Source organism: Numenius arquata, chromosome 3, assembly GCF_964106895.1.
Source record: "Numenius arquata chromosome 3, bNumArq3.hap1.1, whole genome shotgun sequence".
Lineage (NCBI taxonomy): Eukaryota > Metazoa > Chordata > Aves > Charadriiformes > Scolopacidae > Numenius > Numenius arquata.
Window position 1 is genome coordinate 47,619,593 of NC_133578.1, and position 70,230 is coordinate 47,689,822.

A 70,230-nucleotide genomic window follows, 5' to 3' on the forward strand; every position below is an offset into this window, starting at 1 on the left:
GCAGCTTATCATTACGAATTCCATTTCAACGTAGCGAGCTGAACAAGGTGCACAGATGAAGTGGGACACAATTTACTTTTACACAGCTAATACATTGCTAATTACACCTGAATAAATATTGAAACAGGAGTTTCTAATAACATTAACCATTACTCTCTTTTAAACGTGTTTTGCTGGAGGACTGTTCAGAACTGTGATCACAATTTCAAGTATAATGAAGCAGAAATAAAGGGAGTTTTTCTTATTTTTAGCTTTCATTAGTGAGGTGAAAATAATAAGTATTTTTTAGCTGTTTGCCTATAAGAGGCCAACGCAAACATCCAGTAACATGGCGTTTTCTGCCATTAATAATAAATAAAGTCACCCTGATGAAACCATATACCCAAATTAACTTTTTTTTTTTTTTTTTTTTTTTTTTTTAAATTCTAGAAAAGCTATAGGAAATTGAAAATCTCTACAGAGGCTTTCTATATGGCTATATAGGAAAACTCTATAGCTGTCATCCTGCCTGTTCATCGTAAGAGCTGGAAAAGAATGACCTTTCTAAAACTAGAAAAATTCCCTGTAGATACTAATATAAGCTGGCCCCAAACTAGGACCTCTTGTCCCTTTTGCAGCTACCTGCTGCTATAGTCCTTCTCTGGCCAGCCCCTCTCCTACCTTCCCTAAGACCACACACCCCATGCACTCCCCAGGTCGACACGTCTCCTCAGCTGGGACACTCTTTCTGCAGCTGTTTGTCCTCAGCCAAGGTCCCCAGAAACAGCATTTGGAGCTTTTCTCTTTTCCAAAGGGGAATCTGCAACTGAGGATGGCTGGAGGAAGGAGGGTGTAGCTGTCTTGCAACACCATAGAGAAGTCCCAGTAGAAGAGAGTTATATCATGCTGACTCACACGAGTAAACGGCTCACTTTAAGTCACCCTGACGTGTACACAGAGGGCATTGCAGACACTCTGGGACATAGCCCGTGCATATGTGCTAATGCTGGGCTTGTTCTGGATGGTGTGCTCCAGCAGAGCATCTCCAGGCGTATTACAGGCAGGGCAGGAAAGTCTTCTCCTGAGAACACGGTTGAGGCAATCCTTAATCAGCCACGCTGACGCAAGCAGCCAACCTTCAGTCAGTAATGCGTTTGCTCCTTGTCTCTGGGCCACTGCTTTCCTGGGCAAGGTCACACACACACAGAGACCTTTGATAGGATGCAACACACGGACCTGTGAAACACTGAAATAAGGGGATAGTTCCCCCTCTGCTCTGCACTGGTGAGGCCACAACTGGAACACTGCATCCAGTTCTGGGCTCCCCAATTCAAGAGGGACAGGGAACTACTGCAGAAAGTCCAGCGAAGGGCAACTAAGATGATTAAGGGATTGGAGCATCTCCCTTATGAGGAAAGGCCGAGAGAGTTGGGACTCTTTAGCCTGGAGAAGAGAAGGCTGAGGGGAGACCTTATCTATGTTTACAAGTACCTAAAGGGTGGGTTGAAGGAGGATGGAGCTGGACTCTTTTCAGTGGTTCCCAGTGACAGGACGAGGGGCAACGGGCACAAGCTGGAACATAGAATCATAGAATGGCTAGAGTTGGAAAGGACCTTAAAGATCATCTAGTTCCAACCCCCCTGCCATGGGCAGGGACACCTCTCACTAGAGCAGGTTGCTCAAAGCCCCATCCAGCCTGGCCTTGAACACTTCCAGGGATGGGGCAGCCACAGCTTCTCTGGGAAACCTGTTCCAGTGCCTCACCACCCCCACAGTAAAGAATTTCTTCCTTATATCTAATCTAAATCTCTTCTCTTCCAATTTAAAACCATTGCCCCTTGTCCTGTCACCACTCTTCCTGACAAAGAGTCCCTCTTCAGCTCTTCTGTAGGCTCCCTTCAGGTATTGATAGGCTGTTATAAGGTCTCCCCGGAGCCTTCTCTTCTCCAGGCTGAACAACCCCAGCTCTCTCAGTCTGTCTTCATAGGAGAGGTGCTCCATCCCTCTGATCATCCTCGTGGCCCTCCGCTGGACCCGTTCCAACAGGTCCATGTCCTTTCTGTGTTGAGGACTCCAAAGCTGGACACAGTACTCCAGGAGGGGTCTCATGAGCGCAGAGTAGAGGGGCAGAATCACCTCGCGAGACCTGCTGGCCACACTTCTCCTGATGCAGCCCAGGACACGGTTGGCTCTCTGGGCTGCCAGTGCACACTGCCTGCTCATGTTGAGCTTCTCATCCATAAGCACTCCCAAGTCCTTCTCCTCGGGGCTGCTCTCCAGCCATTCTCCACCCAACTTGTATTTGTGCCTGGGGTTGCCACATCCCAGGTGCAGGACTGTGCACTTGGCTTGGTTGAACTTCATGCAATTTGCACGAGCCCACCTCTCCAGCCTGTCCAGGTCCCTCTGGATGGCATCCCTTCCCTCCAGCGTGTCAACTGCGCCACCGAGCTTGGTGTCATCAGCAAACTTGCTGAGGGTGCATTCTATCCCACCGTCCATGTCACTGACAAAGATGTTAAATAGTACTGGTCCCAGTACCGACCCCTGCGGAACACCACTCGTTACTGGCCGCCACCTGGACATTGAGCCATTGATTGTAACCCTTTGGATGCGGCCATCCAGCCAGTTCCTTATCCACCGAGTGGGCCATCCATCGAATCCATGAGTTTCCAATTTTGAGACCAGGATGTCGTGCGGGACAGTGTCAAATGCTTTGCATAAGTCCAGGTAAATGACGTCAGTCGCTCTGCCCTTGTCTACCAAGTCTGTGGCAGTATTGTAAAAGGCCACCAAATTTGTCAGGCACGATTTGCCCTTGGTGAAGCCATGTTGGCTGTTTCCAATCACTTCTTTATTCTCCATGTGCCTTAGCAAGGATTTCAGGAGGATCTGCTCCATGATCTTGCCAGGCACAGAGGTGAGACTGACCGGCCTGTAGTTTCCCGGGTCTTTGTTTCCTTTTTTGAATATTGGAGTTATGTTCCCTTTTTTCCAGTCAGTGGGAACTTCACCAGACTGCCACGATTTCTCAAATATGATGGAGAGGGGCTTAGCAACTTCGTCCGCCAGTTCTCTCAGGACCCGTGGATGGATTTCATCAGGTCCCATGGACTTATGCACCTTCAGGTTCTTTAAGAGGTCTCGAACCTCGTCTTCTTGTACTGTGGGTGGTTCTTCATACCCAGAGCCCCTGTTCTTGCCCTCCGTGACTTGGGCAGTGTGGTTAGGGCCCTTGCCAGTGAAGACTGAGGCAAAGAAGTCATTCAGTAGCTCAGCCTTATCCATATCCTGGGTGACCAGGTCTCCCGTTTCCTTCCGGAGGGGACCCACAGCTTCCCTCGTCTTATTTTTATCCCTGATATATCTATAGAAGTTCTTCTTGTTATTTTTCACATCCCTGGCTAGATTTAGTTCTGCCTGGGCTTTCGCTTGCCTGAGCAGGTTTCTGGTGACTCGGACAGCTTCTCTGTATTCTTCCCAGTCTACCTTTCCCTGCTTCCACCCTCTATAGGCCTCCTTTTTGGTCCTGAGTTTGTCCAGCAGTTAACTTCCATGGGAAGTTCCATTCAAATAGGAGGAAGAACTTCTTTCTGGTGAGGGTGCCAGAGCCCTGGAACAGGCTGCCCAGGGAGTCCCCTTCTCTGGAGATCTTCAAGCCCCGCCTGGATGCAGTCCTGAGTGATGTGCTCTGGGCAACCCTGCTTTGGCAGGGGAGTTGGACTGGATGATCTCTAGAGGTCCCTTCCAACTCTGACAATTCCCTGATTCCAGGATATGAGTTACCTGCCCACACTCGAACAGGTTCTGAAAAATATAGTCTCAATGTGCTATCCAGTACAGGGAACAACGCAGGCACAGCTGGTGAAGTTCCTTTACATCAGCACAAGACACTTGGAGGTAAAATTCTCTCTTCACTTGGAGGCTTGTGTTCTCCTTGGAAAATAAAACATTTGCATCTCAACAATCATAAAGGGCGGCTCATTCGCGTCTGTTTGTGGTCCCAGTATGCTGTATCTGCACACGGATGGATGCACGCTTGCCCGGAAGATTATCTGGTAGGCTTTAAAAAAGGCTCCTAAAAGCCATATCCTAATTTATGACAGCAAAAATATAGCGGAAATAACTACAGCTTTAAATGCAGTATAATCTCATCATTTGTATGGCTTTTATCCTCTTTTAAAAGAGTTCAGACTGATGTTCTTGCGATAGATACCACAATCTCCAATATACTTAGATTGAAAAGGAGGGAATGCCAATGCTGCTGGCACAAGTCCTGTTTCAAATTTCTTGTCAAGTCACAGAAACACAGAGCCCAAGTCCGCAAAAATTTGTGGTATAATTCTTTTGAATAATTCTCAAATATGCTTTTGGTTCTATCCAAAAATAAGTACAGAGAGCAGCAGGAGGATGGAAGGGAGGCGTGGAAAAGGGAATCTTGTCTATAACAAAAGGAACCCCGGGCCTTCTGGTGTTTTCCTGGCTCCGGCTGCCATCTAGTGTTTTGTCAGGCTCGGTGAGGCACACGGCGAATTTTGAGTCTGCGGGAATCTTCTCCAAGACTGAACTCTGCCGGTGTACTCGGGCAGGACAAACAGCACAGAACCACCTCTCCAAGGGACAACAGAGGAGGAAGATTTAACACAGAAAATGGAGGAAGAGCTCTTATGAAAGTGGTTCTCAAGTACTGAAGTAGCATAGAATCACAGAATGGTTAGAGTTGGAAGGGACCTTAAAGATCATCCAGTTCCAACCCACCTGCCATGGGCAGGGACACCTTCACTAGAGCAGGTTGCTCAAAGCCCCATCCAGCCTTGTCTTGAACACCTCCAGGGATGGGGCAGCCACAGCTTCTCTGGGAAACCTGTTCCAGTGCCTCACCACCCTCACAGGAAAGAATTTCCTCCTAATATCTAATCTCAATCTCCCCTCTTCCAATTTAAAACCATTACCCCTTGTCCTGTCACTACACTTCCTGACAAAGAGTCCCTCTCCGGCTCTCCTGGAGGCTCCCTTCAGATATTGGAAGGCTGCTATGAGGTCTCCCCGGAGCCTTCTCTTCTCCAGGCTGAACAACCTCAACCCTCTCAGCCGTCCTCACAGCAGAGGGGCTCCAGCCCCTCTGATCACCTTCGTGGCCCTCTGCTGGACCTGCTCCAACAGGTCCATGTCCTTCCTGTGTTGAGGACTCCAGAGCTGGACACAGTACTCCAGGTGGGGTCTCACGAGCGCAGAGTAGAGGGGTAGAATCACCTCCCTCGCCCTGCTGGCCACACTTCTCTTGATGCAGCCCAGGATGGGGTTGGCTTTCTGGGCTGCCAGCACACATTGCTGGCTCATGTTGAGCTTCTCATCCACAAGCGCTCCCAAGTCCTTCTCCCCAGGGCTGCTCTCCTGCCATTCTCTGCCCAACCTGTATTTGTGCCTGGGATTGCCACGTCCCAGGTGCAGGACTGTGCACTTGGCCTGGTTGAACTTCATGCTGTTTGCATGGCCCCACCTCTCAAGCCTGTCTAGGTCCCTCTGGATGGCATCCCCTCCCTCCAGCGTGTCAACTGCACCACACAGCTTGGTGTTGTTGGCAAACTTGCTGAGGGTGCACTCTATCCCACTGTCCATGTCTCCAACAAAGATGTTGAACAGCACTGGTCCCAGTACTGACCCCTGCGGAACACCACTCATCACTGGCTGCTACTTGGACATTGAGCCATTGACCACAACCCTTTGAGTGCAGACATCCAGCCAGTTCCTTATCCACCGAGTGGGCCATCCATTGAATCCATGAGTTTCCAATTTAGAGATCAGGATGTCGTGCGGGATAGTGTCAAACACTTTGCATAAGTCCAGGTAGATGACATCTGTTGCTCTGCCCTTGTCCACCAAGCCTGTGGCAATATCGTAAAAGGCCACCAAATTTGTCAGGCATGACTTGCCTTTGGTGAAACCATGTCGGCTGTCACCAATCACCTCCTTATTTTCCATGTGCCTTAGCAGAGATTCCAGGAGGATCTGCTCCATGATCTTGCTGGGCACAGAGGTGGGACTGACTGGCCTGTAGTTCCCCGGGTCTTCTTTTTTTCCTTTTTTGAATATTGGGGTTATGTTCCCCTTTTTCCAGTCAGTGGGAACTTCACCAGATTGCCATGATTTCTCAAATATGATGGAAAGCGGCTTAGCAACTTCGTCCGCCAGCTCCCTCAGGACCCATGGATGGATTTCGCCAGGTCCCATGGACTTACGCACCCTCAGATTCCTTAGGTGGTCTTGAACCTGATCTTCTCCTACTGTGGGCAGTTCTTCATTCTCAGAGCCCCTTTTTTTGCCTTCCGTGACTTGGGCAGTGTGGCTAGAGCCCTTGCCGGCGAAGACTGAGGCAATAACGTCATTCAGTAAGCATCACCTGCTCTGAATTAAGTGCTTCACATGGCTGTAAGCATGGTCTCTACTGAGCTAAGGACAGACATAACAAAACATAAACCTTGATCTTCCACTGCATAACAAGGGGGTGGGCTTCTGTTCTTCACTACTGCTGGGGTACAGCAGTTGCTGTTGTATTTTGGGCTTCTTTTCCTTACACTTTAAATGGATGTACAGAAGGCCTGATTCCTAACTAAAGCAAAATTGGTGTAGGGAGAATCATGTCAGTGTAAAAATCATCACTGCAACGGTGCAAACCACGAGTAATTATGACACACAACGTATAACCTAATGTATAAATGTATATATACTAATGTATAAAATGTATAAAGCTGAAGTGTTCAAGGCCAGGCTGGATGGGGCTTTGAGCAACCTGCTCTAGTGGAGGTGTCCCTGCCCATGGCAGGGGGGTTGGAACTCGATGATCTTTAAGGTCCCTTCCAACTCTAACCATTCTGTGATTCTAAAATGCAGCAGTCATCAACACAGGCTATAAACTTCTGGATCAGGATGTACATAAACCATTATTTTTAGCATCTTACTGGCTTGCATTGTGCTAGGAAATTATTTCTGCTTTACTGCTGGAGATCTAATCCATCTTCCTCAAACAGGCAAGAGTTTGTAGCTCTTCAACACAGCAACACGATGTGCTCCCAGCCCAGCACACTCCTCCAGTTTGTTTGTTCTGGATGTAGCAAATGGCTTTGAAGCGCGGCAGGTTTTGCTTGCCCTGTTGTTGCAGCAGGCAGAGAGCGGGCACAGGGGACACTTCAGAAGCTCTTGTTGATCTTTGAGAAGCTGCGGATATTTGTGTGAAGATTGTGTGAACTGAGAAGTGATGCGACAGACCACGTTTGCTGTCACATTTGGTGCAGGACAATCAGTAACCCAGAGATCGAATGGATTATGCCATCTGGAAGATCTGGCTGACTGGCTTTGGCAGGGACTCTTGAGGTGTCACATCACTGTCAATGTCATTCCAATGCCTGGAGTCTGTGCAAGCAAAGAAAGCTATGCCAACTGCTGTGGATCCAAACCCAATGGGTTGCTGGAAGTCACCCGTCAGCACTTTAGCAACAGGTTCAGACTTGAGAAGCAATTACTTCACTCACAGGTAATGAATAGAGCTGAATTAGCAGGTGGCTTTGAGGGTGGGAAGAAGCTCAGGAAAAGAAAAGAGATCTCCCTTATTCAAACTGCTTCATACCAAGGTGACAGACTGACCTTTTTTATATCTAATCAGAATGCCTAGTTCACACCCTAAGGCACAAGACTATGCAGAATTAAAACCATAGCTTTGGATCACAGATATTATGAGGAATAGTCCATATTTCTTTTTGGGGAGCAGGTGAGAGATTCTCTGCAGGGCTGCTCAAGGGGGCTGGACCAGAGCCTGAAGCCTTTTATGACTTTGTCTTTGGCAAAGTGCCATGCTGGGAAAAGCTCCGAAGGATTGAATCTATTGCAACACCCTCCTTCGAAGGAGGAGCAAAGCTTTGCAGGTTGTCATAGAAAACAAACTATCAGCAAATCAATAAATGGAGCGGGTTAAGGAACAGGGGTGATAGCCAGGATGGTAGGCTAAGGCTAAGGCTACCTCCCCGTTTTCATACATAGCAGTGCTAATAATCAGTATTACTTATTTTGTAGTACCAATTGGTTTAGTCTCAGCCTAAAAGTCAGTACCCGTATTGTGAAGATCTTTGTTAAGAATAGCAGTAGGCTCTACAGCAACAATAGCAATGATGTCGACCATTCAAATTCCCAAGGTAAGGGTGAAGGGAGTGGTATAATTTGCCCATGCGCTCCTTTAATTTCCAGTAGTATCTCTTGGAATTTTTCACTAGCTCCAGTTGCTGAATCTGTTCACCTGATCTCCTTCTCCTTGCACTTGGAAGTTTTGAATGTTCTTCACCCAGAGTTGAGATTCAAGCCATAGCAGAATTTGCCAGCTGAAGTCATGAGCTGTTCACTGAAAAGCTATGTCTGAAAGCTTCCTGTGTACTGGACTGTTGATGCCTTCATGAGGAATGTTCACGACAGTTTATCTGTTCAATCTGTGGTAACTGATTATTATAAAAAAAAGCCTAAGATTATTATCTCTGTCACTCCATCTTTCAAAGCAACAAAACCAGGTATTTCACTGTTTTGAACGTTCAGATTATATATTCTCATATATAATCTCTCAAAAGCATTTCGATTACACAGCGATCACGAGTTCTGTATTACTACAAAAAACACTTACTACAAAAAATTGCCAAAATTGCAGGCTAGCACAAAATCAAAAATAAAATGCCTTTTAACTTAACAGTTACATTTTGGTGTCCTTTCACATGCCGAAAGAAGTGGCCACATACCAGATGAAGAGTTATCTGAGAAGATAATACTTAGCAAAGTAGCAAACAAAACAGATTTCTGATCCCCCTGAAAGGGAGGCTGAAATTAAAGAGAAAGCAGACAATTGATAAAAGCTGACATTTATAGAGTAAAAGAAAAAAATAAATAAAAAATAGGCTGTTCTCCAAAACAAACAGAGTGAGAGGGCCAAGATGGGAAATTAATATAAATTTTTCCTGGAAGGGCATTATTAGGAAAGCTAACAGCGAGAAAGCTACATGCTTCAATCCCCTGATAGGCCTCCAAAACAAATCACAGGCAGGATAACCTGTAAAGTTTGAGCTCTGAGGTTGGAGATGATTAATGCGCCATGATCTCATTTGAAAGTAGGTTTTTAGAGTGACAATTCCAATACTGCAGGTGTATACATAACCTCACTTATGTAAAGGCATAACAGTTTATGATCTATGCATATCAGAGGCCAAGAAAAGAAAGTGCTGAAGCCCACAAATCCAGCTTGTTGGTATCCAACACAGTACTCCGATGAATGTTGAGAAAGGAAGCACATCTGAAGCCACTGCCACTAAAGCGTATTTATTTTGAATGTGTTCTCCCATCTCAAGTATTTTTTAGACATGTCTCCATTTCACAAGTCAATCAGTTTAAAAAAGTTATGCAGAATTTGTTACACAAACCCCATAGAAATCATCATAGAATGGACTGGGTTGGAAGGGACCTATCATCGAGTTCGAACCCATCTGCCATGGGTAGAGACACCTCCCACTAGACCAGGTTACTTGAAGTGCCAAATAGTTCAGCAGACACACTTCTCAGGAAATAATAATGATCCCACATCAGTTACAGTGAAATGATCAAAAAGTTTCTATCCTTGTCAATGGGAACTTAAAAAGCAAAATTAATGTAAACCTGGCTTTTTGACAAGACCTTCAAATCTCATTCATGTTAATCATCTGGCATTTGATACAACTTCAAATTAAATGATTTTTGCAAAAATCAACTGATACAAAAGACTGAAATTTACAATAAGAGATCTGTTGAAACTTCAAAACAGAGAACACCATTTTCCAAAACAAAAATAGTGGGAAAGCAGTACAAGTCAGGTTTTCCAGAGCATTGCTGTGTCTCGACTGGACCACCAATGAGACAACTTTCTTTAGGAAACTTTAAGACATGGAAGTCAGTCTAAACACTTATCTCAGTTAAATAATTTTTTTTAATGCATTAATTATTTGAAGAGTACACTGATACTTTTAAAAATCTTCAATATAAAAATTCAAAGAACCAGTATAATTTTCGAAGTTTACAACAACTGACACCAAGAAGGAAATTACTAATATTTCTTAGATTTATAAACCCTCTAGGTTTAGATATGTATTTCTTTTGTGCCTGTACACTCTATAACACTATGGAAACCTGATCCTGGCTGGTCAGTGCTTTCATAACTTACAGAAAATGATGTAAAAAATCTGGACTATGGGCTTATTGTTTTGTGAGCCGAGTTACCGAAAACTCTTGAATTTTAATAATTCCTTAGACTTTGAAACACGCTCATCCATGGAGAATCCTAAGCAAAATTAACAGGAATTACAACTGCCAAGAATAAGACAGAGGACCTAGTATCAGCTGATTCCAATGGTCAAATGCAAGTCACACTTCATCTCAATTTAGATTAAGTCCATTTGGTGATAGAAGTTGTGCTCAGAATTTATTTCTGGGAGATGCACATATTTTCTGGTACAAAACGTATTATTTTTGCAACTGTAATGAATTTGCAAGCATACTGGCCACATAAGAGGCTAAAGAATAGAATGTGTTTACCTACTGTAAGAAAGGTAGAATGATGACTACAAAAACCATGACAGCTAAGTAATAAGAACTTTAAATTAGAGCCAAAACCAGAAGCAGCTAAAAAAAGTTTAGAAATGTGTGAGCTACCTCTACAAAAACTCTAACCAGGTAAGGAAATGGATACACTGATGACACTGAAGAAAACAACAGATGGGACAGAGAAAGACTGGATAAACAGTAATGCCTTCATCTTTTGGGGTTCAGGTTCAGATGTGATGATGCGGTGTTAAGACAGTGAATTTTGTTTTGCCACTTGTGGAACCGGAGTTCCACAAGTATAGATAATCTTTACTTATCTATACATCAAAGAGTCTCTTGTGTGCCTTCCAGTGCAGTATAGGACTTGAAACTATTAGCTGTATATATTTGCTTCTTTTAATAGATCTTTACGTAATCGTGACATTAAATGAAATACTTCACAGTAAAAGCTTACTTTGAACGTTGGTCCAATCCCAAAACGCTACTTAACAGTCACACCAGTGCTGAAAGACTACCATCTATTTATCTATCTTTTTATCAGGTTCAAGGTGTAGAACAACGACCATGTGGGAGTACGAGACAACATTGTATAATTACATTGAAGGTGTAGTTTTGGTATTCAGTTAGTCGCATCATCCCTTTTCAGAGGAATTATTTGAAGGGCTTTGGCTATTCTCTCTCCTATAGCTCGACTACTTGCTGCAATTATTCTTCGAGACATCAAATCAAACGGTCCACCTAGAAATCAAAGCAAGCAAAGTGACCAGCTTGTATCTGGATAAAATGAAAAGTTGGTATGAAAATAAGCATTGAAAAAAATCGAGTGTAAGTGATATATAGCTATTTAGGATCAAGTTTTGCCCCTGGATAAAAACGCATTTAACACAACAGCTATCTCATATGAGCTACATTGAAATTCTCTTCAGTGTATGTTTACTGTCCTTCTTCACTCTTCCAGGTGCTCAGCCAAGGGCGTAAAGGTTGTCTTGTAGCTTAAAAACATAGAATTGACTCTCTCTGTCTATTAACTGGATGGAAACTCTGTCCAGTAGCAGTAACTTGGAAAGAGGATTGAAAAACCTCTTTGCCTTCTCACTTCAGCTATGTTTTGCTCCCAATTAGCTATTTAAAAGGACAAGAGAGTACCATGCAGGTCCATGTATTTACCTGATACATCTAGCAGCACTCCCCCTGCTTCAGTAACAATTATTCCAGCCCCTGCCATATCCCAGCAGTGAATCCCCATTTCGTAATAGGCATCGGCTCCACCTGTTGCCACAAGGCACATGTTCACAGCTGCTGTACCAACGGCTCTAATCCTAAAGGAGACACAGTCGGTTTTATTGTTGAGAACAAAAGTAAGAAAGTCACAATGTCTGTGTACGCTGCATAGAGAACACAGAGGCATCATACGCAAAGTGAACTGAGCCTGAGAAAACACGGAGTGTGGCAATGAAACAAATAAAAAACTGGGAATGAAGTTTTACTTCAGTAGCTTGAAGAGCTCTCAGAATATAGCAGATCATCAGAAATTACATTTATGAATTCTGTTAAGCAATTTGGTTTTAGAGTGGAAATACAGCTTTAACAATTACTTAACCTAAAACATATTATGGAAGATATCTACCCATGAAACAGTAACAGCTATCGTGCTTTGCTTTTCGAATACAAGAATTCAAGTATTTGTTCAGTTCAACAAGTATTTGAACAGTTCAACACTGTTCTCAGTGTTGAAAAAACAGTTTCTTCAGTTTCTCTGGCGACGCTCAGAAGCAGCTCTGACTTGCAAAAAACCCAAACAGCAGTAATCACAAAGAAGAAATTACACAGCACAAATTTGGTCTGGACAACTTCATCAAAACCCTTGTGTTACAAATTCCAGTTTGGAAACATTAATGCACTTAGTGAGTAACCGTGTCTTGAACAAATAATTTGAGTTACTTCAATTATCAGTAAAATGTACATAAAATTGTAACTGATAGCAGCTAAGTTGCTGCAAGAAGCAAATTAAATCAACTCCAATCTCAATTTATTGTTTACAAATAAAATACCAAAGTTGAACTGACAACATACCTAAAATCTATTCCCTACTCTACAATTTAGCATATATCCTTTATGACATCAGATGACTTCTTGAAAGTAGAAAAAAAAAAATCTACATGTGAAGTGTCAAAACAAGCATCCTGGGAATCTCAGCATAAAACTGAAAGCCTTTTTACATCAGAAATATAAGCAGGGATGAATAACAAGAAACCATCTACTGAAACCACCTTCAGATATAAAACGGTTTGTGGAAATGTTGGCTGTGGCTTATCTGAAGGAGAGAAAGTAGGGAATGTAACCAAAATATGAGCAGTTTATGTACAATTTGACCTACTTGGACAAATTAAAAAAAAAAAAATGGTGCTGAAACAGGAAAGGGAGATCTATTTTTGTCTTCTGATATATATATAAAAACAGCAATGATTTTCATTACTACAGGGAAAGGAAACTAAAAAATGTAATATAGCTTCTGTTTATCCAGTTTTACTCCTTGTGTGTTTCTGGAAACAAAAAAAAAAAGGCACAAAATTGTATCTCATTTTTTTAACTAGTAAATACAATACATTTTAGTCCAACAAAAGCAAACATGCTTTGCTTCTCAAGACTGATTGTTAGGGATCTCTTAGATATGTACCAGCTTGAAAAAATTAAACACCCTTAGAGTTTCTCTGCAGAAGCTACTAGACAAAAACATTTAAATTGTATTTCACATTTAAGGTGTCAATGTAATGCAACCAATCCTTCCTGGAAATGAACATATTTACATATTTACAATATTAACACTATCAGTAAATATAAAAATTAGGAAGTATCTTACCCGTGAATAGGAATACTGAGAAGTCTTTCCATGTTAGAAAGAATTATTTTTATAGTCTCTGGATCACGATTTGATCCCAATTCTGTTACTAAAAGGGATTTTGTAATGTCTGGAAAAGAAAGAAAACCTCACTTTTCCAATAGTATGACTTATATAATAACAGTAATTAGCAGAGCTTACATCATTGCTTTCTTACAAGACTGAATAAAATTAAGGTATTATAATACAAATGTTACATATATCAAGTGTATAAAAATTGGTTCTTACATGCAAAATGGCAGGAAAAAATACAGTGAACAGAGCACAATCTGGTTCAGTTGTGCAGATACATTAATCAATGTCATTAGTAAATAAAATTATATTGCTGTAAAAATTAGAACAGTCCTCAGATCTTTAAAGGTCCCACTTTAAGTGTGGATTTTACTGTACACAGGGTAGTAAGTATACAAGAGTGACACTGATTTAAACCAGTAGTTCACACCTGGAAGAAGCTGAACTGTTTATAACTCTTCTTTAGAGTCTGTAATAAATCTACCAGACAGATTACACACATTCAGGGAATTAAAAACAAACACACACACCCCCCACATGGACACACAGGGAATAAAATCTTCAATTGCTGAGTCCTGATTTTGCAAAGATCACAAGCACGTTATATGCATCAAGGAGAACATAAAAGCCGTTTCTCAAAACTGAACAACCCATGGCCAAGAAAAGCCTTTCTTTGCAAAACAAAACTATAAGCTAAGAAACAGGAATATATCCAGGTCTAAAACTGTTGATGCCCCATTTGCAAAATAAATGTAATTACTAGAAATAAGCTACTCGGTTCAGCTTACCTTCTTGGCCTGATACTTTAAGTTTTTGACCATTGCAAAATGCACCCTTTCCTTTTCTGGCAGTATACATCTTGTCTTCTATACAACTATACACAATTCCAAACTCTGTCTGCAAGAAAGGGAAAAATACCTCAAGGTATCTTTACTATTTCTTCCTGTTTACTGTGAAAATACAGATCTTAGTTACAGCTAGCAACAAGGAATTAATTTGGTTTTGATTGATTAGATATTAGATAATAAAAAGTATACCTTTTTGTTTACAACAAAGCCAATTGAAACTGCCACAAATGGAAACCTACAAAACAAAACATTTCACTAATTTATAGTGAGATACTATGCTTCTTTCATTACCATGCTTGCTGTTAATAAAAACAATCTTCAGTTAAAAGCAATGTATATTTCAAAAAGAAACTTGGACTGTATAGGAAATGCTAGGTTTCTGGAACCTGCACAATTTACTATGAAAATAGGCCCAAGAACACCAATTACCATTTAAAATACAAACTTTCCCACCCACTGAAATTAAGCCTGTTAGAGCTTAGGGACTGCCATCCCTGTTACAGCTGTTTCTAGCTTAGCGACTGTCATTTTATAGCCAAAGAATACAAGCAAACCTCTACACTACTAACCTTTCTCAGGAGGAACATGCTGGTCTCGTCAAAAGCAGCACATCACCTCTCCCCCCACCCCCACTTTCTCCACCAAAGCAACAAGACAGACAGATATTGAAGTGAGAAGGAAGAATGTAGGGAAAAGAGTGAAGGCAGTGGGAGTACGTAGGAGATCATGGGCTGCATCTCAGTCTAAGTTTTTAACAATCGACCAATTAATTTTTTTTATTATACTTTTTTTTACTCTTAAAAATTTGCAATTTAAAATATTTGCTTCAATCACTACCTACAAAAAAATACAGACTTTTAAGTCTGTAAATCCAGCAGAATGGGTTCTTTTCTTACAGCTTTTTAAACATGTTATTTAGCAGGATTCAGCAGCTGTTTAAATCCGTGGTGCATGCAGCGGCAGTCATTTCAAAATTGGAATCGAGTATGCTCAGAAAAGCTCATCAGGGCCAAAATCTAACACATTTCAAAGACAGAAGGAATAGGCAGCCAGCGCTACACTGAAAGTTCCCTCCTTACCCTGGTACAAAATACCACTAGACAATCACTGGTGATACTCTGTTTGCTTTCACAGTAAGAATCTGAAATTTCTTAGAAATCAGCAGCGGGAGCTGTTATTGCCTCTCTGAAGATGCTGCAGCTCCAAATTCTGAGTCCTGTTGCTTCACTGTTAAAATCTGCCTACCTATCTTTGGCACCTGTGCCAAAGGCTGCTGACTCCTGCTATGTAGTATGGGCCTCTCACGGAACAACTGCTGTTGGTTACAGAGTGAGACTACTACAATACAGAAATACTAAAATGATTACAAAAGCTTCTCAATAATTGCTAATAACAATTTGTAACTATTTACAAGTTCATAGTATCTCCTTTAAAGCAATTTAAAAGTGAAAAAAACCTTACTTTCATGGAACTGGAGAAAGAAAAAAGGTAATCAGCTGAAGTTGCTAACATTAAAAAAATGAAAGGTGGACCTGTGTACGAAGTTGGTAGTTCCGTCAACAGGGTCGATAATCCATGTGGGGTTATCTGTCAAAATGCTGCCTTCTCCAGCTGCAACAGATTCTTCTCCAATGAAGCTAGAGTAGCAAATACGTTTAAAAGACAAAAAGGAATTGTTTTAAAAGTTCTGAATTTCAATACTGCCCTTGAAATTAAAATTCTTAAAGTGAGACATAGGGTTTTGTACTATCAGTGTTCATATGGAAAAAGCTGAGAAATACACAACTAATCTGGAAAGCACCAACCACATTGACCAAGCTTGTATCATTATTTATGATGTCAGAGATAAGCACAATATGTGGGGAAAAGAACTTTATGTAACTAACTTTACGTTTTTACATTGACATTTTCTTCATTTTTTCCAGTAACAGCATCATCAAATTTTAATCAGAATACTTGTAGCTATTTATAACTTTCAGCTTATTTGTACTATAAAACAGTACTTTTTAGCTTCTGTTTTAACTGAAGAAAGCTCTTGTGGTCCTATGCATCTGGTTAGACCACTGCAGTAACCGCTCAATTTGTAGTGTGATTTCAATCCAAATATGGCAGAAAGTTGTTAGTCTCAAAACTGTTCAGTTTTACAAGCATTACAAAAATGGTAACATGGTAGAGGGATGAAATCCAAACCAGAGCTCCTCTTGAAGAAGATGGCTGAGTGCATGCTCAACCATAACACTAAACCCAAAGGATACACAAGGAACAGTGCCACAGGAACACAAATTTCACAATTTTTGCTGCTCGTGAAAGTATTTGTTTTGAACTGCAAAATTATTGGGATGAGTCTAAGAGGGTGGAATTCTCTTCCATGCCTTTTGCACGTTTTTAAATTTATCACATATTACCCAACCTATGAAAAGTACGCAAACACATGCTTTCTGTCACGAACACGTAAAATGAGGAGAATTGCTTGAACAAATAAGGTTCTTTTAATATTGATTACGAGTTTTATGATTAACTACGTAAGTGAAGGTGATTCCTCAGAAAGAAACACCGTGTTTCCAAAAAGCAGCAGATCTTCACAAAGAGAAGAGAAAGCCTTCATAGATATTTAGGCAGAAGAGCGATTTGTTAGAAAAAGAAATTCAACACCAGTATGTCTAATGTGATATCAATTATCTAATATAAAAAGAAGCTAAAATATTCTGAAAGTATTATCTGTCACAGAAACTGTTATTTCAAGGTCATTCCGTAAGTCTGTATAGAGACTGTATATCAAGAATAAATTTATTTCAGAGGGGGGAAGGGGGGGGGGGGGGGGGAAGGGAAGACGAATAAAAAAATTTGTATGACAGACTTTCAGCTATGAAGAATCAGAAGATCCTGTCTTCTTTTAAGTACGTTTGCTGTTCTTAAACTGTATGAGATTTGCCAAACCAGTACCATGGGACCCATCCAGCCCAGGCAGCGAAGGCATACTAGTTTCAACTGGGGGCCATCTTTGATTCTCCAACACAAATAACCAAGACGTTATTTATGGCTGGCTCATCTGGAAGTGACTTTCAGCATAAGTCCTGAGCAACGCTAAATTCATGTCAGTAGACCCTGGGGACACCTTGTTTTGTTACTACAGCCCTGGGCAAAACTTCAACCCACTAAATACTCTAAAATACTTAACCTACTGAGGGTAAGGGAGAATTGTGTCACTTTCCAGCATGCCAACTATAATGAAATTTTACCAAGCAAAATCACAAATTGTCCATTTTCCTCTTCCAGTCACCTCTCCCCTTCTCCTATAAAAAGTGTATTGATAAGAACCCATACCTGTGAGAAGGATACTTTTCTTTTATCAAAGAAATAATGAAGTTTTCTACTTTTTGATCGGTTTCTGTCACTAGGTCTACTGGTGAACTTTTAGTCATAACAGATATTTCTTCTTTGAGCGCTCCACGGATTATCTGTTAACAAAAGGCAGGGGGAAAGGGGTTTCTCCATTATCATTATGGAAAATAGTAGTTTTCCTGAAAATTTAAGCATCATTTTTACTGTGATTTTCCATACTGCACATACAAAATACAAATACAAGCAATGACGAAACCTGGACCTAACCGCAGAGCTGGGCCTTACCCTTGCATCTATCTCCAGACTCTACTCAGTACACACTCTTACACGACCTTAAATCCAAGTACTACAAGACCCACTGGTACATAAAACTGAGCTCTATTTTGTTAGGACAAGTTTTAGATTTATGAATTTAAATACCAGAGTTGAATGAAACACTTAAGACTGAGCTTAAGTCAGCTATTTTTAGCCAGACCCTGCATTTATGATCTTAAAAGAATCAGAGTCAGCTTAAGCAAGAATCCACACCTCACAGCCCACAGAATTATTTCACTATTAATTTAGAAAGATTTTGCAGGAAGACTTTAATGAGGTCGCTGCAGGGACAATGTTCTGCAGATTCTGCAGCTCCAGGGGACAGAATTCATACATGTGCTATCTTGTCTGGCTGCAACAGCATTCCAACGCATTAAGGAGAACCACCAAGAACTGAACATTAAGTAACCACTCTTATGCCGAGGCTCTGCCCAAGATGTGCAAACTCTTTTGTGTTCTAAGCCTTCTTAGATCACAAAGGGATGCTTCTTATTTATGGAAGTAAAGCAGTCTTCATAAAGAGAACACGACATGCTATCTTGTGCCAACAACATGCCACTGTATAAAGTTGACTGAGGAGATTGCAAGAAACACTGTCAACAGGTTTCAGGTGGTAAAATAAAGAGGTACACAGGTGCAGTTTAAGGGGAAAAACAGAGATCCTCTTTGTTTACCACAATTCATAATTTATTATTATTTCTAATCAAAACTAAGGAACAAAAGATAATCCTTATTCTTTAATCAGACTCTGGTCCAAAGAATTGTACAAAGTTGTTTTCTTAAATTAACCAAGCTGTAAACATGAAAGACACTCCAATCTTGAACGTGGACGTCACTGAATGACTGTGCTAATTTATGTTTTTAACAAAATACTCCTCAGAAGAACATCCAACATCAAATCTCCTTCAAAAGCTCTATACATACTAGACTCAATAAATAACATTATTATTTATACATAGTTTATACTTACGTCTCCAGCTTTCCTTGCTAAAGTAACTGCATAATCCATACATTCTTGCCAAGGGTCTGCCATCTTTTCTTGATATACAGCCTATGAAAAGGATAGATTAATACAAACATTACTATAGCTATTTTTAAAAAAAATTCTAATTTTCTACTCCCCTGGTCTGGACTGCACTGTTTGCTCCCTGCTGGAATATGGAAGTTTCGCCTATCCTTTCCTCTGAAAAAAATAACTTTAAAAGTATGAAAAGCTTAGTCTAAATTACCAGATCTTTTCCCCAAATTTTGTGACTATCAAAAAGGCATAACATAAAAACATTAACAAGTACAGAGCCTCAGTCTTGAAAGGTTCATGCATACACAAGATCCTACATTTAGACACTGACCTCAATGTACATAAAGGCTTTGAAAAACTAATAGTGTGATTACACACAGGCACATTCTCAAATACGGTGTACATCTCAGGGCCTTTTTGCTTAAAAACACTAGAATCTTCACTGTAATTTATTGCAGAAGATTGCTAACATACAGCTTAGTCTATTTTTAAGTATAGTTTAAATGACTTTGAATATCTTAAATTAGAAGATTAGAATCTTAAACCCCAAATCTGTCCTTTCTGTATTTTAGTTCCCCATGCTTTGTTCTAGGGGTTTATTCTAAATACAAATATGAAATGGCTTTGACTCTATACGAGACAGTTACAAGATCCCAGTCATTTAAAAGTGTATTTAAAGTCTATATTCTTAAGTATTATGAAGCAATACAAGCCACCTTATCTTCTATACATCTCTACTTTCAGGAGCAATGTGAAATACAAAAGACCATATCATACATTATTTCTGATACACCCTCAACAGACCAGAAATTCATTCAATGATGCCACGGCATTCTGAATTTCGGGAGTCTGCTTAATTTTTGAGACTTAGCCCTTTCAGAAGCCTCCTGAGTATTTCCTACGTAAGTGATCCAGTCTTTCAGTGATGACTTGGGTCATAGTTTTGCAACACTTGCAGATTTACAAAGATTAGATAAATTATTATTAAAAAAACCCCAGTTCCCCAGTCCAATCATCCTGATCTAATGGTCCTTGCCTCTTTCAGCCTTGATCCTAAGCAGGTAGAGTGGGCTACAAAAGCTAGGTAAAATGCAAAGGGTACGATGCTTCAAAGCATAACATTTAAAATAATAGGTTCTGTGTCCCGGTTTGAAGTAAAACCGAACCAATTTTCTGTTCTGTAACTTTACATCCTAGCTCGGCCTCCTCTAACTCTCTGAAATTAACGGCATATTGTGGAGAAAACTGCTCGTTCTCAGAATGATAAGCCCTATGTTTGTGCTCCATGCCAAGGGATGGTGTGCAGGGAGGCCCTTGCTTATACTTATTGCTGTAACAACCAAGGGCAGCCAATTTCCTTATTTGCCCCCTTAGAAGGTCGGAAACGGAAAAAACATAAAGGGGTCACATCAGTGGGGAGGAGGGGACAGGAGAGGTGACCCAAACCTGACCAACTGGGGTATTCCATCCCATCTGCCCCATGCTCAGTATAAAGGCTGAGGGATCAAAGGGTCAGCCCTTTTTCCTGCGATGGCCGACGTCCAGAGAGGACTCTGTCTGTTCATCTGCCTTTGATCCCGATCCATGTGTTCCTGACTCCAGAGCTGGAACCCAGTTCTCATTCGTCACTGAGTCCAGTCTGGGACTTCCCCAGTGCCTGCCGGTGACGTGACTGTCATCCTGGGAGCTTGACACGGTTTTGTATATATTGTATCTATTTCATTATTTTCTTCTTTATTTTTATTTTAATATTCATTCTTCATTAAAGTAGTTTAGTTCATTCTAAACTTCTAAATCTCCTTATCTCTTTCTCTTCCTCTCTCCTCTTTCGGGGGGGGGGGGGAAAGGGGGGGAAGGGCCATCTGCCGGTCCGGTTTTGGTAAATTCAGCCGAAACCACGACATTCTGTTATATAAACACAGCAATAATTTGTCAGGACACAGAACTGGGTACAGGTAGAACACAGAACAGACAGAGCTATGTCTTACAAATAGAAACACAACTGGCACCAGACAGAAGTTCCTCTGTTATCCATAAACTGGTAGGACTAGCGGGACCTCAAGTACACTGACACCCAGCACAACGGCAGAGCCTCACACAGAGAGGAGAAAACATCATATATATCCCAAACCTCAGTCAAACAGTAACTCCACATATTCTAGTTAAATACCAGCGCCTACACTGACTGGAAAAAAAGCGGGTTTATTGCCCCAGCTTCGTTTTGTCCTCTCTGGACGCCCCGTGACGAGTTTGGCCCACAAACCCAGGCCGTGCATTCCGAGTAGAGGTTTGGACCCCAGGAAGGAGAGGCCGAAGGGGGGGGCGCGCTGCCCGGCCGGTGTGACACCACCTGCCGCCGCCGCCGCCGCCGGGGCGGGGCTGCGCGGCCCCGTCAGCCTCGGGCGGCCCCGTCAGCCTCGGGCGGCCCCGTCAGCCTCGGGCGGCCCCGTCAGCCTCGGGCGGCCCCGTCAGCCTCGGGCGGCCCCGTCAGCCTCGGGCGGCCCCGTCAGCCTCGGGCGGCCCCGTCAGCCTCGGGCGGCCCCGTCAGCCTCGGGCGGCCCCGTCAGCCTCGGGCGGCCGCAGCGCTGACAGGGCCACGCAGCCCCCTTGGGGCGGCAGCGCATTCCGCTCACGACAACCTGAAACGAGGGCTGGGGAAGGAAGAGGAGTCTCACCGCGCTCCGCCGCTCTCGCCGCCGCCTCCTCCCCTCCCGTTGAGGCTCGCAGCCGCCGGGTGAGAGGCCGTTATCCCCGCCCCCTCCCCCGGGGTTCGGGCGCTGCCACGGCGCCTGCGCGGGCGGGAGGGGGTGCGGGTGCGGCCTGCGGCGGGTGAGGTCCCGTGTGGCCCCCTTCAGCGCCTGCGCCCTCAAAATTACAGCGGAGCTCTTAAAATTAGCCTTTAATATCGACTCCTCTTTTACTGTGCTCCCCCGTGCTCAGGCGGTGGGCGTTTACCTGGGCGCTTCGCTGCACTGCGGAGAAGGAGACGGCGTTATTGAACCTGAGGAAAACGGTATGAAGGCCCATAAAAAAAGGAATGTGAACATCACTCGGGAGGAAAAGAAGGACATGGACCTGTTGGAGGAGGTCCAGAGGAGGGCCACGAAGGTGATCAGAGGGGCTGGAGCACCTCTGCTGTGGGGACGGGCTGAGATTGTTCAGCCTGGAGAAGAGAAGGGTTTGGGGAGACCTTAGAGCAGCCTTGCAGTACCTAAAGGGGACCTACAGGAGAGATAGGGAGGGACTCTTTATCAGGGAGTGAAGAGATAGGACGAGGGGGAATGGTTTTAAACTGAAAGACGGGAATTTAGACGAGATATTAGGAGGAATTCTTTGCTGTGAGGGTGGTGAGGCACTGGCCCGGGTTGCCCAGAGAAGCTATGGCTGCCCCATCCCTGGAGGTGTTCAAGGCCAGGCTTTGAGCAACCTGCTCCAGTGCCCACGGCAGGGGAGTTGGAACTCGATGATCTTTAAAGGTCCCTTCCAACTCTAACCATCCTGTGATTCTATGACACACTCTCCTTCCTGTCATTTGAGGATTGCCTTTCCAGCTCCTTCCAATTGGAGAACATTGGCTAAATACATGTAAACAGATGAAAGCAAATTGGAGGAATTAGTCTTGAAAAGCTGCTTCTTCTCTAGCTTGAATAGAGGCAGGCTCCAGGCTACTGCAGAGTAAGCATGGGTTGTAACAGGCCCTTTCAAGAAAGATGAAGCAAGGCTCCTTGGCTATGCATCAGAACTCACCATCAGGGAAGTGCTAGCCCTAATATTTGTGTGCAACATAACATGTTTTTATGTTTCAGTAATTCAAAGCAGCTATAACTGTGATAAAAATAATCTTGTGGTTTTTCTTTGCTCTGTTCGCTTTGAATTTAAAGTCCAGCTTTGAAATAACACCAAAAGAGATCCAAAAACTGCTTAGAATATCAGTAATTGATGTACTCCAATCTTCTCAGTGAGCACCAAACAATTTCAACACGCTGACAATTGAGAAAGCCGTTAATTCTATAGGTCATACCTATGCACCCAGAGGTGTAACTTCTTTATGTACAATCACTGTAAACAACTGCTTTAAAACGTAGTAAGTCCATCTTGCAGATGGCTGAAGAGGAAACAATAGAGATTTACCTAAGGGGGGAAATGCCAGGATGAAACTGCAGGCCATTCAATGCTATGCTTCTACTTGAACTGTGTTTCTTCCTCTTTTTCACAAGAATTAGAAAAGGACAAATTCAAGTTCTCTTTTTATCCTCCACCTAATTACACAACCACAATAGAAATCTGTGTGAATTTCCTTTTGCTTCAGAAAGCTTTTCTTAGTTACAATAGTTACACTGTGATCAGGAGAGAAGAAAATGTGAACCTTGGGCACAGAGAGTGCTAGATTCCCAACTCAACGAAATCTGTTCTTGTGGATGCAGAAAAGATGCTGCAAAAGTATAACATGTTTCTTTCCTTCAGAGGACTGATACTCCGCAAGTTTGCATTTTCATTATTGATTGTTTTTAATACATACTTTTTCCATCATTTACAGAAAAATAAATATAAAATTTAAGAAAACATTATTGACGTTATACTGCTAAATAAGGCAAGAATTTATTCTAGAAAGTGAGTATCTGTAATATTAGTTATTATGGTAACTAATTTTCCTTTCAGGACATAGTTCTTCTGTCAGTCAAGCAACTGAGATACTGATGGGAACTGTGTCTTTATAACCGAGGACAGATTCTGGCATACCAGTGATTTTTAAAAAAAACTGGACTTGGTTTGAATATACCATACTTTTAAAAAAATCTTTGATTCTTTTTTTTTTGTTTGTCGTAATTTATTGATTAGCTGAAGTACGACTCTGTATCTTCTATGAATAGAACATCATTATCAAGATACTCCAAAATTATATTTCCACCATTGTACAACGGGTAGTCTTTATCAGATAGCCACGATTCCAATGTGTGCTCAAATGGCAAGGCTTCTCCAGAGGCACTATGGCACAATCTCAATTTCTGTAAGACAAACAGCACAGAAATTAACATCGAGATTTGCTTATCTGAGATGCAAGAAGTGGGGTGGGGTAGGGACAAAAGAGTTAAAAAAAAGAAAAAAGAAACACCCAACAATCTGTGAAATGTTTGTTACTGTTACTGATTTACCTGGGATGTTGATTTGTTGTTGTCATTTTTAAGGCTTGCTAAGGAAGCTGCAAAATCTACTACTTTGCCAATACTCCACTTACTGCAAAAGAACATGGGCTTGCTCTTCTCTTTGTTCCCCTTTGGTAAAAACACTTGAAAGTAAATTCTTTCTGTCTAGAAAAACATGGAAAATAAACAAAGTTGTTCAAAGAAGAAACATAATTCTAGTCATACACATCTAATAGCTTTTTTCAGTAAAAAGCTTAAATGTCAACCCCAAAATTACCAACTGAAACTTGTTTTATTCTATCAGGACCAAGGCCCCATTTTACTGCGGAATATTAATGACTGAGATCATCAAGTCCAATCCCCTCCAGCTGCAGGCACGTAGAGGATGGACAGTAAGTTCAGAAAGGTAGGGGGAGAGTCCCACAGTTAAACTGTTATCTATAGACAGACACGAAAAGGTGTCTGCCCTGGGTTTACTAGACAATAATGACCACTCTGGAGATAAAAAGGTTAGTTTAAATAAGCAGTGCTGGCTTTTGGCAGCAATATAATGTCTCAAATTGGAATACACAGGCAGTTAGAACAATTCACTGCGCTACAAATGCCTGCTTCACAAACCAACATTCTGGTCATGGCCAGGTAATCCTTTATCCTGCTTTTCCTCCGTTTATGTACTAAAACGTTCTTTCAGTATCTACTAAACTGAAACATTGGTTAAGACATTTCAAGAGTAACCTACGAGGGAGAGACTTTGAGCAGGATTGGGACAATCCCTTCTTCAGTTTTATTTCTTCTTGTCATTCAACAGCAGACACAGCAAGCATGGCTGGTTCATCAGTTAAGACTGCCCTTGCTGAGTGCAAGCCAGACACTATCAAACAAGACAGAAGTCTTCTTTTTAAAGGACTTATTTATGCCTTCCCTAGAAAAATAAGGAACTACTCTTCCCCCAGCTATGTTCATAAAACCCAGTCTGAATTTCAACCTGTGCATTTTCTTCAAAACTTGAGTGCTCTCCACACACAAGAAGATCTTTAACACCCAGGAATATTACAAAGGGGCAAGGGAAGCAGGACTTGAACCTTGCTAAAATGTAGATGACCACAACACATCAGCCACCCCAGTAGGGACACACGCTAACATCACTCAACAGCTGTCAGCACCCCAGCACCTTCCTACAGTTGCTCCTCCAGTTCTAAGGATGACGAGACAGTTTCCCACAGTTCACTGGAACTTAATTCACAAACCAGCTCATTCTAATGTTGCAACCCTAACTATGGGATATGCCTCCTGGAATTTCTGTGCCATATCCGAGAAAATACTGGTCAGTCAGGGACACGATAACTAACCCTATTTTGCAGCACACCCTCCTGGGGTTTTGAGCTGGTCAGTCTCAAGAGAGGTAACTCATATCAGGTCTGACACCCAAAGAAGCAATCGTCTGCAGAAAGCTGATCTGAACAAAGAGGCCAGAGAAATGATACTTCTAAGATAGCCTGATTTTCCTGATTATAGAATGAGAAAGGTCAGGAAGGACCTCTGGTGTCACGTGGTCCAAAATCATGCTGAAAGCAGAGGGAACTTTAAAGGTGGACCTAATTATAAAGTTAGATCAGGTTGCTCCAAGTCAGGTTCAATCAAGTTTTAAACATCCCAAAGATGTAGATTCCACAGATTTTTAGACCAGCTTGTTCCAATGTCTGACAACCCTCATTGTGATTTTTCTTAAGTTGGACTAGATGATCTCTAGAGGTCCCTTCCAGCTCTGACAATTCCGTGATTCCGTGATTCTTCCTATGATCTGATTGGAATTTCACATGTTGCAGCTTGTGCCCATTGCCCCCTGTCCTTTTACCATGCACCTCCAAGAAAAATTATCAATCTTCTCTATAGAGTGATGAGAGAAATAATGTGCCTCAGAGACGTTCCAAAAACTTCATATTAAAAAAAATCTGTCATCAAACTGGAACAAGCTGGGCAGAAGGCAGCTAAAATGAGTCTAGGAAGCAATTTAAATAGAGAAGAGCTGAAGGTTAACAGGCTTAATTTATCACTGTTAGAATTACCGCTATTCTAGATGATTAAACAATTAATATTCAAATGAGAAAATGAATAGTAAGAAAAATTAGCATACGGTAATTTGTGCTATGCTTTCCGGAGTTTACTGGCCTTGGAATTAGAAAGCAACTGTTATATATGTTGAGGGTGGACTTTTTTAATTATGTTCCACAATATTTGAAATTAATCACTTTCCCTCCAGCACATATTTATTAAAGTGGTACTATCTGTGAAAAATGCTACAAGCAGGTCTTTGGGTCTTTGTTATTATGACTTCTGCTTAAGCAGAGTTATCTAATTTCTAAGCATGACAATGTATAAAAAAAAAAGAAATTCATAAGAGAATTCAGTAATGGAATAGCTGTAGTTGTTTTAAAAACAATAATTAAATGTACTTTACTAAGATAAGACCTAACAATAAGACTATCACATAGAATGTTTTCAATAATATAAAATCAATGTAACAGGCCTAAACTTGGCATGCTCCAACCTAACAATGTGGTGAAAGGTACTTTAAATACTGCTCTTTTAAGAAGATGCGTAAGTACAGATCTAAATTGAAACCCTAGATGAAAGAATCAAGGTGTTTCTAAACCCTACGTAATCCTGATATGTGGAAAAGACTTGAACAACAGGTTTGACTGGCCATGGTAAAACATTAAGAAATCTGTGAAATACTTCCAAGAACGAAAGAAATTAAAGGCTGAAAGAAATATAAAGCAATTATCAAAACCCTTTTCCAACCCAAAGGCAGGAACAACTGACCTCAGGCCCTTCGTACCTCATCCAGAAATGTAATAAATGTCTATTAAATCTGAGTAGAAGAAGTAAGAATGGAGCTTTGCGGAGCACAAATCTCAGATTCATATGAGATGGGTTCAATCCGATTGGTACAGAGTTGTGCAAACTGTGTCCTGTCTCTGTCAGAAGCCTCGCGGTACCAAGCATGAGAATCATCCCTTTGAGATGGGTTTGCCATGCGTGACCAGCAGCACATAGAGCACTGTCCATAAAATCAAGCAGTTACAAGCACCATGTGGGACTTGGACCAGAACTGCTGCTGGACTGCAAAACCCATGATGCCCCAGTGGCCAGGGACACCTCCACCATCGTCTGCTTCCTCTGAGGACTGAGTGACTTGTATTCTTTTACAGGTTTCAAGTCGAGATGATGACTGTGATACTGATACTGCAAGCCAAGTATTTAAGGCTGATTCTAGGCTACGCTGATCATCAAATTCTGTTAAAATAATGAAGCTTTAATTGTAACTACAACGTAGTACTGTCATCATTCTGCCAAGGATCCCCAAAAGTCCCTGCAGTGTTGGATGACAGTTGTATGGCAGGCAAATATACATTTCTGCTCTAAAACAATTTGACCTGACTGCTCCTAACTGCACACAGAGACCTTATAACTGACGTAAGACTAATGAGATTGCTTTTTGATACCAGGCTGAAATATATGTATAAATAATTGCAGGCTTGAGAATGAAATCCAAAACCGAACAGAGGGAACTAAATGAAGAACAAGAAATTTAGAAAACTTCCCATTTACTTTGAGGATTCAATTATTGAAAACAACCACGACTGACCTGAGGCAAGGACTTGTCCCCACATGCACGCATTTTCAGTTTCATTAAAGCCACTTTTGCTGCTGTTTCACTGTTTTTCGCTCCTTTACGTTTTTTGCTTTTTGCTTCCTCATTCTTTTTAGAATCTGAGAACAATATTATTCCTGTTAGTGTGATGATTCAGACTGTCTCCTGAACATATCTTGGAATTAGCCTATTTGGCCTCATTGTATCTCCAAGGTTCCCATCCCTTTCATGTCCTCTGGAGGCCGTATCAGTACTCCTATTCAAGAATATTTGGAATTGTTGCAGTGTAAAAGAACCCTGCTAGAACTGGAAAGTAGATGAATACTATCACGAGGTAAAAGCAGGTTGCAAAAGCCAAATAGATACAAATTCCTAAGTTTCCACACCCGTGGCCAACACAGGATTCATATGACAACAGTTTCAGGTCCTCCTTTCTACACATATATTCTACTGTCCAGTTAGGCAGTGCTGTTTATTCTCTTTCCTGTCCTAGAGCTTGTTTAAAAGCTGCAAAACACGACATTGTAGATTCACATTTTTTGCCATCTTGGTTCTGTAGGTATAATCCCAGCAGATAGGCATGTGCATCCAACAAAATACATTACGTGCACATGAATTAATATGCAAATAATAATGGCTAGGTACAATTCATTGCTTTATAGTACTTGTAGAATGAGAACAAGACAGTAATTCTGAAATACATCTAAGCCCTATTTAATCTTTAAAGAATCTCTTTAGAGACATATGCCACTTGTCTCAGTCTAGATGAACGGTATCACATGCTGACACGTGAGTTTAGGGCGGTTTAAACAAGGAACCCCCATTTTTTCTTCTCATTTGGTCAAATCTAAACCCTCAGAGGAGGTCACAAGCTCAAATAGCCTTCTGAAGAAAATTGTAGAATATATATCCCACTGTACTTGCCTATAATATGTTTAACTAGCTGCTGGGTGGCAGCCATTCGGGGTTTTGGTGCATCCAGTTTCTCACACTCATGGTCTGACTGATGCCGGTGCCTGTAAACAACAGTGTAAAAATTTCATTACCTTTCCCATACACTAATGAATGAGTCTTGGTGTTTAAACATTCTGTTTCACTCACCTTAGACAAAAATGTTTTTCACAGTAGGGACATAAAACTGGCAAAAGCTCCTTTCCATTGCAGTCCTTGTATGAGCATGGGTAAGATCTGTGCTGATCTGGTTTCACAGAATTGTTTCTTATATTCACCTAGGTATTAGTGCAAAATAGTTTGTGTAAATGAACAGATATTACAGATACAAGTCACCACCCCAGCTTTCCAAAAGAACTGTGCTAGCTCTCCATTCTACAGGCAACATTAGTTCAGCAATTCTCTCCTACTTTTGTCCTGGTTAAGTTTTGCTCAGTGTTACAAAAAGAACCATCATCCTACTCAAACTCAGTTTATTTCGGAGAGCCAGAAGAAGAGCAGATTCATTTTTATTAAGCTTGTCACATTCTCAGTTAAATAATTCATACTTATATACTATGTGCATATATCTGATGTGAAAATAAACATGTCAGTTGCACGCAATTTTAATTTTAAGGTAGTCCTATTATCAGATTACCTCAGAACACCCATGAGCATCCCGGCTCCTGTGCTGAAGGCTTTGTGCAAAAGAAGAAAATACCACACTGTTACCAACATTCCAGGAAAAGAAAACGTCATGTGAAAACATTTAAGCGTTTAAAGAGTGATCTGACACGTTTTATCATGGGAACGCTTCAAGGACATAGTGAATCTTCTCCAAAATTTGCTCTAATCTATGCATTTTATGTCTTGAATGGATTGATCATATTCTTCCTGAGCATGTAAAACATTTAGCTTTTGGAACTCATGCCCCAAGATAACAAACCTTTCCAAGAGAATAAGAACATTGGCACGCTTAAGAATTCAGCTCAAAGCAACTGGAGTTTGTTCTAATGGATTTTAAATCACCTTCCACAACAGCAGAAAACCCTTAAAGGCTTCTAACGCGTTAGAGTGAAATCTGCTCTCAATTTATCTGAGCTTATCTCAGCTGCCCTCTGCTCATCTGAAGTGTAAATCAAAGTGCAGGCCCTGACTTGAACTGCGGAAGAAACTTCAATTTTTTTTCTTACAAGAAAAAATACCATGCCCCACCCCCCCCCCACTGCCAAAGAAAAAAAAATCAGTACAAAACAGGATCTAAACTAGATGCCTTCCAAAATAATCTACCTGTATTTTAGAGATATCCTCACTGACTTCAAAGCTCCACAACAACCACTCAGGAAAAACGTGGCAAGTTCAATGAAACAATTATTTTTTAACTAAATGTTATCTGAACCGAATCACAGAATGTTTTATACAATATTTAGGTCTACACAACGGCCACACTGAGATCTTACAGGAAAACCAACTTAATTTCCTTTTATGACAAGGTCACTCATATAGTTGACCTAGGGAAGCCTGTCTATGTTTGGGGATTTTAGCAAAGTTTTTGATGGTGTCTTTCACAGTATCCTTCAGGATAAGATGTCCAGCACACAGCTAGACGTGTCCATATTACGTTGGGTGAGCAACTGGCTGACAGGTCGGGCTCAAAGGGTTATAGTAAGTAGGGTTACATCAGACTGGTGGTGAGTCACCAGTGGGGTTCCCCAGGGCTCGATATAAGGGCCAGTGCTCTTTAATGTTTTTATAAATGATCTGGATGCAGGAACTGAATGTACATTAAGTAAGCTTGTTGACGATACTAAACTAGAGGAGCTGCGGACTCCCTTGACGGTAGAAAGGCCTTACAGAGAGATCTGGATAGACAAGAGAGCTGGGCGATCACCAACCGTATGAAATTTAACAAGAGCAAGTACCGGATTCTCCACCTGGGATGGGGTAATCTAGATTATACATAAAAACTGGGGGACGAGAGGTTGGACAGCAGCCCTGCAGAAAGATATCTGGGGGCCTGGGTTGATGGCAAATTGAATATGAGTCAACAGTGTGCCCTGGCAGCCAAAAGGGCCAACCAAGTCCTGGAGTGCATAAAGCACAGCATAGCTAGCCGTTCAAGTGAGGTGATTGTCCCACTCTACACTGCACTGGTGCGGCCCCGCCTCGAGTACTGTGTGCAGTTTTGGGTGCCTCGATATAAGGACATCACGCTACTACAGTGTGTCCAGAGGAGGGCGAGCAAGATGCCCTGGAGGGAGCGACTGAGGTCACTTAGTTTGTTCAGCTTGGAGAAGGGAAGGCTGAGGAGTGACCTCATCACAGTCTACAATTTCCTCAAGGGGGGCAGTGGAGGAGGAGATGCTGATCTCCTCTCTCTGGTGACCAGCGATAGGACACGAGGAAATGGAATGAAGCTGTTAGGGGAAGTTCAGATTGGACATTAGAAAAAGGGGTGGTTGGTCACTGGAACAGGCTCCCCAGGGAAGCGGTCATGGCACAAAGCCTGACAGAGCTCAAGGAGTGCCTGGATGACGCTCTTAGTCGTATGGTTTACTTTTAGGTAGTCCTGTGAGGAGCAGGGAGTTGGACTCGATGATCCTTATTCGTCCCATCCAACTTCAGATATATTCTATGAACTTACCAAAAGACACCTGAGCAGCCATCACATACAAAGGGGAGAAAATCTGAAACAAAAAGATTTGTTTTCAGTTAGACAACAATGTTGTTGCTTTGCTAATAGTTTTAAACTTAATTTTTACATGATTAACTTTTACTTACTTATAACATGGGGCAGGTATCTTTACAAGGACACTTAGCAACCGCATTTACACAGAAGTGGCTTTTATAACACAGTTACACTGTTAACTCCTCTACTTAGTATTACTGGAAAACATACAAATAGGTAAATTATATTTAGATGCGTTCCAAAAGTTGGAATTAGGCTTTAAGTTTCATTTTTTTCAGTATCAAAATTTGAAACTAGAATACTTGGCTAGTCATCAGATTTACCAGTTACGTTAAAAATTGAATTTATTGCGAGACCACTCAGAATACTATTTACTGACTGCTGGAGCACTGGACAATTTACATTTTTATTCTACAGATTGCCAGCTGGAGAAGATGCTATGCCTTCCAAAAAGCGAGCATCCTGTCCATTTGACAGTCCTGATAATCCTGCTCCTTCCTCTCTATCCTTGTGTATTTAAACAGCACATGCTTCTTAAGTCTCTGCACACATCCCCCATCTACTGCATCGGTTCTTACAGATAAAAATCACTTCACTGTCTGCTGAAATCGGCCATATCACCAATGGTAGCAAATGCCCGTCTCCAGGCCATTATTCCATTTCTCCATCCTTCAGATTTGGTCTTAATGGACCACCATGGAACTGGACCACACAGCTCAGGTCACAAAGATGTCAGTCACTTCATCTGTAAGAACCGAGGGCTTTCAGTACAAGCTGCTTTGCTGCCTCTTTCTGAAAGGTTACGTTTTCATTAACACCATTCCTCAGATCAATGAAGGTAAGCAAGGGTGAAGAATAGAAAAACAGGGTAACAACAGTCGAGAAAGCAAGGCAGCAGGGGATTTATCAACCCGGTGACACAACTGGAACGACAGGCCCCGGCAGCGGCTCGGGCAGGGCTGCAGCAGCGCAGAGCCCGCCCGGAGAGGGCGACACCACCTCACGGCCCCCTAGCACCGCCCCCGGCCTCCTCAGCGCCGCGCCGCGCCCCGGGCGCCGCCCCCGGCCCAACGTCCCCGCCTCTGCCTCACGGGAGGCCGGGACCCTGCCAAGGACTCGCCGCGCCCTCCCTTACCGAGCTGGCGGCAATCGGCCACCCCGCAATGCTGACCCAGCTCCAGCTCCGCCATTTCCCGCGCCTCGCAAAGGGCGGAGGAGAGGCGGGAAGGGAAGCGCCTCCTCACAGGGCGCGCAAGGGCTGTCGGGACACTAGAGGACGCCGCGGGGCGGGGCTTGCTATGCAGATGTACCGGTTGTCTCCGCCCCGGGGCGTGGCTGGGGCGGGGCGCAGGGCGGTGCGGAGGGGGGCGGGCCGTGCGGGGCTCCGCCGCTCGCCCCCGCACCCCGGGAGGTATCGGGACCCCCGGGAAGGGCGGCGGGCTCGGCGGCGCTGATGAGCCCGTGTGGACGTGAGCGGCGCCTCAGGCTTTCAGTCGGGCCAGAGCTGCGGCGCTGGGGCTGCGCGTGCAACAGGCGGCTGCTTTCGGGGGGGGGGGGGGGGGGAGTGCAGCGGAAAAAAAAGTATTTTTTGTGTCTTTTTGTCGTTAGTGGCGTCAGCCCTCCGGCACGGTGTGCAATAACTCCTAAAATATAATTTTTAGTAAAAATAGCGTTGTTCACACCTTAAGGAAAGGTAGTAGTTGCTGGAGGGTAGGAAGGCTTTGCAGAGGGATCTGGACAGGCTGCATCGATGGGCCAAGGCCAATGGGATGAGGTTCAACAAGGCCAAGTGCCGGGTCCTGCCCTTGGGTCACACCAACCCCCTGCAGCGCTACAGGCTGGGGGCAGAGTGGCTGGAGCTGCCTGGCAGAAAAGGACCTGGGGGTGTTGGTGGACAGCCGGCTGAACATGAGCCAGCAGTGTGCCCAGGTGGCCAAGAAGGCCAACGGCATCTTGGCCTGTGTCAGGAACAGGGTGGTGAGTAGGACTCGGGAGGTGATGGTCCCCCTGTACTGGGCACTGGTGAGGCCCCACCTCGAGGGCTGTGTCCAGTTTTGGGCCCCTCACCACAAAAAAGACATTGAGGGGCTGGAGCGGGTCCAGAGAAGGGCAACGGAGCTGGTGAGGGGTCTGGAGCGCAAGTCTTGTGAGGAGCGGCTGAGGGAGCTGGGGGTGTTCAGCCTGGAGAAAAGGAGCCTGAGGGGAGACCTTCTCGCTCTCTACAACTCCCTGAAAGGAGGGTGTAGCCAGGGGCGGTCGGTCTCCCAAGGAACAGGTGATGGGACAAGAGGAAATGGCCTCAAGTTGCCCCAGGGGAGGTTCAGATTGGGTATTAGGAAAAATTTTTACACTGAAAGGGTTATCAAGCATTGGAATGGGCTGCCCAGGGCAGTGGTCGAGGCACCGTCCCTGGAGGTGTTCAAAAGATGGGTTGACATGGTGCTCGGGAAAATGGTTTAGTGTGTGGGGGGTTTTGGGGTTTTTTTTTTTGTTTTTTAAGGCTGGACTAGATGATCTTAAAGGTCCCTTCCAACCTAGGCGATTCTGTGATTCTGTATAAAATCGAAACGTTTCCAGGGTGGAACACAGCAGCGGCTGGTGTGCGAGGAATCCGCTACATCTGTGACTCCCTGAACAATATTGCTTGCAAAAGCACCACGGAGGATGGAGTGGAGTGAAGATTCCACGGCCAAGCTCTGTGATTACACAGCAGAATGGGAACAAGGTGATCCTATGGAAGTGATAAGCGGCATGCTTGCTACCCTGAGCCAACAGTCTGTCAGATTTTGATGAAATGCTGTCCTTTGTGCGAACTTTGCTCATTATAATGTCATTATAATACCAAAACACACCTCCAGCCCGAAGGCTACCCGCCTCCAAGGTGTGACCACTCCTCCTTGAGTCTGCACCCTGAATTTTTCATAAACTATACCTTTAAATGTGAGGTGCGAGAATTTTACACCAATCATAATAAAGGTATTTATGGGTAGAGTCACTCAAACTCCACCTTGAAGGTAAAAAATAGTATAAAAATAGCCCGAGAAAGGGGGGATGCTAGGGAAGACACCACGAACAAGTGACTTGTTCCATCGTGACAAGTCAGGGAGGACCCCATCACAGACTGCCTCTGACTCCCGGGACCAGTCGAGGGGCTGAGCCTTTCTTCCCCCCCATAGGGACGCCTGTGGGTAAGACTTAGACTGTGCCGAGTGCTTCCTCGGGGAACTTAGAAATCCCTCTAGAGATTCATAGCTGGGCTGTATCGTTTGGAACTTTGTCATGTGCTTTGTACCATTAACTATTTTTACTCGCATGTGCTTTGCAGACAGTGTATTTATCACCGGCTGTGTGAGCCGATGCAGGCAGGATGCAGGAACAACCACAAAACCATGGATTAAGGGCAAAGAACAAATTTAATCTCAATACCTTGTGTATCGGGGAACCTCTGAAGCAGCACCCAGGCAGAGGCGGGCAAGCAGGGTATGCAGGCACCACGCAGCAAGAGTCCTTATTAGCAAGAGAGTCCTTGTTAGCAAGGGAGTGAGAGAGCGAGAGAGCTCCCACTTGCTGTTTGGGCCTGTATTCCAAGGATTCCAGCAGGCAGAGTTTTCTGCTGTGCTTTGATCTCATCACCAGCAGGGCAGGAATCTCAGGTGTGTTCGATAAGGTGCCCCTGAGTCCATCCCAGGCCTGTGTTATCTAAGGGCAGATGTTCTACTTGTTGAGCACACAAAACTAAGCAACAATTAGTGCGATATATGTGTTTTCCAGCACCCCACCTGCGAGTCACCTGAGCGTGTTTACAGTCCTCCTCACCAATCTTCCGTTACTTTCCCACACCGGCAAACCATAAGAACCTTTCTATCTGTTGCTGAAATAAACTGCACTGCTTAAGTAGCTAGCCGTTTCGGTTTCCCATGGAACGCGACCAGACACTAAAGTGCGGCCGTGCTAGTTCGTGAGCACGACTCGACTGAAGGTGCAGTCCACTATCAGTGTATTCGGAATCGTGATAGTTTAATATATATTAAACGCGACTGGACTGATGGTGGTGAATTGGGCATCACTCAGAACTTAAACCCAGCCGCCCCCAGCCTCCCACCTCGGTGAGGAGCGTTAGAACGCCAGGGGGTTTATTTTCTGCCAAAACTATTTTGCCTCTTGACGCAACACATGGGGGCTGCTCCGAGGGGGAAGGGGAGCGCAGCTCTTCCAGATGCTTCTTGCGCTCCTGTCATGGATTAGTGCCGCTGTGCCTTCCTGCGCCACGCGCCTGCACCTGGAAAAGCCGCGTTCCTTAAGAATTTAGTTTTTATTTTTTCAGCCCTGACCCGCAGGCGCTCTGTGCCCGAGCCTTAAGGGCCCTGGCGAGTGGGTCGTGCCCTCTCCCCGCACGCCGTCACCACCGGCAGCCGTTCCCCCCGTCCCCACCCGCTGTTCAGTGTTCGGTGACAGCCCGCAGCACCCCCCCTTCTCCCGCAGCGCACCCCCGGGGGCCACCAGGCTGACGGACAAGGGCTGGAAGCGCGCACCGAGCAGCCGCCTCCGCAGCCCGGGCACGGCGGGCAGGCCCACCGGGCCCCGCACCCACTCCCGCCGGGCCCCGCACCCGCCTCCCGCCGGGCCCACCGTGCCGCGCACCCACCTCCCGCCGGGCCCCGCACCCGCCTCCCGCCGCTGGCGGAGGGAAAGAGGGCGGCCCCGCCGAAGGAAGGCCAGCGGCGGTTGGGCCTCCCCGCGGCCCGCCCCGCCCCGCCGCCAGGTGCGGTGCCGTCACGGTCTGTGCCGGGCGGGGAGGCTCCCGCGGGCCGGGCCGGCCAGAGCCTTCCGTCGGCGGGTGCCGAGGCAGGGCCGCCGCCGCCGCCATGAGCAAGATTTCGAAGTTCTTCAAGGGGGGCGGCTCGGCCGCCTCCAAGGGCCGTGGGGGGCCCTCGCCGCAGGAGGCGCTGGCCCGGCTGCGGGAGACGGAGGAGATGCTGAGCAAGAAGCAGGAGTACCTGGAGACGAGGATCGAGCGGGAGCTGGCGGCGGCCCGGCAGCACGGCACCAGGAACAAGCGAGGTGGGTCCCCGCCGGGCCCGGCCCCGGCAGCGGTGGGGGCTCGGGCGCTTCAAACCCCAGGGTGCAAACCCTTCCTGGGCTCCCCTAAGAACAGGGGGGGACTTGGAGTATGCGGTGCGTTTTGGGGTTCGGCTGTGGACTCCCGGCAAGCGTCACCGTGCTTTGTGCAGGCTGGGACATGATGGTGGCTTTGGGTCTTTGGCTAGTGTTTACTGCAGCGCGGAGTATGAGCCAGCAGTGTGCCCAGGTGGCCAAGAAAGCCCATGGCATCCTGGCTTGTATTAGAAACACTGTGACCAGCAGAAGTCGGGAGGTGATTGTCCCCCTGTACTCAGCACTGGTGAGGCCACACCTGGAGTATTGTGCCCCGTTTTGGGCACCTCAATACCAGAGAGATATCGAGGTGCTGGAGTGGGTGCAGAGGAGGGCAACGAAGCTGGTGAAGGGCCTGGAAAACAAATCCGATGAAGAGCGGTTGAAGGAGCTGGGACTGTTTAGTATGAGGCAGAGGAGGCTGAGGGGAGACCTCATCACTCTCTACAACTACTTGAAAGGACAGTGTAGAGAGGTTGGTGCTGGTCTCTTCTCACAAGCAAATAGCAATAGAACGAGAGGGAATGGCTTCAAGCTCCAACAGGGTAGGTTTAGACTGGACATTAGGAAGAAATTTTTCACAGAAAGAGTGGTCAGGCATTGGAACAGGCTGCCCAGGGAGGTGGTTGAGTCACCATCCCTGGATGTGTTTAAGAGTCGTTTAGATGTGGTGTTGGGCGATATGGTGTAGGGGAGAACTTTGTAGAGTGGGGTAGATGGTTGGACTCGATGATCCCAAGGGTCTTTCCCAACCTGAATGACTCTATGATTCTGTGATTCGTTATGGTGGGCTGATAACAAGATGCTTTATTCTTAGCTGATTTAGTGTCAGCGGTTCCCTGCATGATACTTCTGTTCGTGCTCTGCACTGCAGTGGAAGCTGGATAAATGGTGCTGCCGAGTACTGTACAACGTGGGTAGGGGATCGCAGCTTGCGTGTTGCTCGTTGGTTGCGCAGGTAGCAGAGGAGCTGCAGAATGTGAGGATTCACGGATGAATTCGCATTATCCTGGCTGCGAGGGCTGGAGAATATACTGCTGGCAAGTGAGGAGCAAAGTGAGTCCATGATCTGCCTCAAATCACGTAGGAAGTACGTGGTATCGCTAAAAAATGAATGATAGTGCAGAGCATCAGTGACTACCGATCCACGATGCTGTTAGCTGCAAAGGAGATGGTACTAAGGGATAATAAGGTCTGGATCCTGCTTATACTGATGTTGTCATCTCTGGGAAGCAAGTGACGGTAGCCGATGTCTTGGGGATGTCCAGGCCTTTGACAAATAAGTTAATGACTTCCTAAAGTCACCTGGAATCCTGTTTGTCTATTCCGGGCTTTATTTTTCTTTAAATACTTCAAAACAGAAGCAAAACGTCTCGAATTAAAGATTGGTGGTGTAATGAGAAAGTAGGTCTGTCATCTGCTCTTTCTATTGCTGGATAACGTGAAAAGTTAATGCAGTGTAACTTAGGACTTGCGAAGAGTTGTGTGTTAAAGGTGTCTTGGTTAGCCCTTTAATGTGTCTGTAATATGTTAGCATTTAATAATCATTAGCAAAAAGCATTTACTTAGAAAGGATTTAAAAGCATTGGTCGAGATGGGACAGATGTGAAGGCACAAACAGTTGTAGGGAGTGGAGCCGGTACCGTTCTGCGGCACAGGAGCTGCCAGGGTTCTCCTGACCCCAAACTCTCTGCTCCTCTGGCTTCGGCTGGGGCGTCTGGCTTGTCCCCTTGTGCAGGCAGTGGAACCTGCGTGCTGGCACAGGGAGCTAGTTCAGAAAGCTGATCCACCGAAAACTAATTTGCTGTGGGACAGAGCAACCCGATAGCTCCCTGCTCTAGTCCGTTGGGCAACAGCCTGAGCGACGGGGCTGACGCACGACAACAGGCCTGCGCCTCTGACTGTAGCAATTCATGTTTAAATCCAGATGTGCTGCTGTGGAATCATAGAATCATAGAATGGTTAGAGTTGGAAGGGACCTTAAAGATCATCCAGTTCCAACCCACCTGCCATGGGCAGGGACACCTCCCACCAGACCAGGTTGCTCAAAGCCCCGTCCAGCCTGGGCTTGAACCCCTCCAGGGATGGGGCATCCACAGCTTCTCTGGGCAACCTGTTCCAGTGTCTCACCACCCTCACAGGAAAGAATTTCCTTCTGGTATCTAATCTCAATCTCCCCTCTTCCAATTTAAACCTGCTACCCCTTGTCCTGTCCCTACATTTCCTGACAAAGAGTCCCTCTCCAGCTCTCCTGTAGGCTCCCTTCAGATATTGGAAGGCTGCTATGAGGTCTCCCCAGAGCCTTCTCTTCTCCAGGCTGAACAACCCCAGCTCTCAAGACCGGACTTTAACCTGGCACGGTTGCAGGAAGAAGCAATGCCTCCTGCCTCGCTCCTGCCCCCGTCCTGCTCCCTTCCTCTCCTTGGCAGAGCTTCCCGAAGGGTGCATTTCAGAAAACTGGATGCAGCTGTAACATATTGTGGGGTTTGGGGTTTTTTTTTTTTGGATCTGGGTTATTTTTTTACCCAGGGTAGGTTTAAGTTCCACTAACCCAGTGGAGTCCGCAGCTGCACAAGCGCTCGGGCACCTGTGAAGGAGAGGGTGGTGCGCAGGGAGTAATGAATGCTGGCTGTTGGGAGAAGGTGGATCTCCTTCTCCTTTACCTCGGCTGTTTGATGCTGGTTCCAGGCGTTCGCCAAATGATGGCTTTGTGCTTCAGGCGTGCAGCGTTTGACACAATGAAGCTTTTCTGCCAGGTGTTTGTTTCCACGCCGTGCTCAATACGCCGTTCCCCTGTTTTTTATCTATTTGTTCGCGGAGTTGTGCTGCAAACTGGATTGTTGAGCGGATGTCGTTAAAGTGACCTCTTTTTTTTTATCCTGTGGTTTGCTCAGGAACCTACGGTTGAGGAAAATAAAAAAACAGGAGTAGGGCAAGAAGTAGAGAGTGGGAATTTTTTCATGCCAAAAATGGCTCTAAAACTACAGTCAGAGGAGAAATGAGAGAAATTAACCTTGTCGTGCCGAAGTGCTTGAATTTAGCAGGCCAGTGAGTGAACTTAAATCCCCAAGAATACCCCTTCATTTGATATAAGTGCTTTGCAGTTTAATTGCTGTTGATCTAGACATAGCAGCTCATTAGTTAGTGTACTGTACTATAGAGTTCAGAGGAAATCTGTGCCAGCAAGTACCTGTTGTAACATTCTGTAAACATACACACAAATGAGAGGATAAAAGTTTTAATCTTCATTGCTTTGTTAAAGTGAATGTTTCAAAGGGACCTTGTAGGTAATTTTTAATGTTGTATTTTCTTAATTGCATCTGTGGAGAAGCCTGTGGAAACTGAAATGTGAGCGCCTGAGACTGGAGCGAGATGTACCTAGGTATAGAATAATGCACCAATTAGCATGATGTCATTTGATTTTTAGGCATGTGAGCCTGTGTCACTTCTCCTGATGCAAGAGAGAGCAGGTTTAAGCACCAGCAATTCTTCATGACTTCAGACGATTCTTGAATGGGTTCATGTGACATCAGTAGGCTTAACTTGACTTAAAAGCTGTGACGCGTTAGCTGTGCAAATACATGTGAAGCATCCCTCAAGTATTTTTGGCTTCTCCTTTAAGAAGTAAGCATCTCTGCAGTTCCTGTACCTAATCTGAAATTAGCTACGCTTTTGGGGTGATACATTTCCAACATTCCTCATTAATATCTTACTGTAGCTAAACCACTTGAGGGTTTTCGAAACCCTCAAGTGATGTGTTTTGGAATTCCTCCTGCGGAGGTTGTGTCGTGATAAGCAATATTTCTTTTCACAATTAGCGCCACCTTTTAATCTCTCCTCATTCCAGATACAAACTATTATTTTTTTTATATATATATTTCTTGCTGTACTTTTTAGGTATCTCAGTTTCAGCCGGTGCACAGCTGCCAACTCTGTCTGGAAATTAGCCTTTCATCTTCAATATTTTGAAGGTCATACAGGAAAATTTAAAGAACAGAAATTCATACTGAATATTTGAGAACTCTGTTTATAGGAAATGTGTTTTTTGAAGTGCACCTGTACCTGTGGAAATAACATACATGTTCTTTCAGCCTGGAATCTTTCACAGATCCTAAAAAACGGTCAAATGAAAAGAAGTAAGTTAAAAGAAGTCATCCAGAATAGGATTAAATCTTAACCATAGTATTATGGTAGTAATAGTATTATTAACCATAAATCTTAACCACATAGTACTATTGAGGACGAAACCTGTACAGAAAGTTGGAATAACATGTAGGGTTTTACAAGCGGATGCTGCTAAACGTGTTGCATGGTGCATTTGGGCAGGTCTTATGTAGCCACGTAGCATTCCTTTCCAGTGAGTTAGTGGTGACCAGAAGACTGTTGAAACCAAACAAGGAGGTAGTAGCTGTGCATTGACACAGACGGGGCCGTCGTGGCCGTGGCAGGGTGTGCGGCATGTTGGGGCTGGGGGTTCCTGGTGGGGAGAGATGAGTAAGCCCGTAGCACGTCTTTATTCTGTGAGTTACAGCTATTGTCTTCTGGTGTTCCCCATCACGTTTCGGGTGTCTTGCCATGAACTGGAATTGTTATAACGAGTCGAATACATTATTGTTCTTGAATTAGTGCCTCAGTTGTAACTGTATGTGGCTTCCCCCACAAGGTTCTAAGGATTATTAATGCTGATAATGAGCTTACTTAAGGTGGTATGAATTTTTTATGGCCTCAGCAACATTTCTTTTGATTGTCCCTGGTGTAAAGGAGATTGTAATCCATCAATCCCTTGCAGGACTCATCGGAGTGGACATTTGTGAACTGTATCCAAGAATGAGATACAGTATTTTCACAGTGGTGTTATAGCTTTTGAAGATTTCCTTCTTCACCTGTTTCCCTCTGGAAATTTTATGGATTACTAGACAATGTTTTTATTTCTACTTCAGAAGATGAGATCATCGGTAATTCGTGTACTGATGGGTGTTGGTGGTGGGCTTGACAGGTAAAGGTGCTGTTATCACTGTACTGTCTCTTTTCATTCTGATCTGTCATGAAACCGTTAGGAATGTGCCACAGCTCTTCCTATGTCACTGCTTTTGTTCTTTCCTTCAGAAACCTGGACGGTCAGCGTGACCAGGATTACCATTGCCCAGCTGGTGGTTTCTGCTTCCTTAATAAAGTGTCAACATAGCAGCGATATTGGAAAAGTGTCCTTCTGTATGTTATTAACTATAGCTCTTTAATCTGCTTACTTAAAATGACATAATTGTCTGCTGTTGTTCCAGCCACTTATCTTGAAAATAAAATAAAAATTCAGGTTAAGAGCAGTGGTTCCTAATCTATGCTCTGTATCCTGCGTGCTGGACTCAGAAGTAGAGCACAGGAAATGCGCTAAAGCCCAGCCAACTGCTGACTGCTTCGTTATGAAATGCAGGAGTTGAATCAGCTTCTTTGGAGCACAACAGAGACAGTGTATGAGATTGCTTTTTTCCTGGAGAAGTCCTCCACCTCTTCCTAGTTGAATTGGTATTAATTACACTTGCTTCCTCAGACCCTACCCCTGCTTAGGCTCTTCTCCCTGGGCTGTCTTCCTTCTTAGAAATCTTTGGAATGGCCAACAGTCTTTTTCAGCGCTATTCTTAGACCTTCAGTGAAGTAAGTTTATGTTCTTTCCTCTATTTATTTATTTATTTGATAGATATGTTCTCCTTCAGTTTGGTTATTACAGTGCAGTAGCATTTCTGTGAAGCATTTTATTCTTCTTCTAAGAGTTGCACACAAATTTTAAAATGTTGTATGTGCAGAAGAGCACTTAAAGTTCATGATGATCTGTAAAACAGAAAAAAAAAATCTCAGAGAACAAGGAGATTCTCATATCTTAGCTATAGGAGCTTCTATTACAAGACACTGTGCAATGACGGGTATTCATTTAATATAAATAAGAAAAAGCATGTAGTATGGCATGGGAATTACACCTTGGTTGATGAGGAAGGAGTATGACTTGGTTTCCGACGAAGTGCTTTGTTCTATAAGTCACTGGTAAAACTGAAAAGAATTAATAAAGATGATATGTTGCACTACAGTAATTAGGAAAAGCTCTTTATGAATAGTTGAAGTCACACAGAGTCTAGCTTCTTCTGTGGTTTCTTAATTTGGGTGTGGTTTAATTAAACCTTAATACAGGAACCTTCAGGATTTTGAAAAAAAAAACAACCCTCTCCTTTGTGTGTAACTGAGGAAATCCATTTTCTCTCTGCGCAGCCAATAATAACAGTACCATTACAGTGTCTCATTTGTGAAAAACACTGACTGGAATTATTTCCCTGTGATAGCTACTTACTGCAGCGGAAGCCTTTTTGCATCAGCCAGTTATTGCTCCTCCGTCCACAGAGCTTTAGAGTCTTCTCTGGCACAGCTGGTGTTACGCTTAGTTTCAGACCGTTAAATTTACCTGGAATCTCTGGCTTCCTAGCCTAAGAATCCAGGATCAAATTTTGATTCAACTGAAACTGAGGAAGGGGGTGGCTCATGTCCTAGTGCTACCAATAATAAGCATAAATAAGTAGGGAAATAATGAGTAGGTAAAAAGATGATTTTGGTGTTAAGTCAAACTGATGTGTTTTGGAATTGCCAATGAGAATTTTACAGTTCTCACACTTGCCACTTGCATGACATCATTTGAGGTTCATGCATCCTATTCAGAATCACAGAATGGTTAGAGTTGGAAGGGACCTTAAAGATCATCCAGTTCCAACCCCCCTGTCATCGGCAGGGACACCTCCCACCAGACCAGGTTGCTCAAAGCCCCATCCAGCCTGGCCTTGAACACTTCCAGGGATGGGGCATCCACAGCTTCTCTGGGCAACCTGTTCCAGGCTCTCACCACCCTCACAGGAAAGAATTTCTTTCAGGTATCTAATCTAAATCTCCCCTCTTCCAATTTAAACCTGCTACCCCTTGTCCTGTCCCTACACTTCCTGACAAAGAGTCCCTCTCCAGCTCTCCTGTAGGCTCCCTTCAGATACTGGAAGGCTGCTATAAGGTCTCCCCAGAGCCTTCTCTTCTCCAGGCTGAACAACCCCAGCTCTCTTAGCCTGTCTTCATAGGGGAGGTGCTCCATCCCTCTGATCATCTTCGTGGCCCTCCGCTGGACCCATTCCGACAGGTCCATGTCCTTTCCATGTTGAGGACTCCAAAGCTGGACACAGTACTCCAGGTGGGGTCTCACGAGCGCAGAGTAGAGGGGTAGAATCACCTCCCATGACCTGCTGGCCACACTTCTCTTGATGCAGCCCAGGACGTGGTTGGCTTTCTGAGCTGCCAGCGAGCATTGCTGGCTCATGTTGAGCTTCTCATCCACAAGCGCTCCCAAGTCCTTCTCCTCAGAGCTGCTCTCCTGCCATTCTCCGCCCAACCTGTATTTGTGCCTGGGATTGCCACGTCCCAGGTGCAGGACCGTGCACTTGGCCTGGTTGAACTTCATGAAGCTTGCACAGGCCCACCTCTCAAGCCTGTCCAGGTCCCTCTGGATGGCATCCATTCCCTCCAGCGTGTTGACCGTGCCACACAGCTTGGTGGTGTTGGCAAACTTGCTGAGGGTGCACTCAATCCCACTGTCTGTGTCTCCGATGAAGGTGTTAAAGAATATGCATGATACACGTGGGAAAATCTTGGAATTTGAGTACTGTGATTAATTTGTTGTGATTCCTGTGCTGTCCTGAGACATTTGACTGCAGGTGCTAGAAGGCAGGCATTGTGTATCTTAGCCTGTGTGAGTGCTGGTCCTTGCACAGCCAGCGATGAATGATTCTGACCATGTTGATTCAGGCATTTGTCAATAAAGTGCTAAAGTTTTTTAGTGTGTTGTTACACACCATAAATCTGTGCCCCCTCTTTAGAGGGATCCTAACTTAATTTGAAAAGTTGTGTAGCCCATTGTCAAGGTTCAGTGTTACTGCATGCCTGCAATTAGTTGAATAACAGCAACAGTAATCACTGCTATTTTTTTTCTGAGTTTGGGGGCTACAGTTGCTTGCTGGATCTGAATCCGATTTCAAAATTAAATGTAAGAGACAAGGGAAAGGACACAGGTATTAATAGCATCGAAAAAGCAATATGTTAACTCAGTCTCTTTTGGTTTTGCTTGGGTTTTAGGGGTTTTTTTTGGTTGTATTTATTTTATTTTATTTTATTTTTGCCTGGCATGTGTAGTTTGGAAAGGACAGCAGTCAGGAAATGCTTGTGGCAAGATTATGTGTGTTCCACACCCAGAGGCCGAGAGAAAGCCCTTTTCTCCCCCTGCTTGTCACGTGCATTTATTCTGGTAATAATTTACTCTGGGGAAAGTATGGTGCTTATAACTAAGCAAATATAAAAGACTAATCTCGATGATTTACGACAGTGGGGAGTAGCTGGATTTGACTATGGCCGTGTCTGCAAAGTTCTGTATGTTTTCAAGTTTTAAGGTTTAAAGTTCATGCCCCTAAGTAATTGTAAGACACAGATGCAGCTGAAGCCCCGAGAAATGTGAGTCCTTCTCTGATCTAACCCACTTGCTTGGTCAAGCCATTTGGGCTTTCCCTTGCACTGGGCAGTTTCTGCTGCTGAGACAAAGTTGGAAGGTGCAGCATTGGTGGAGACGTGGTTATCATGACAGATCTTCTTAACTCTGTCTTCCTTAGTTTCTTCTTATATTTTGCAACCTCTTCTTTCTTTCTTTCCCCCGTTTCCTCCTTTCTGACTTTTCTCTGACGTTTTTCTTTTTCCTCCTCATCTTCCCTTGCTTTGCCTGTGTGCACAGGATGGAGTTCAAGATGATCTGCAGCGGAGAAAGAAGCTGCTCTTCCCTGTGGTGCTAAAAGGAATTAATCTAAAAGAGGCTTCCCAGCACATTCATGCAACAGCACGTTGGTGATAAACAGGCTGCTGACCTGGCGTGCGCAAAGTTTTTCTCCCTACTAGTAAGGTAGGAGGGTGAGAATTATAAATTCTGCAGGTTGGCTCGGTGCTGAACTACTTGTCCTTGCATTTTGCAATGAAAATCAACGGTGCGCTTTGCCTCTTCCCATTCCAGCTGCCCTGCAAGCACTGAAGAGAAAAAAGAGATATGAGAAACAGTTGAGTCAAATTGATGGGACGCTTTCGACCATCGAGTTCCAGCGAGAGGCATTGGAAAACTCCCACACCAACACAGAAGTGCTCAAGAATATGGGTTATGCTGCACAAGCTATGAAAAAAGTGCATGAAAATATGTAAGTTGAACTTACTAACCACTTTCAAACTATTTAATCGTTACACTCTGTTGTATAAAGTCAGCCAGTTAATTTTTTTTTCACTTAATTTTTGGTTCTGGCATTTAATGTCAGGGATGCTGTCGGTACCATAGTGTTATATTTGGCAGAAAAATATCTCCCTTATCTTCATCTATATCTTCATCTCCCTTACGAGGAAAGGCTCAAAGAGCTGGGACTCTTTAGCCTGGAGAGGAGAAGGCTGAGGGGAGACCTTATCGAAGTACCTAAAGGGTGGGTTGAAGGATGATGGAGCTGGACTCTCTTCAGTGGTTTCCAGCAACAGGACGAGGGGCAACGGGCACAAGCTGGAACATGGGAAGTTCCATTCAAATAGGAGGAAGAACTTCTTTCCGGTGAGGGTGCCAGAGCCCTGGAACAGGCTGCCCAGGGAGGGTGTGGAGTCCCCTTCTCTGGAGATCTTCAAGCCCCGCCTGGATGCAGTCCTGAGTGATGTGCTCTGGGCAACCCTGCTTCAGCAGGGGAGTTGGACTGGATGATCTCTAGAGGTCCCTTCCAACTCTGACAATTCCATGATTCCGTGATCTTTTCTTAACAGCGAGTCTAGAAGGAAGTCCAGCTAGAGAGATCTCTGTGGTACTGCCCTCAGTTTGTCCAGAAGAAAACTTAATTGAGGAAACTAAGTGGACTCTTTTCCTCATTTCCATAAGCTGGACTGTATGATTCAAAGTACTAATTAGACTTGAATAAAAGAGAGGGTAGTTTTTTTGTGTGTGTGCAGTACTTTTGTATGGCCCATATTGTTTCATGAGGCATTTTCCTGCCTGAATAAACAGAGTTCAATCAGAAAGGTTGTTCTGAGAGAAGTAAAGAGAAACTGAAACAATAATGAAATTAACAGTGAGGAGAAGCTTTTAAATGGGGTGTACTTCTGTTAAGTTCCCCCCACTTCTGGCGAAAGCTTAATATCAAAAAAAGATCCACCTATAAAGGTGCTGACCTCGAGAAGGAGATGGGATCTGCCCAGGGAATGGGACTGTTGTCTGGCAGAGGTATGGGAAGCACAGAGAGGGAAAGAGATGCAGACTGCTGCAATTTGACTTCTGTTATAATCCCAAAGCGGAAGAAATTGGACTGGCTAAAACACACAGAAGCTTGCCAAGAATCCTGAAGGTGTAGGTGAGGGAAATTACTCCCTGTGAGTTCTCCTGTTTATACAGCCAAAAGAAAATCGAGTCTGTTCAAGTATTTTGGAGTTTCTTCCGTAGGATTTGAATGATACCTCTTTAAAAAAATGTTTCCATGTTATCTTGCCAGGGACTTGAACAAAATTGATGATTTGATGCAAGATATCACTGAACAGCAAGATGTTGCCCAGGAGATTTCAGACGCTATTTCAAACCGAGCCGGCTTTGGTGATGAGTTTGATGAGGTTAGTACTTCAGTAAAGCCTGTGAGTTTTAGCTGTTAAATGACTCCATAGTTACTTAGTTGTGCGGTGGCTTGTTCTAGTGGTTTGTTTCTCAAAAGGTGTGGATGGGGAATTCTCACATCCTGTTTCTCACATGAATTCCTTGATTCTGGCTTACACTAGCTAGGACATTTTTGTATTTTGTATATATATATATAAAATTAGTAATATACATAATGTAATAAATTTTCTATATCTATAAAAATATTTTTTATTTATATATAAATTTTAAAAAGCCAATTTTAACTGTGCTCCTGTAGTTGTTATTCTCATTTGTACCATGGAAGGAGGAGGTCACTAAAACGTGTAATTTGTACTGCTCCAAGTGGGTGCTTGAAACATATAATTTTTTGTGCTCCAAATAGACATCTGTCTTAAGTGCATGTTCCTACGCCACGAACAGGCTGCTGTTCACAATTCTGAATGTTTGGACCAGTTTTTTACAGTCTTTTTAGGCGCTTGGAAGTGCACGTCCTTTCCCTGTTTTCCAGATTTTCTACAGCCATAGATACATTAAGTAGAAATAATTCCTTCTGGAGGCAGTAAGGTTTCTTCCTTGAGCACTTTTCTTCTGAAAACCCCCACAGGGCACTTAGAACCTTCTGAAAATTTGTTGCAGTAGCTTTTGTCCAGTGTCCTTGGACTTGATTTTGTATATCTGACCAGGACATTACTTACTTTCTGATCCAGCCATGGCTGAGGACTCAAGGGTCGAGTATATGCAGAGCTAGGGATCGGCCGCAATATTGCAACCAGTTTGGTTTTGGTTTTTAACTGTGTTTTTAAAATGACCAAGCACTAGGGATCATTTTAAGAATGTCCTGAAGAATCAAACAATTCACTCTGTGCCCAACTAGTTTGTTCCTACGTGCCCAAATGGACAACAAAGAAAAATACCTGTGCTATATCATAATTAGCTTGACTTGGGGAGGAGGAGAAGTTTCATTCAACAGTTATAATTTGTTGAAAACAGTAATGATTCTTTGTATTTTGTTCCCGTTATCTGCTTTCCTATTTTTCCACTTTGAATATAAATAGACTTTCAAGAAACATTTAGTCAATACTGGCACAAGGAATGGGATTTGGCCTGTATAAACTGGGCTTTAAGCAGCTGAAAACCACTGCCATCCCGAACAGCTGTACCGTGTTGCTTACTTTTCATCAGCGCTTAACTTTTAGGAACCTAGACTTTGTAAGCATGTTGTAGATTGATCTGGAAGGTCCTAAGAGATACTAATCTGAAGTTGATGGGCTTGTTTTCTCTTCTGGGAAAATATGCCACGGTCACATGGAGCATTGTTGTACCAGCACCTGCTTTTGCATAGGAGCATAATACTTTTAGCACTTGTCCAGTAATTGGGAAACCTGGTTTGCAGGCCACTTAAGCTTAAAAACGCTAGAATAAATTACTTAGTTGCTGGATTATGAGGTGATTTGTGTTGGAGCATGATATTTAATTTTATTTTTTTGTAGGACATTCTGACCATAAACTCATATTTCCTCTTTGCACGTGTGCCGTGGGTGTAAGGAGATCATGGAAGCATGTAATTTCTACTGCTCCAGATAGACACAAAAACATAAGGGTTCTTTCTCCCTGGGTTGACACAGTGTATGTCATGAAGAATGCAAAAAAAGCTCTGTCCTACCTGAGTAGGATGCTCACTGGGAGGGGTAACCCTTGCCTAGAGGCCTGTTTCTGATAATCAGATGCAAAATACGCACATTCCAGAGGACCTGTGGGTTCACATGGTATATTCTCTCTGCTCTCTTTTTGGCCTAGGTTCACTAAGAGAAAGGGGATTTGTTCTTGCTGTTGCAATACTCCACAGCCTCGTCATAGAGCAATGCCTGAGGTGTGGGAAACACAAGTTAAATCCATGTCTGAGGATTAGAAGAACTTAAATCTTGGGTCTGCCACGTCGAGAGCAAATGTTCTAGCCATCACACTATTATGTTAAAAGTGTAGGGGTCATGATAACTGTTTCCTTCACCTTTTTTTTTTTTTTTTTCACCTTTTTGTTTTTTTCTGAGCCTGTTGTGACTGGCAAACCTTTTAATTGTTTACTTATTCAGCAGAGGTTGGTAGGGACTAATTTGGAGTGGGAGAGTGTTAGATGACCCTCTAGAGATCTTCAGAAATACCTGTTTCTGTTGACTTTATGACAACTTGGCTACTAACGTTGTGAGAAGCTTGTCTTCTGCCTGAGGCACTTAAAGTAGATGCACTTGTGCCTTGGCTAAATGCTGAAGTTAGACTGGGGCCCTAATTTCCACATTGGTGATATGCAAAGTACAAATGGGTGGGCAAAGCCCATTTCAATACCTGGTAGATCTCACTTTGTTACAGCCACGTTTTCCCCACCCACTTTTGCCTATTGTTCCTTTTTAAACCATTTTATCAACGTGGCAAAGGTCCATTTCTCTACAAATATGTAATATTTGGCTTCCTTTCTTTGGGAAACTTCAGCCAAGGAATAAGTCTTTGGCTTTTTTAAAAAGTGGTGTAGCTTCATTATTTTTAGTATGATACAAGTGGCTTAGATCATCTGTCCAAATCAGTTTCTGCAGCTAAAAGCCCCAGAGTGTTACATGCTTCAAGAGTGAATAACAGGACCCAGGAGGACAGCTCTGATTCCAGTGCTGCTTTGAAATCGTATATAATCCCGGACTTGTGCGATAGGGCTGAAACATAATTTTTAATGACAGGCTACCTTATAACCGGTGGAGCTGTTTGCTTTTTAAAATGGGAGAAATTGCACCTTAAAATTAGAATCCGTTAAAGAGCACAGGCTCAAGACTTGGAATGAACTTGAGGAAGGCAGAGGGACCTTTTTGGCTTTTTGCCTATTTTTCTGTTTGTCTTTTTGACAAGTACAACACTGTTTTCTTTCTAGTTTTAGACCTTGTCCTGTTTCTAACTTCCAAGGTCCTTTCAACTTTTAATTAAGGTTTATTGTTATTGCCCACACTTAGTAAAAATTATAGTTGTGATATGCTTTTTTTTTATATATATATGTTTGTTTCCAGGTCTAAACTGTTTTTTTCAAGTAGCGCTTTGCTTTGTGGTTGTTAAATGTGCCCTTGCCTGAGATCACTGTCAGGACAATGAATTTGTAAATGATGTTTTGCTTGAATTTAGGATGAGTTGATGGCAGAATTAGAAGAACTGGAGCAAGAAGAATTGAACAAGGGAATGAGAGACATCAAACTGCCAAGTGTTCCATCCACATCGCTGCCTTCTCGCCCTGGTAAACTGCTTACCATTTTATGTTTCTCGTGATTAAGGCATGCTGTGAGTAGGAGGAGAGGAAGAGAGAGCACCAGATGTGTATTTAACTGTTTTTCCTTTTCCTATTTTAGCATCTGTTTCTCAGAAAAAAAAGGAGAATAGAATTCTGGTTTGCTGTATGAAAGCATTTAGGATCAAATTCTGTGTAGATTTGGGGAGGCAAACTCGGGGAACTTGACCCTGAGTCAACAAAGGGCCTTTGTTGCCCAAGGGCAACAAAGATGATTAAGGGATTTGAGCATCTCCCTGATGAGGAAAGGCTGAGAGAGCTGGGACTCTTTAGCCTGGAGAGGAGAAGGCTGAAGGGAGACCTTATTAATGCTTATAAGTATCTAAAGGGTGGTTTGAGGGAGGATGGAGCCGGACTCTTTTCAGTGGTTCCCAGTGGCAGGACGAGGTGCAATGGGCTCAAGCTGGAACATGGGAAGTTCCATTCAAATAGGAGGAAGAACTTCTTTCCGGTGAGGGTGCCAGAGCCCTGGAACAGGCTGCCCAGGGAGGGTGTGGAGTCCCCTTCTCTGGAGATCTTCAAGCCCCGCCTGGATGCAGTCCTGAGTGATGTGCTCTGGGCAACCCTGCTTTGGCAGGGGAGTTGGACTGGATGATCTCTAGAGGTCCCTTCCAACTCTGACAATTCCCTGATTCTGCGATTCTGTGACCTTGGACATATAATAATGCATCTCCTACTGACACATAGTGAGATCACTGAGCAATGGGAAGACCTTTTTTCTCTTTTTGGCAATTAGATCTTTAGTCTTTTTAAATTACATTCTGACCTAGATTCAAAATGTTTGCGTCACAAAGAAGCAGTGTGGTAGGGCAGTGGTATTGCCACTGGTATTTTAATTAGAATTTAAGGAAGTAGCCGGAAGTACATGTTTAAAGAAATATTGTCGTCCTTCGTTTTCTTTCTACAGAACAGACTTACTCCTGGCACTAAACAGGAGTCTTGTTTTTCTGTAGTTCTACCCTGATGATTTTGAATGAAGCCAGAGACGGTCAACTTTTTAAGTATACCTTTTCCCGTGTCCCTGTTGCCTGCTGTCAGCTGAAAGACGTGCTGTGCTAGTACATGCTACTGATGCTAGTAAAAGACTATAACTCTTTGGCAGCAAAGGCAGCGCGCACATGGCATGTGTATCACAGAATCTTCATAGTTGGAAGGGACCTTTGAGATCATAGAGTCCAACCAAAAAAACCTAAAAAAAAAAAAAACAAAAAACAAAAAAACAAATAAAAGAAAAAAACCAAAACCAAAACACCACACCCACCCACAGACAGACACAACCCAACAATCCCGAGCATGCCCTGAAGTGACATGTCTACACGTTTCTTGGCGACTCCACCACCTCCCTGGGCAGGCTGTTCCAGTGCCTGACCACCCTCTCAGGAAAGTAATTCTTCCTAATATCTAATCGAAACCTCCCCTGCCCCAACTTCAGACCATTTCCTCTGGTCCTGTCATTATTCCCTTGGGAGAAGGGGCCAACACCCACCTCTCTACACCCTCCTTTCAGGGAGTTGTAGAGGGCAATGAGGTCTCCCCTCAGCCTCCTCTTCTCCAAACTGAACATGCCCGGGTGGTTTGTGGTGCGTTCTGCTGCCGAACAGGTTAGCAGCACCAGCTCCGCTCTGAGACTCTTCACGTGTCTTTTGGCAGATGGCGCTTAAAACCCCGAGAAGCGGTTTATAACGTTCAACCTGGGGTTGGGACTGTGGCCTTATCGACTTAACTCAATTGCAGGACAGTTAGTAAAAAAAAAAAAAAAAAAAAAAAAAAGGATTTAGGAAAACCAAGTGGGAATTGCTGTGTAGGCATTTATGGCTTGTTTCCTACATCTTCTTCCAGATCCAGCTGTGCCAGTTGACATTTTTTATTAAATCCAGGCTATCTCCACTATCTCCACTTCTCGCCGTCTTAATTTACTGCCTCATCTGTCTGTGTGACTGCTTCAGGCAGAAGAAGCTGGTTGCATTTATACAGTTTAAGGCCTGCAAAACTGGCTTATCTTTTCTGAAACTGTTACAAAATAAGAACAACAGTTAATGGTTCTAATCGGAGATGCATGTTACCCTCCTGATTTTAGAGATGGGGAAACTGAGGTGGGGTAAGGCATAGTGACCTTCCCCCGTCACACAGTGAGCCAGTGGCACTTCCCTCTGGAGCAGGGACCAGACCAGGGCTCCCATGTCCTTCTCCAACTGGCTGCTGTAAACGTTGTCCTGGGCTAAGAGACACAGGACTAACTTTTCTTCTAATGCTGGGGAAAATTGCACTTTTAGAAGACTCCAGTGTCTGAATTTGTGAAAATATTTACTTTATAGCCAGCCAGGCTCTGTGGGATTCAAGGTCTCAGTGTTTCCGAGCCTTGCCAGGTGCAGGGACGAGGAAGAGCAAGGCCTGGGCATTTGACCCAGGCTGGCCAACAGGATTATTTCATACCATGAACGTCACATCCAATATAAATTAGAAAAGTTTGCTGCGTAGCTCTCTCTTTCCCTGATGGCGGCGGGTCCAGACAACTCCTTGCCCCGGTGCCGGAGCCCTGAGGCCTTCCCTTCCTCCTGAAGCCATTGCGTTCCCAGTGTCCGCCATTTGCTGTCCCTGCTGGGAGTGCACAGCTTCTGCTGAGAGAATGGGCTGAGTATAACTCCTGTATATCTTATATCAGTATCGGGATTAATACTGGTTCTTTAGTGTTATTGTTAATTATTTAGTCTTAGTCTATTACATCTATTTATATTTCAACCCTTGTGTTTCTTTGTGTTCCCCGATTCCCCTTTCCGGGTGGGGAGGGGTCATCGGGTGATAGGATAATTGTCTAACGACGATAGATTGTTATGGGTTCTCTCAAACCATAACAAACGTAGAGGTGAGGGTATTGCACCCAGTGACAGCCTTCCACTGGTGTTTGGAGGAACGCAAAGCCAGAAAAGGCACAGCCTATGGCTGGAGACAGCCTGGTGTTGAACCCGGGCTGTAGGGCATGTAGATTGTAAGTCAGTGAGGAGACTATTTGGGTGAGGTTTCAGCTCCGGGAATGTGAAAGATGTGTGATAGGAGATCTGGGGAAAAGGAGCAGAGAGGAAGTGTGTGTGGGACCTCCTACAGAGCTGGGAATCGCTGTTGCTGTGACCACAGCAGTCAACTGATGTCTCCTGAGGAAAGATAAGGTCAGGGATTTCTTTCTCCCTTTTAATAAATAACACCTTTCATTAAAATGGGGTGAGTCTATTTGGAGGCTGGACCTGCACATGAAGAACCCTTCAGCACCCTTTGGAAGGGTGGCTGGATGCCCATCTGGCCAGGGGTAGGTCACTTGTGCCTGCTCAAGTGGCAGCAAGAGAACTTGCAGCGTTCCGATGCGTGCTTGCTCTCCCTGACAGCTTTTAGAAGTTAAATGTATTTTCTGTGGTAGCCTTCTGGTAGGACTTATATCATAGAATCACAGAATGGTTAGAGTTGGAAGGGACCTTAAAGATCATCCAGTTCCAACCCCCCTGCCATGGGCAGGGACACCTCCTACCAGACCAGGTTGCTCAAAGCCCCCTCCAGCCTGGCCTTGAACCCGTCCAGGGATGGGGCATCCACAACTTCCCTGGGCAACCTGTTCCAGTGCCTCACCACCCTCACAGGAAAGAGTTTCCTCCCAATATCTAATCTCAATCTCCCCTCTTGCAATTTAAAACCATTACCCCTTGTTCTGTCACTACACTTCCTGACAAAGAGTCCCTCTCCAGCTCTCCTGGAGGCTCCCTTCAGATATTGGAAGGCTGCTATGAGGTCTCCCCGGAGCCTTCTCTTCTCCAGGCTGAACAACCCCAGCTCTCTCAGCCTGTCTTCATAGGGGAGGTGCTCCATCCCTCTGATCATCTTCGTGGCCCTCCGCTGGACCTGTTCCAACAGGTCCAGGTCCTTCCTGTGTTGAGGACTCCAAAGCTGGACACAGTACTCCAGGTGGGGTCTCACGAGCGCAGAGTAGAGGGGTAGAATCACCTCCCGTGACCTGCTGGCCACACTTCTCTTGATGCAGCCCAGGATGTGGTTGGCTTTCTGAGCTGCCAGTGCGCACTGCCGGCTCATGTTGAGCTTCTCATCCACCAACACCTGTAGTGTTAACCTCGGTTACGTGTGAGATAACGGTGGGACACAACAGTCCCATCTCTCATCAGCTCCCTTCCCGCATTACTTATGTTTAGCTTGCTACTCGGTAAATTCATCTGAGATCTTCAGACTGAAGAGCACTATGCGAGTCCTCCTGCTAACAAACAAAATGGTTCTTACCGTTACATTAGTTGATGGTTACTGTTAATCTCTCTTTCTCCGCAGCATCCAGCAGGAAGAGAGCGGAGGATGAAGATGAAATGAAGAAACTGGCTGCCTGGGCTTCATAAGAACATGGTCTTTTTCTAACACTGAACTTTAGAGCTATAATGCTGTTTTATAACTGTACTGATTTAGTGTGATTGCATCTCATGCAGGCTGGTTTTTTGCTTTTGTTTTATGGCTAATCTTGTTAAGAATAGTGTAACTGCCATATTACAAAACTAGTTTAGAAACAAACAAACAAACCAAAAAATGGGATAGATGCCAAAACCTCCAAGCATCAAAGTTTTTGGGTTTTTTTTTCAGCCTTGGCCAGAGATTTGTTTTGTTATTAGTATCAGTTTTTATTAGGTAACGTCTTACTGTGTCTTTCTGGTTTGTAAAAGCCTTGTGGCTCACTTACGCACACAGCTGGATTTATTGTTGAAATGCAAAAGTTCAATAAGTCATCAAAGCCTTGTCCTAGGGGGTTATTTGGTTCAGGCTATTTGAATATTAGCAAAACAGCTTCTTACATGTCCTGACTTGCAAGTTCCTTTGAGTCCAAGAGCTAATAGCAATCCATTTGGGCATGGAGATTTAGACGGTTTGTCTGGAGCAACTTCTGGTGTCCTAGATGTTAAGAGGAGACTCTTCTGTAGATTTTTTGAAGTGGGATAGGTTTTTTGGTTTGTTTTAAACTTTGGCCAGAATATCCCTTGCACGTCTGTAGCTCAACCTGAATTGTATTTTGAACTATTCCCTACTCAGTTAAAGAACAGTTTTACAGTGATTGGGGAAAATGCAATGTCCAAGATGTTGTAGATCCCTGCCAAACAAAACTGATTTCCGCTTACCCTGTCAAAAATCCAGAGTGATTTGACCTTCCTGTGTTCTTCTCCACCATGTCTTTCTAGGGCGAGTCTTTACTTTGTATGATAATACCCGTACTCAAAAGAATTAGTAACACATTTTTCTAATTCTCCAATTTCAAAATAATTTTAATTTGTGAGCACTTGGTTCTTTTCTCTTATTCAGTTTCTGAACAGAAATAAAACCAGCATGTTGTACTTGAAATGCCTTTCTAAGCCTGGTTAAAAAGATGATTCTGAACTACTTGGACAGTTTGACGTGTTACTGTCCAACTGACAGCTCTTTAGCTTAAGGAACAAATGCCACTCTGAGTGCTAAACTACTCCACATAGAGATACACAAATACAACCCAAAGATTGAATAGGCTGCTTTGTACTAACACATTTTTATTAAATAAGATGTAATCTCTATGCTAGTAGCCTGCTGTCAATCACAAGGAAATAGCAAAACACTGGAATTCCTAAGGATGTGGGAAGCAGAGTCATGTTGATCTAGGTTTCTAGTTTTCAAATGAATTTAAGTTTACTGGTGATCGAACCACTTGGGGAATAGCGGGAGACTTGAATTCCATAGATCTCTAGCAACAGAAGACTGATGCCTTCTCCTGTGCACTTCAGCCCGTGATGTGCTGAGTGTTTGGCTTCGATGGGCTACAATAGGCTTTGGCTTCTTGGATTTTAGGTTAATTAGTTTAGGTTTTTAAGCTAATCTGTAAGCTTCTGGACACAGTGTGCTGGTGTGCTGAGAGAGTTTCAAGTTCAGTTCCATGGATGAAACTCCAAATTTACAAACCCTGTGGAGAGATTCAGTTTTTCAGGACTTTTTCATTCTCCGTAGTGAAATTGCTTTTGGTTTGCATCCATATGAAAGGAGAATCAAGCCTTGCCACTTGGCTTCAGATAAATTTCCTACAGGAAAAAATTGTGTTAATTCTGTCTCAAAGTTTGGAGGTACCAGGAAAATTGTCCTTTTCTGTTGAGAGCAGAGAAAACCTGGAACTATTCAACTTGTGTTTTAAAACCCCCCCAAAAATTAAAGAACTGCCTTAAATTTGAAAATACGTTTTGAACTCTCAGCAGGAAAACAAACGCTAAAAATATGTTACTCAGTTGTAATGCTTGCTGAAATTCAGGATGAGACGCCAGCTGAAAGCAGGCATATTTAGTAAAATAACAAGTATTCTGAGTTCATTAGAATCCATTTGCTAATCCATTTGGCCAGAATCCTGTTGGCAAGGTACGCAGTCTGTGCAAGTCTCTGAATTGGGTAGGGAAGGTATTAGCGTACACTGATTGCATCACCATGAGAAGCTGGCCACGTGCTCGTGGACACATCTGGTGTTTCTAAACAAAAGGCTGTGCCAACGTAGTCCCGTGATTAGCTTGGAAAAGCTGCCTTCTAGTATCTGTTCTTGGTTGAATTGAGTAGTTTTCCAATACTTGGCACTTACACAGCGCTTAGCATGTTTAAAGTGTTCTAAAACCTCACTGAAGTAGGTCTCTAAGCCTCCAGTTTGAAACTAAAGGGATTTTCAGTCTGTTTTGGAAAATGTGGACTTGGTGTTTCTGTGCAAGAACTTTGCATGTGAACAGCCTGCAGGGAAGAAGAAATCCTATGGAAGGTTTTTTCCTTTGCAAGCTCGTGTCCGACTGCTGACCTCCAGCAATGTTTTGGCCAAGTGTTGGTCATGGAAATCTTCAGGTGTCTTCAGCTTATTGACTTCAGACTAGGTACTTTAGGAACAAAATTTCTGAAGGGTGAAGAAAAAGCTATGGTTGGTTGGGTGGGTGAGCTTCTCTAAAACCTTGCGTGTAGTGGCTGATGGTTCTGGGGGACAGAGTCACGTAGCAGTTCACAGGCTAGGACACAGGTGCTTGGTGAAGCTATACGTAGACGTACTATAGACCAAAATACAGTATGGAATCTCCAGAACTGGAGTGCTCGTTGCCGGGTTTGTTTGGAAGGCAGTATATGACTGGTCTTCTTCAAAAGCAAAGGTGTTCTAGGGATTTAATTTGGCTGAGGAGGTGGCTTTTTCCTGTGTAAATTCAGATGACACTAGGACAAATGGCTCTTCCTTTTTTTTTTTTTTTGAACATACGTCTCTCTTGCCAGACAAACCTGATCTCCCTCTATGACAAGATAACCAGATTATTGGACGAGGGAAAGGCTGTTGATATTGTATACCTGGACTTTTGAAAAGCATTCGATACTGTCCCCCATACAATTCTCGTGGAAAAACTGGCTTCACACGGCCTGGATGAGCGTACGATCTGCTGGATCAAGCAATGGCTGACTGGAAGGTCCCAAAGAGTGGTGCTCAATGGATTTAAATCCAGCTGGCAGCCGGTCACAAGTGGTGTGCCTCAGGGCTCAGTGTTAGGACCATTTCTGTTTAACGTCTTTATTGATGATCTCGACAAGGACATAGGGTGTATCATCAGCAAGTTCGCAGATGACACCAAGTTAAGCAGGAGTGTTGATTCCCAGGAGGATAGGGAAGCTCTACAGAGAGACTTAGATAGATTGGATCATTGGGCCAACATCAATGGTATGAGTTTCAACAAGGGCAAGTGCCAGGTTCTGCACTTGGGCCACAACAACCCCATGCATCGGTACAGGCTTGGGGAAGTGTGGCTGGAGCTGCCTGGCGGAAAAGGACCTGGGGGTTCTAATTGACAAGCGGCTGAATATGAGCCGGCAGTGTGCCCAGGTGGCCAAGAAAGCCCATGGCATCCTGGCTTGTATTAGAAATAGTGTGACCAGCAGAAGCAGGGAGGTGATTGTCCCCCTGTACTCAGCACTGGTGAGGCCACACCTGGAGTATTGTGTCCAGTTTTGGGCACCTCAATCCAAGAGAGATATGGAGGTGCTGGAGCGAGTGCAGAGGAGGGCAACGAAGCTGGTGAAGGGCCTGGAGAATAAATCATTTGAAGAGCAGTTGAAGGAGCTGGGACTGTTTAGTTTGAGGAAGATGGTTGGACTCGATGATCCCAAGGGTCTCTTCCAACCTAGATGATTCTATGATTCTTCATGCCAAGATGGTATTTGTTTAGTATGTAAGCAGGTAGGAGTGAATAGTGTCAACGTGTTATTGTAAATGTACTCTCTATTAACCGGAACATATTTTGCAGGAGGGCTGTGGAAGCAGGTGGGGTACTGTAGCTGACTTCCTTTCTTGTTTCTTATGCATTTTGTGAATGTTCTCTTCTCTTAACAGTCTGAGACATTTTTAACCTGGATAGCTTTAAAAGGGGGAAAATCTATTTATAAAAAGTGAAAAGAATGACTATATGTGCTGTAAATAAATATTCTGGTGTCATATTTGTGCTATATGATTGTATTAAATTTATTTTCCCAACAGGCAAAACTGTAAGTGCTCTCCTTACACTGCCGTTAGGATACAGTGCTATTTAGAGGATATAAGGATATTTTGAAACATTTTTTGATGTATTAATCTTTCAACATCAAGAGTTCTTCAAAGTTGTTTTGGTTTTTTAAAAAAAAAAAAAAAAAGAAAAAAATCAGTATGTGCTGTGGTGTCTGGGCTGCATTCCTTTGCACTTAACAGTTGTGTGGCAAAAGATTCTTTTATTTTCATGTGTCCAAAATACCTTCTTTTTCACCCCGCTTCCCGAAGGTTTCATCAGTGTTTCAGAAATGTGTGCATTTCACTTCCCAGGCTTTAGTTGGAAGGAAGGATAGCTAGGTCTTTCAAACATGATAAAGAAAAATTACTTATAGGCAAGGACGAATTAAAACAAATAAAATAATGCATTTTTTCATGCACTGTATCGGAAGCCCCTTTAAGTAAAGTGTGTCTGTAAATTTAAACATAGTTCTGAAGTGTTGGAGCAGTGATTTAAGACCATCACTCATTTTCTGGGCTGGAAAGGGTCCAGTTGCTTGGGTAGCTCCTCTTTGTAAAGCCCGAAAGCTTCGTCACAAAGCGTGGAGGAACTGTTGTGGTACAGGCTGCGTATCCGGCTGTTGGGGAAGCGGAGGGAGGGGGGAGGAAGAGGATGGGTATGTATAGGGAATATTTCCAATGAGAAAAATCTCCCCATTTTACGTGATGGCGAGTCTGAATTATTTTAATGACGTCTTTTTTTAGAAACATAAGGAGGAAGCTCGACTCTCAGGAGTTCCTTAACAGCAAGGAGCAGCTTGAACATCTTAAGAAAGGCCAGCTATTACCAGTCTAATCTTGTGCAGCTCTTAGGTTTTCTCACATCTGTCCCCCTTGCAGGGACAGTCGCGAGACCCATGAGCGCAGCACGATGCAGTCAGATGGATGTTGTAGGGCAAACCTGCCCGGTTCCTGTGACTGATCATGGTTGAAGGGGTTTATTGTTTTATTATCAAGCTGGCCATTGCTGAACTGTACACTTGGAATCAACATCTGCAGTGCGACGGAAAAAGGTAGAGACGCTATTGTTAAAAAAAAATCACAGAATCTTCGTGGTTGGAAGGGACCTTTGAAATCATCAAGTCCAACCACAAAAAAAGAACAAAGAAAAAAAATAACAAAAAAAAACCCCAAACAAACCACAGCACACACCACACCCACCCACAAACAGACACAACCCAACAATCTCGGGCACTAGAGCATGACCTGAAGTGCCATGTCTACACGTTTCTTAAATACCTCCAGGGATGGTGGCTCCACCACCTCCCTGGGCAGGCTGTGCCAGTGCCTGACCACTCTCTCAGTAAAGTAATTCTTCCTAATATCTAATCTAAACCTCCCCTGCCCCAACTTCAGACCATTTCCGCTGGTCCTGTCATTATTCATAGAATCATAGAATCATCCAGGTTGGAAGAGACCCTTGGGATCATCGAGTCCAACCATCTACCCTACTCTACAAAGTTCTTCCCTATATCATATCCCCCAACACCACATCTAAACGTCTCTTAAACACATTCAGGGATGGTGACTCAACCACCTCCCTGGGCAGCCTGTTCCAATGCCCGACCGCTCTTTCTGTGAAAAATTCTTTCCTAATGTTCAGTCTAAACCTACCCTGTTGCAGCTTGAAGCCATTTCTTCTTGTTCTGTCGTTAATTACCTGCGCGAAGAGACCAGCACCAACCTCTCTACAGTGCTCTTTCAAGTAGTTGTAGAGAGTGATGAGGTCTCCCCTCAGCCTCTTCTTCCTCATACTAAACAGTCCCAGCTCCTTCAACCGCTCTTCATATGATTTGTTTTCCAGGCCCTTCACCAGCTTCGTTGCCCTCCTCTGCACTCGCTCCAGCAGAGCGAGTCTTGGGAGAAGAGGCCAACACCCACCTCTCTACAACCTTTCAGGTAGTTGTAGAGGGCAATGAGGTCCCCCCTCAGCCTCCTCTTCTCCAAACTAAACATGCCCAGTTCCCTCAGCCTCTCCTCGTATGACTTGTTCTCCAGACCCCTCACCAGCTTGGTGGCTCTCCTCTGGACACGCTCCAGCAGCTCAATGTCCTTCCTGTGGTGAGGGGCCCAGACCTGAACACAGCACTCGAGGTGAGGCCTCACCAGGGCCCAGTACAGAGGCACCATCACTACCCTACTCCTGCTGGCCACGCTGTTCCTGATACAGGCCAGGATGCTGTTGGCCTTCTTGGCCACCTGGGCACACTGCTGGCTCATGTTCAGCCGGCTGTCCACCAACACCCCCAGGTCCTTTTCTGCCGGGCAGTTTTCCAGCCGCTCTTCCCCGAGCCTGTAGCGTTGCCTGGGGTTGTTGTGACCGAAATGCAGGACCCGGCACTTGGCCTTATTGAACCTCATCCCATTGGCCTTGGCCCATTGATCCAACCTGTCCAGATCCCTCTGTAGAGGGATGTTAATATGTGCCCAGAAATTTCTAAAATATCCTTGTGTAACTAGGATGGCTGTGTCAGGCAGGGTCACGCTGGCCCTTCTGCTGCCCTGCTCCCCTCTCCTGCAATGCTACAAATCCTCTGCTTTTCAGGTTTTGTTTGTAGGTCTCACCCAAGCCCTGACAGCCCCTACACTGTCTCACCAGCTGCTGTCACCCAGGCTGTTTTTAGGGCAGCAGGGCTGTGTTGGTGCCCGCTCGGTCAGCTTTCTCCAAGAGCAGGCATCTGGTTCTCCTAGACCTGAATGGCAGGATCATAGAATCATAGACTCATAGAATCTTCTAGGTTGGAAGGGACCTTCAAGATCATCTAGTCCAACCATCAACCTAACTCTGACAAAAAGAAACAACATTAAACGATGTCCCCCAGCACCATGTCAACCCGTCTTTTGAACACTTCCAGGGATGTTGCCTCAACCACTTACTTCCCTGGGCAGCCCATTCCAAGGCTTCAAAACCCTTTCAGTGAAGAAATTTTTCCTAATATCCAATCTGAACCTCCCCTGGCTCAACTTGAGGCCATTTCCTCTTGTCCCATCACCTGTTCCTTGGGAGAAGAGACCGACCCACCCCCACCCCACCCCACCCCCCCCCGGCTACAACCTCCTTTCAGGTAGTTTAGAGAGTGAGAAGGTCTCCCCTCAGCCTCCTTTTCTCCAGGCTGAACACCCCCAGCTCCCTCAGCCGCTCCTCACAAGACTTATTCTCCAGACCCCTCGCCAGCTCCGTTGCCCTTCTCTGGACCCGCTCCAGCCCCTCAATGTCTTTTTTGTGGTGAGGAGCCCAAAACTGGACACAGCCCTCGAGGTGGGGCCTCGCCAGTGCCCAGTACAGGGGGACCATCACCTCCCGAGTCCTACTCCCCATACTGTTCCTGACACAGGCCAGGATGCCGTTGGCCTTCTTGGCCACCCGGGCACACTGCTGGCTCATGTTCAGCCGGCTGTCCACCAACACCCCCAGGTCCTTTTCTGCCAGGCAGCTCCAGCCACTCTGCCCCCAGCCTGTAGCGCTGCAGGGGGTTGGTGTGACCCAAGGGCAGGACCTGGCACTTGGCCTTGTTGAACCTCATCCCATTGGTCTCAGCCCATCCATCCAGCCTATATGGAGGATCCTGTGGTTTGTAAGCGAGCTAAATTGAATGAAAAGGGTGGGAGGCTAATTGGTCTGAGCTAGGGGTCTTATCCCGTGCAGGTGCCGAGTCTCAGTACCTCTCGTTGGTACGACACCAGCCTTCAAAGACCTTGCCTTAGTGGGCAAGGAGTGCTCAGTGGGTTCAAACAGGATTTATGTAGACCCCCCCTGCACCCCGAGTTCAGCACCCTTTCCTCAAAAAATAAACAGGGCACTTTAGGAGGAATGTAAGCCTTCGGATATATTCAATATGTAAATATATTCAGAAGTATTATATTTACTTTTGCGATTGGATTCCAAACTCACCAAAGGGACCTTCGTGCAGGTGCTGAACTGACTGAAGTCAGCTGGGACCTCGCAGGGTCACTTTATTACTCTATACCCGCCCGCTGTATGTACCCTCCATGTGTGTGGGGTTGTTGAGGTGCCTGGGGCGGCCGCTCTTTGTGCCAAGCAGCAGCGGTGGGCTCTGTCAGCGGCAGGACGCCGCAGACCTCCAGGAGGAGCTCTGGATTCAGCGCTCAGCAAGAAAACTCCAGCAGTCCTGGGAAGCTGCCGCTGTCACCCAGGACCTGAGTTCAGGCTGTCTTATTGCTCACGCTGGAGGGAAATGAGCTGCCTGGAAATGCTGCTAAGAAGTGTGGAGGAACCCTCCCCCCCACAAGATCCTCATTTTTTCAAAACCTTTAAGTACCTAACTCACCTTCTCGGCTGCTTTTTTTGGCCTTTGTCTCTTCTCTTACCTTCCCTTGTCCGTGGCCACCTTGGCAGCAGCTTGGTTCCCTGCTCTGGATTTGCAAACACGCGTGATGGAGGGACTTCACCTCTTCTGTGCTGGTTCAGCAAACTGTGCTTTGCAGTGACCAGCTGGAAGGAACACGCTGGGGACACTGAACTGCCGGGAGGGATTTCTCAGTCAGGTCTGTGTCTCAGCCCCTGCCAGGCTTCAGGGCGCTCCTGTCAACGTGTGGAAGTGTTAGGGTTTGAGAGAACCCATAACAACCTATCATCGTTAGACAATTATTCTATCACCCGATGACCCCTCCCCACCCGGAAAGGGGAATCGGGGAACACAAAGAAACACAAGGGTTGAAATATAAATAGATTTCATAGACTAAGACTAAATAATTAACAATAACACTAAAGAACCAGTATTAATCCCGATACTGATATAAGATATACAGGAATTATACTCAGCCCATTCTCTCAGCAGAAGCTGTGCACTCCCAGCAGGGACAGCAAATGGCGGACACTGGGAGCGCAATGGCTTCAGGAGGAAGGGAAGGCCTCAGGGCTCCAGCACCGGGGCAAGGAGTTGTCTGGACCCGCCGCCATCAGGGAGAGAGAGAGCTACGCAGCAAACTTTTCTAATTTATATTGGATGTGACGTTCATGGTACGAAATAATCCTGTTGGCCAGCCTGGGTCAAATGCCCAGGCCTTGCTCTTCCTCGTCCCTGCCCCTGGCAAGGCTCGAAAACACTGAGACCTTGAATCCCACAGAGCCTGGCTGGCTATAAAGTAAATATTGTCACAAATTCAGACACTAGAGTCTTCTAAAAGTGCAATTTTCCCCAGCATTAGAAGAAAAGTTAGTCCTGTGTCTCTCAACCCAGGACAGGTAGTGTCAGTGCTACACTGGGTTAGGTGGGAAAGTGTGGGATGTGCCTGTAGGAATGGCAGGTGTTGATTTTTGAAGCTGTTGAGGATGTTCAAGTGTAGAATTAATCCCTTTGACTTATTGAGAGTTTGGATCTTGGAGATAATTTTATGAAGAAGCAGAGGTCTTATGTTTGTGAAAGGAAACTCTGTCTGAACTGAAAGAGACTTAGATAGGTTGGATGGATGGGTCAACATCAATGGTATGAGCTTCAACAAGGGCAAGTGCCAGGTCCTGCACTTGGGCCACAACAACCCCATGCATCGGTACAGGCTTGGGGAAGTGTGGCTGGAGCTGCCTGGCGGAAAAGGACCTGGGGGTTCTAATTGACAAGTGGCTGAATATGAGCCGGCAGCGTGCCCAGGTGGCCAAGAAAGCCCATGGCATCCTGGCTTGTATTAGAAATAGTGTGACCAGCAGAAGTAGGGAGGTGATTGTGCCCCTGTGCTCAGCACTGGTGAGGCCACACCTGGAGTATTGTGTCCAGTTTTGGGCACCTCAATCCAAGAGAGATATCGAGGTGCTGGAGCGAGTGCAGAGGAGGGCAACGAAGCTGGTGAAGGGCCTGGAGAATAAATCATTTGAAGAGCGGTTGAAGGAGCTGGGACTGTTTAGTTTGAGGCAGAGGAGACTGAGGGGAGACCTCATCACTCTCTACAACTACTTGAAAGGGCACTGTAGAGAGGTTGGTGCCGGTCTCTTCTCACAGGTAATTAATGTCAGAACGAGAGGGAATGGCTTCAAGCTCCAACAGGGTAGGTTTAGACTGAACATTAGGAAAGAATTTTTCACAGAAAGAGTGGTCAGGCATTGGAACAGGCTGCCCAGGGAGGTGGTTGAGTCACCATCCCTGGATGTGTTTAAGAGTCACTTAGATGTGGTGTTGGGGGATATGGTGTAGGGGAGAACTTTGTAGAGTGGGGTTGGTGGTTGGACTCGATGATCCCAAGGGTCTCTTCCAACCTAGATCATTCTGTGATTCTATGACATGTTCAGATCAGCCCCGTGTTCAGGACTGGCTGTGCAGTGGAGCTGAACTGGTTTTGGGGCCCTTTGACCGCTAAGGACCAAACCCTGCAGCCCTGATAGCTGTTCTGTGTGTAAGCAGGGTCATTTACTGACCTCTCCAGGAGAAGCTCTACCACGCCTGACGTGTCGCTACACCCTGAGGAGCGGCACCTCATGTATCCCCCTTCAGCTGCTGGGAGAGTTCCTGTAGCGAGGCACTACAAAACCTTCCTCTGGAAGGATAAGAGGCTGGAAAGATAAAACCATAATAGGAGAATAAATCCAGTAGATAATGCTTTGATTTTTTCACCGGGCTTTGCAAATGTGCTTTTTTGACACTGCACAAAGAAGCTTGTAGGAGTGTGAAAAAGAGAGCTCGAGAGAATCATAGAATCGTCCAGGTTGGAAGAGACCCTTGGGATCATCGAGTCCAACCATCTACCCTACTCTACAAAGTTCTCCCCTACACCATATCCCCCAACACCACATCTAAACGACTCTTAAACACATCCAGGGATGGTGACTCAACCACCTCCCTGGGCAGCCTGTTCCAATGCCCGACCACTCTTTCTGTGAAAAATTCTTTCCTAATATTCAGTCTAAACCTACCCTGTTGGAGCTTGAAGCCATTCCCTCTCGTTCTGTCATTAATTACCTGTGCGAAGAGACCAGCACCAACCTCTCTACAGTGTCCTTTCAAGTAGTTGTAGAGAGTGATGAGGTCTCCCCTCAGCCTCCTCTGCCTCAAACTAAACAGTCCCAGCTCCTTCAACCACTCTTCATATGATTTATTCTCCAGACCCTTCACCAGCTTCGTTGCCCTCCTCTGCACCCGCTCCAGCACCTCGATATCTCTCTTGGATTGAGGTGCCCAAAACTGGACACAATACTCCAGGTGTGGCCTCACCAGTGCTGAGCACAGGGGCACAATCACCTCCCTGCTTCTGCTTGTCACGCTGTTTCTAATACAAGCCAGGATGCCATTGGCTTTCTTGGCCACCTGGGCACACTGCCGGCTCATATTCAGCCGCTTGTCAATTAGAACCCCCAGGTCTCTGAACAGAAAACATCCCGAGAGGCTCTGAGAGTGTCCTGGCTTAAGCTGGAAACAGTAGAAGTGGCAAATACCAAATGTGATGGTGAGAGCAAGTAGCTCAGGGCTCCTCCGAAACCACCCTGCTTCCTTTAACCCCCCTGGTCAGCTTTCTTCAGCGGTGGCCCGGGACACAGAGTGAGAGTGCTCTGGGACAAAAAAAAAAAAAAAAAAAAATCTGCCTTTGGCTCAGGTGATTTCTGCTAAAACAAAAGCAAAGCCAGGGTGAAGTGTGTAGGGATGGACAAATAAAATAGATTGGGTCCCTACTCGCCTCCCCGTGGCTGGAATGCAAAGTTTGAGGCGTTTCCAGCTGGACGCGGACAGCCAAGACCACCTCACACTTCTCTGGTGAAAACCTTCGGCTCCCAAGGCTTTGCAAGCTCTGTCGGCAAAATGTTTAGCTTCAGTTTAGTTTCCTGAGCTAGGGATTAAAAAAAAAAAAAAATCCTCCTGCCCAGACCAAGGAATTCTGGAAAAGGTTTGTAATAGCATTAACCTGATGACAAATCTTATCCATGTGTTGTATCAGAGACTCGTGGTCGAACACGAAGGGTTTCATTTCACAAAGAAAGACAACAGGAAATAAAAAAAACGATGGGGGAAAACGGCACATAGTCAAGACATTGATTGGCGTAGGCTGAGAATCTGCCTAGAGCACACATTGTGTCTGAATAAACTGAACTCTGAGCCACGAGCTGCTTCACCAGGGCAGAGCAGAGCATCCCCGTTGTTGAGAGGAGAGATCTCCTGCTCTGACCTTTGGACGATCACGAGTCTCGTGCGACTCACGTCATTTGAGAAGTGAAAGATGTTGGCGTTTTTGTGGTTTTTTTCTGGAACCAGAACTGAAACACGGAGCAGGCAGAGGATGCCAGTAGTTGGCTACAGCATGCCCAATGAGAGAGAAAGATGCAAGTCATCATTTGCACGTGTTCTGTTTCTGGGGTTAACTCACAGCAAGGTGGAGCTTATTTCATCATTGTTTAATACTCCCTCATAAGGCATTAGTTTGCACATTAGTTTTGCAAGATTCTCAATTTTTTTTTTTTTTAATTGCCTATTTAAGTTTAAATAGAAAAACAAATTTAAATTTGGAAAACAAATCATATGAAGAGCGGTTGAAGGAGCTGGGACTGTTTAGTTTGAGGAAGAGGAGGCTGAGGGGAGACCTCATCACTCTCTACAACTACTTGAAAGGACACTGTAGAGAGGTTGGTGCTGGTCTCTTCGCACAGGTAATTAATGACAGAACGAGAGGGAATGGCTTCAAGCTCCAACAGGGTAGGTTTAGACTGAACATTAGGAAAGAATTTTTCACAGAAAGAGTGGTCGGGCATTGGAACAGGCTGCCCAGGGAGGTGGTTGAGTCACCATCCCTGGATGTGTTTAAGAGATGTTTAGATGTGGTGTTGGGGGATATGGTGTAGGGGAGAACTTTGTAGAGTAGGGTAGATGGTTGGACTCGATGATCCCAAGGGTCTCTTCCAACCTCGATGATTCTATGATTCTAAGTAGGGAGGAGTGAGTCAGATCTGACTGGTTGGTGAGATTAAAAAGCACTGATCTCCACGAGAAGCCAGCTTATCTGGGCTCTTGTACACACAAACGCCACCTCCGTAGGCACGTCACCATCTTGCTGTTATGGCTGGTTTTAAAGCATTTCAAAAGATTCCATAGAACGAGGCAGTTTTCTCCTCTGCCTCTTCCCACACAAGTCGTCATGCCCTTGCCCAACTCAAAGCTGAGAGGAATCCCATGATGTTTTTACTAGATTACATTATCCTACGAGCTATGCTGTGAGTTTTCTAAATTAACGCTGTGCATCAACATAGAAAAAAAATGTATTTCTCAGAACAAGACTTTCTCCAAACGTACAAAGCCACTGCCGTAACAGGGTAGATCTCTCACCTGATGCCTCTGCCGATCCCTTTAACAGGCACATTTATACTATGGCATCAGGGGGAACAGAGACCCTTTCACATCACAAAGTATCCACCCCATGACCAAGTTATCAGAAATGCTGAGAACATCTAGGAAAGAGCCATGGGAAATTTGGGAGGAGAGATCCCGTAGAAGGTTTGTCACGTGTTTGCAACTGCCCCATAGACTACATTACTGCACCTATCTATCTATTTATTTATTTTTCAAACATGCAAAGCAGCAACGAGAGCGTGAAGGGTCAAGGAACAACCTTCTCCCATCAGGCACTTGCCAGAGGAGCAATCTTGACAAACGCACATTAATTGCCAAGCAAACTTACGAGCAGAATTTCATAGTCATCCTCAATGTTTCCATAAACCAGCTGTGGTTTCTTCTAGATGAAAAGGATTAATCCCCGGGGGGTTCAGAGGGCAGAGGCTTGTTTCTCCACCACATTAATGCCTATAAGTATCTCAAGGGTGGGTTGAAGGAGGAGGGAGCCAGACTCTTTTCAGTGGTTCCCAGTGAGAGGACGAGGGGCAACGGGCACAAGTTGGAACATAGGAGGTTCCACTCGAATATGAGAAAGAATTTCTTCACGGTGAGGGTGCCAGAGCCCTGGAACAGGCTGCCCAGGGAGGCTGTGGAGTCCCCTTCTCTGGAGATTTTCAAGACCTGCCTGGATGCAGTCCTGAGTAGCATTCTCTAAGCAATCCTGCTTCAGCAGGGGAGTTGGACTAGATGATCTATACGGTCCCTTCCAACTCTAAAAAAATTCAGTGAAATTCAGTGAAATTAACGCAAGCAGCGTAAGCCTTTTCGGTTTGAACTGGTAGAAGAAAGGAATGTTATGGAATCTGGAAGAAGCTCCTAATTTATGAGCAGGGATGTTTAGACCTACTTGAAACCCAGTCGAGGTATCCCAAGACACAGTTCCTACATTATACAGACAGGAGTCTCCCCGTATCAGCAAATTATCTAATTTTAACCTGCTGACCAGTCTATGGCATCAGCAGTAACACTAGGACTCCACCAAGTGACTTACCGTGCAATTAGGGTGAATCACATAATTGCTTTCTTCCTCCTTTTTCCTGTTTGCAAAGCAGAGGGAAATACAATACCTATGTCTCAGGTGCAAAGTGGGGACGGATTCGTTATTCGGATAGCATCTGGATGATCCTCGAGCCACGGGAATGCTGAGTAGCAAACAGCAAGCATTTAAGATCTCCATGAAGAGCTTTAAAGCAGCCTGAAGGGGGAAAGGTCTCCGTGAAGATTGCCTCGAAAAACCATGAAAACAGGTCAGAGCGCTACTGCTGGAGGCTACACAAAGGCTCGTGCAGGACCTGCCCCCTTCCCTTGAGACAGATGAGACTCAGCCAGAGCTGGGAGTTGAGCCCAGAACCCCATTTCTTAGGTCAGTGCTTTAATCAGATGAGCCACAACGCCCACCGGCAGGCAAGACCCACACTGATGGTTTCTGCGCTGGGGGGGTGTGGGTGGGTGGAATATCTTCTCTAATGACACGTTCCTGTCTCCTGAAGGGTTCAGCTCTGGCTGGCAGCGACAGCGCTTCTGAGGAGTGAAATTATTACCCCGGTTTACCGCTCCCACTTCTAAGTCTCCTCATTCTCCGGAGCCACGCTGCCCTGCTTGCGGTTTGTGATCTTTCCAAGCGATACCAGATCTTCAGCCCAGGCTGGTCCCCGTCTGGTCCCCTGTGATGCCCTTGACAAGACAGGAAAGGCATTAAGTCACATCCACAGGGACAGGCAGAGGGT

At 44.6% G+C, this 70,230-nt stretch overlaps 3 protein-coding genes across 6 annotated transcripts; 1 reads left to right on the forward strand and 2 right to left on the reverse strand.

Annotated features, from left to right (window-relative positions):
- Positions 1-9,306: 9,306 nt before the first annotated feature.
- On the reverse strand, positions 9,307-21,770 carry IMPA1 (inositol monophosphatase 1). 2 transcript variants are annotated; one of them, XM_074144918.1, is made up of 9 exons: positions 21,691-21,770; positions 18,968-19,048; positions 17,665-17,798; positions 15,873-15,977; positions 14,530-14,575; positions 14,281-14,389; positions 13,442-13,550; positions 11,749-11,900; positions 9,307-11,319 (listed from the first exon to the last, which is right to left on the reverse strand). In XM_074144918.1, exons 2-9 carry the CDS (start codon positions 19,028-19,030, stop codon positions 11,201-11,203), a joined length of 837 nt encoding a protein of 278 aa, XP_074001019.1. In that variant the 5' UTR covers positions 19,031-19,048; positions 21,691-21,770; the 3' UTR covers positions 9,307-11,200. The 2 variants fall into 2 exon arrangements, with proteins under 2 accessions (XP_074001019.1, XP_074001020.1); XM_074144919.1 differs by lacking the exon at positions 21,691-21,770 and adding an exon at positions 21,361-21,378 and having other exon boundaries at positions 18,968-19,030.
- Positions 21,771-23,089: 1,319 nt separating this feature from the next.
- Positions 23,090-32,690, reverse strand: ZFAND1 (zinc finger AN1-type containing 1). 2 transcript variants are annotated; one of them, XM_074145366.1, is made up of 9 exons: positions 32,569-32,634; positions 31,389-31,431; positions 29,403-29,442; positions 28,916-29,043; positions 28,739-28,830; positions 27,809-27,933; positions 24,169-24,324; positions 23,933-24,021; positions 23,090-23,120 (listed from the first exon to the last, which is right to left on the reverse strand). In XM_074145366.1, the coding sequence occupies exons 1-9, from the start codon at positions 32,621-32,623 to the stop codon at positions 23,090-23,092; spliced, it is 759 nt and encodes a 252-aa protein (XP_074001467.1). In that variant the 5' UTR covers positions 32,624-32,634. The 2 variants fall into 2 exon arrangements, with proteins under 2 accessions (XP_074001467.1, XP_074001466.1); XM_074145365.1 differs by lacking the exon at positions 23,090-23,120 and having other exon boundaries at positions 23,502-24,021; positions 32,569-32,690.
- A 3,500-nt stretch (positions 32,691-36,190) lies between these two features.
- On the forward strand, positions 36,191-55,971 carry CHMP4C (charged multivesicular body protein 4C). Of its 2 annotated transcripts, none has more exons than XM_074145623.1 (5): positions 36,191-36,494; positions 45,655-45,832; positions 47,150-47,264; positions 50,443-50,551; positions 54,923-55,971. In XM_074145623.1, exons 1-5 carry the CDS (start codon positions 36,299-36,301, stop codon positions 54,985-54,987), a joined length of 663 nt encoding a protein of 220 aa, XP_074001724.1. In that variant the 5' UTR covers positions 36,191-36,298; the 3' UTR covers positions 54,988-55,971. The 2 variants fall into 2 exon arrangements, with proteins under 2 accessions (XP_074001724.1, XP_074001725.1); XM_074145624.1 differs by having other exon boundaries at positions 36,299-36,494; positions 50,443-50,558; positions 54,933-54,987.
- Positions 55,972-70,230: the final 14,259 nt, after the last annotated feature.

Bases quoted from the DNA above. Each gene is read 5' to 3' on its own strand.
- CHMP4C (XM_074145623.1), top strand. From the start codon at position 36,299: ATGAGCAAGATTTCGAAGTTCTTCAAGGGGGGCGGCTCGGCCGCCTCC. The intron at 36,495-45,654 runs GTGGGTCCCCGC...TTCCCATTCCAG, and splicing joins CGGCACCAGGAACAAGCGAG to CTGCCCTGCAAGCACTGAAG. The intron at 47,265-50,442 runs GTTAGTACTTCA...GCTTGAATTTAG, and splicing joins TTGGTGATGAGTTTGATGAG to GATGAGTTGATGGCAGAATT.
- IMPA1 (XM_074144918.1), bottom strand. From the start codon at position 19,030: ATGGCAGACCCTTGGCAAGAATGTATGGATTATGCAGTTACTTTAGCA. The intron at 15,978-17,664 runs GTATGGGTTCTT...TTGCTACTCTAG, and splicing joins GAAAAGTATCCTTCTCACAG to CTTCATTGGAGAAGAATCTG. The intron at 14,390-14,529 runs GTATACTTTTTA...CCTTTCTTGCAG, and splicing joins GCTTTGTTGTAAACAAAAAG to ACAGAGTTTGGAATTGTGTA.
- ZFAND1 (XM_074145365.1), bottom strand. From the start codon at position 32,623: ATGGCGGAGCTGGAGCTGGGTCAGCATTGCGGGGTGGCCGATTGCCGC. The intron at 28,831-28,915 runs GTGAGTGAAACA...TGTTGTTTACAG, and splicing joins GAAAAACATTTTTGTCTAAG to GCACCGGCATCAGTCAGACC. The intron at 24,325-27,808 runs GTCAGTCGTGGT...ATGTTTTTCTAG, and splicing joins GGGACAAGTCCTTGCCTCAG to ACAGAAAGAATTTACTTTCA.